The sequence below is a fragment of the Pinus tabuliformis genome, chromosome 2_1 (genome assembly GCF_031772625.1).
Source record: "Pinus tabuliformis cultivar Carrire ecotype Pingquan chromosome 2_1, CPIR1, whole genome shotgun sequence".
In the NCBI taxonomy this organism is placed as follows: Eukaryota; Viridiplantae; Streptophyta; class Pinopsida; order Pinales; family Pinaceae; genus Pinus; species Pinus tabuliformis.
Genome location: NC_142299.1, coordinates 646,966,161 through 647,038,249, shown reverse-complemented (window position 1 = coordinate 647,038,249; position 72,089 = coordinate 646,966,161). Strand labels below are relative to the sequence as shown.

The 72,089-nt window shown below is 38.1% G+C and overlaps 1 protein-coding gene across 1 annotated transcript; it reads left to right on the top strand.

The window, feature by feature from the left end:
* Positions 1-46,545: 46,545 nt before the first annotated feature.
* On the top strand, positions 46,546-48,822 carry LOC149202243 (pathogenesis-related genes transcriptional activator PTI6-like). Its single transcript, XM_089399922.1, has 3 exons — positions 46,546-46,752; positions 46,881-46,943; positions 47,592-48,822. The coding sequence occupies exon 3, from the start codon at positions 47,663-47,665 to the stop codon at positions 48,473-48,475; it is 813 nt and encodes a 270-aa protein (XP_089256048.1). The 5' UTR covers positions 46,546-46,752; positions 46,881-46,943; positions 47,592-47,662; the 3' UTR covers positions 48,476-48,822.
* The last annotated feature ends 23,267 nt before the right edge of the window (positions 48,823-72,089 follow it).

Here is a 72,089-nt window from a genome sequence, read left to right as displayed (position 1 = left end):
CAATTCCCTCTAGGAATTGTACAGTTTTGGCTACCAGGCTCCCGGGCAGTTCCTCCCAAAACCTGTGTAAGCTTTTCTTGCTAACCCTACTTGCAACCCGACCTATTCCTCCAGAAAATTGTGCAAATTTGGCCTTCCATCTCCTGTTGCCCACTCATTCTAGAAATTGCGCAGATCCTGTAGCCCAGATTGTCGCTCCCAAAATTTGTGCAATTTTTCCTTCCAGCTGAGCCAGACCTTGCGGACAATCACTGTCAACTTGGATTGCCCATCTTCATCACTCAGTGACTCTTGCATAGTTTTCATCAGCAGTGCCTGGAGCCATCATCCCACTTCACAACCTTGCTTCCTCTCCTGGTCACCTGCATCCGAAATGATCATGTGTCATGGTAGACTAGGAGGTTTTTGGATTTGATTTCGTCTCATCATGAGTGACTGCAGGTACATGTACACCAACAAATGGACGAACGAATGATGCATGCTCACCAATGGACGAATGAATGATGCATGCGAAGAGGTGTGCTCATGAATGGATGATCATGCAAAGATATGTTCGCGGATGGACGGACGAGAAAACATGCAAGATGTGCTCACGTATGGACGAACGGACGAACATGCACCTTTCGTGAACAGATGAGCCCATCAAGCCTTCCAACATGCCAGCAAGGAGAAACATGCCTAAGAATCATCATGTGAACCAAAGACCATCGAAGACTCCGTTCACTTTTCCATGCGAAGGTGAAGCTATGATACACCATGAAGACATCCATCACCCAGCAACAATGTAGCTCAACATGCACTCCAACTGTAGCACGAATGTACCAGCACTGTCATGTTGATTCATGTCACGAGTCATGTCGCCCACATCTCTATGGGCTATGTTATTAATCAATGTAATGTAACGTGGAAGTCCAAGAGACCCACTTGTTGTACAAAGAGTCACGTAAAGTCGAAAAGTCATGGAAGTCAAATAGTCATGAGGGTAGTTGAACAACCACAAGTGTTAGTTTCACCCTTGGCTATAAATACCCCCTCATTTGTACATGCAAAGGACTTTTCACCTCAGCTCCTCCCACATAGCCAAGAGAGTCTGTAATATTTCCTTTGAGGAGTAAGTAGTGTCTCCAATGCCCCGTGCTCAGGGTTAGTGATGTATGGTGTAACGATGTGTCTTGGAACTTTCGCTTAAGTCAGAAGCCTGCTAACAGGCCAGCACATTTTCACACATGTATTGTATCTATTGTAAGACTAATCACTAACACTTGTAATGCATGTTGCTTTAACTTGTGTTCTACATATGAAATATTTCACTTGTTGTAATACATAATCTATTAATGGAAATGTGTTGTATATTTTGTTAACGTTGTCTCGCCTGTGTAGACTACTCTCTTGGACATCAGATAAACCTTTCACATAAAACTTTCTATAACAAATGTTACACTCGTGTGGACTCATTCGCTGAGTGATGTATGTGTTATCTTAACTTGTGTGTTGTGATTTCCGCATCCGTGTGGACTGCTCCTCTGGAAGCTGTGCACGTCCTGTTGTGTTATGTGTTCCTAGCCGAGTTGGGACTTCATCCCAACCAACTTGGGACTCACTCCCACCCTCTTCCTTTACAGTGAAAGAACCATTGACACAAGTCACACTTACACTCACTAGGCATGCGAACCTCACTTCTCAAAGACAAAGCAAACCACTCTCCTGTGTTGACAAGCAAGAGTTGAGGCAAATCCCTAAGACAATGGAAAATGGGCCATCATACCAGATGGGACTCCCACACCAAATGGTATGAGGTCTAGTTGGGACTTCATACTAGGGTGATCCCCTGAATGTTGGCAGGTCCAACGCCGTCAACATTTCTGGTGCTAGAAGGAGGGCAGCTAATTGTATATGGCTGAATATCCCCTCACACTCATTGATCAACCATCTGGTCAAGGTAGTAACTCGCACTCCCTGTCACCCACGCGCGACTCTGCAGTTGGTTACTCCTCACCTCCCAGGACTGAGCACGAGATTTCATACCATCATCTTCACTCTGGTCGTCCCATCACTCGCTAGTTTGCAAAAGCAGTCAGACTAATCCCAGATAGACAACATCTTCCACACGCATCTAGGAAGCCAAAAGCCATTCCCACAGGATTTGTTGTATCATCGGTGGAAGAAGCGGTCCTCGCCATACTTGAAGGTCTAGAAGAAGCTACTGAAGATGAAGAGAAACCTCTGATCTTCTAGCAAGGTGAACATGACACTCTTGTGATCTTGGGATCAGACTTCGGTGCAAGAGGTGGTGGGGAAGACAACGGAGGAGGCGGAGGCGGAGACAAACCAATAGAATCAGAGACAGAACCGTAAGACTCTAAAAGAGAGGAGGATGATGAAGAAGAAGAAGAGATGACTGACTCCAATCTAGAATGGATGACTCAGGGACCATTGGCTCTCCCAGCTATTTTTCACAAGATGCCGAAGCGAACGGAGAGAATGAACATCAAGTTCAACCTTGACAGCACGGTGAAGGCAGAAGATCATTTGGACAACTTCTACCTGCAGTTGCAGACCCTTGAGGTACGACATGATGACGTAGCTTGTAGATTGTTCCCATGTACCTTGGACGGTCGCGCAGCTGCATGGTATCACAACCTTCCACCAAACTCCATGCAGAAATGGGGTGCATTCAAACGCATGTTCCTTGAAATTTTTACTGATGACAAGACCCTAGCTATATTACTGAAAGAATTGGGTAGCCTGAAGATGGAGGGGAAAGAAAAGGTAAAAGACTTCATCCAAAGGTTTACACGCATATTGAAAAAATTTACGGCAGACACCAAACCTCATGACTCCATCACTGTTGATTACTACACATCCGCACTACCGACCAACATTGTGATGTTCGTCAAGTGAGCTCTAAAACCAACACTCTTGGAAAACTACGAAGAGGCTATTGTTATTGAAAAATACTTGTGCCCGATTGGAGTCATCAAGGATTATGAACCAGCAAAGGCCTCCAAAGACGCGAGCAGGAATTCCCAAGCGATGGCGAGTAAGGGTAGAGACAAGGAAGCAAATGCTATTGAAACCCTCACTCGCCTCGTCAAGAACTTAACGACATAAGTGTCCAAGCTTAAGCAACGGAAAATGGACACATTTTCAAGCAACCATCTGCCTAGACAGAGACAGGGAAGCAACTCATCAGGTAGCAACTGGTCTGCTCAAAAAACTACACAGAGATCTGTGCTCAATGTCGATCAGTGCACAAATCTCAAGTTCTGTTTGTTCCACGAAGAACATCACCCCGAGAACTTATGTTCAGACTAGAAGTGAGTCAAAAAATCAGTATATAGTCATACACTCGATGTAGAGAGTGGTATGTAGGAGCAATCGGATGAAAAAGATAATGACGAAGGTTTTGCACCTGTTGAAGCATCAAGTTATAGGCATGTGGTGAACACATATCAGTGCTCGCAAGCAGTGCTGAAGACAAACATCGAGAAGCATCCCCTAAGACAAAATCATTGTTACAATCTTAGGAGTAAAGGGGCTCCCCCTATACTTGGAGAAATGCAATAGAAGATCAGAATGTTGATAAGGAAGGTTGATCCACCGGCCACCCCAAAGCAAAAAATACAAAACAAGTCTGGGAAGACAGTGGCAGACAAGAGTACTTCTATGAGCAACAAACTACAAAACACTTTGCCAGACAACATGAACATATGTTCTACCTCGGACACCTCGGTAAGTCTACACCCTCTAGACTACAACATTATTGATGACATGAAGAAAACTCGAGCAAACATTAGTTTTTTCAAGTTGGCTATGATCCAGAGTCAGCGAGATATCCTGCTACGCGCACTGGGACAGACAACAACAGACAGTGCAACCTCTACCAGCAAGGGAGCAAGCACACCTCCCAGATCACTTTCCACTGTGCTTAATACACTCCAAATGGAAGAAGCACACTCAGGTTTCCCTCCATTCCTGTTATATTTTGAAATTTTCAACTATAATGTTCACAATTGTCTAGTTGATTCTGGCGCAACAGCCAACGTCATGCCGCTCTCCATTGCGAAAAATATCAATGCATGATGGAGTGAAACATCCACGCGAATCATCCAACTTGATCAAACATCGGTACCAACCATTGGTGAACTATGAGACATGATCATCCGACTAACTCATGACAGTCGAGTCCACCAATGCATCAACATAGTAGTTGTAGACATCTCGGAAGCATATGGTCTACTACTCAACAAAGATTGGTCCAACAAGATAGATGGATATTTTTCTACAGAATGGTCTCACATGTGGCTTCCATAGAAGGGAAAATGCAACCAAATCGCGTAGATTCCGAGAGGTACATGAAGCATAATGTCACTCCCCTCAATGGCGAGAATGAACTGTTGGCCTTTGAAGAACTCATGTTCGACAACTGCCTCCTAGAAACAACATTGGAGTGTTATCCTAGACGGCCAGCTCCAACCTCATCAGACATATAGTTGGGACTCCTTCCTTGCCCAACTGATGGTAATGAAACTTGTACAGCTCATTGTACCGATAGTAGCAGTAGTAGCAGTAGTACTAGCATGCCAAATGGTCCATGTACGGATGAGTTTTGGGCCATGGATTTCGACAAATTAGAGACACGTGATGGCTCAAGGACTGAGTGTATCTCATCCGTCCAAAAAAACAGACAATGTGTGATCTCAAGCTGCTTGAAGTTCGAGTGCACAAACAACGCTGCTAAGTATGAAGCACTCATGCTGAGCTTACAAAGGACCATCAGCCTCAATGCGGCTGCACTCAAAGTGATATTGTACCCCGCGAACAGTGTTGATGCTTTCAAGGACATAACAATTGATGAAGGTAAGCACGAGCAACCCCTGAAAACTGTAGCCAAGGGCAAGAAAGGTAACTTCACTCCCGAGGGTGGGGTTTCCCTTAACAACCTCCGTGGTTTGCAGAATTTCTGTTAAAGGCTAAGAAACAACGAGACCCATAGGACCACCACTACAAACAAATAGAGAAACCTGGAAACCTATCATGATCCGAAGATAGCCAATCTCAGTACAAGCTACACACCGCAACAACGACAAATCTTTGACTGCTTGACTAAATAGTACCGGGATGGATCTACACGGGAAGATGATGACCTGAGTACACACTACATGCGAGCAATTCAACACAGGATTCCAAGTAAAGGAGGAGACAAGCCATTGCAGCAAAGACCAAGTAACACACACATGTTGTTTGCACTCCTTATACAAGAAAAATTGACTAACATTTTGGATGATTGGATTACTTGCAAAGTTCGTCATCATACTTGGTTTTCTAATTTAAATTTCACATGTAAGAAATCCGAGAAATCTGATTATGCATTGATTTCAGAAACTTGAACCGTTCCCGAAATAAAAACAACTACCCCGTGCCATCATCCGAGCCCATGTTGCACACAGTACCTGAAACAGTGGTGTTGTCTTCACTTAAAGGTCTTTTGGAATGCCACCAGGTTCTGGTAGTGGAGCCCGGTGGACTTGCACTGGTCTACAAGAAGCTTGGCCCACACACATATCACTTGCAATCACTTGACGGGAGGATTGACAACCTTCCTGTCAATGGCCAAGATCTCAAGCATTACCTTCAATACACCGGGTGGCACCCATGCCATGTACATAGCCCACTTGCTACTTGTTGTTTTCATCTTGCTTGCTTTGCTTATTATCTTTGTTTTTACTTTGTTTGATTCTGCTTACTATTTTTGTTCACGTTCGTTTTGTTTGTTTCATATATTACTATTTTTGTTTCTGGAAATAAGTGTTGCCAACTACTACATTATGGCTTTTGAATAGAGTATGTGGCTGAAATTTGAGGAAACTCATGACACTATAACACTTGGCTAGCCTTGTGTCCGTCTTCTCTGCGCTTGGTTGTAACCTTCGACCGATAAAGTCTTGACGGAAAATATGAACCATCTGCAAGGGAAGTTTTGGTCCAACCATGAACCTATGTCCACACTAGGAAGCCCCATGCTTGTACTCAGCCTTCTGCTCTGTGTGTTCAAGCTCATACAACTAGTAGAAATGGATAAGGGGAAAATATAAACAAGCAAACCTATGTCAGAGGTCTTACATGCTTCTTTGAAGGAACAACCTCTTCTGCTCTCAATAAGTTGGGAATCATCTTCTGCCCCAAAAAATAAATAAGTTCCTATACACAATCCTCTTGAAAAATACAAAGGCAAAAGAAGAGAAAGGCTTCTTGTGCAGAGAGGTGAAGCATGCAACTCCACTGAGGTACTGACCAGGCTCGCTAGTAGTGCATAAATGTGTGTGTTCCTACGTGAATCCATCGGGGTACTGTCCAGGCCTACTGGTAGCAGAGCAACACCAGAGATGAAAACTTATACTCTGAAAATTTTGAACTCACGAGCTAAACTACCTTTCCTGGATTTGAAACACTGTGATCAAGTTGAACTTTTGATTGTGTTTGACTAAGTTGGCAAAGGGTGAACCATGTATGTCCATGGGGTAAGTGGGGAAGCCGAAGTAACCTGCACAATGATTCAATACTCCCTAAAATACCAAGGTCCTGTGCTAGCAATGGACCAAAACAGAGAAGCTGGAGTCCTACCAGTGTGTCGCCAAGTGTTGTAGCGGCTACAACCACTCTCCAAAATTTTGGTCTACACCTAATTTCGGAGCCTCCCTTTAGAGTTTCTCTTGATGACTGCACACTGTCAGGTTCACTCCATGAGACCGTGGGAGTCTTTCCATCCGCCTTGCTTGTTCATTTCATTCAAATTTCTACATGTTGGTGTCTAAGTCAAGCTTGCGACCATGTTCTTGTTATGCTCAAAGTCTTTGCATGTGTACTTATTGTATTTGCTATGAAAGCATCTGTCTCATTCACACAGAGTCACATTCACTATCGCGCAAGCATCGTATCGATCAATGAATGGTCAATCACGATTGTCGCTTGCACTGTCGGTCAGTCATGTTGAACATGTGTGTTTGGATGGTTTGAGTCGTCTCGTCGTCGAGTCATGTGAGTGTGTGTTTGCATGATCACATATGCATATTTCGCTCGTTCACACACTTAGTCATTCTGCTGAAAGTTCTGACGACCAGACTCCTCTCTGACAACTAGACCATCACCCTGTCATCGACTTGATCGATTGCCACCCAAAATAGCGTAGAAGCACCAAGCAAGTATTTTCAAGCTACACTGTTTGCAAGCAATTCAATCAAATTTCATGCTGACCACCCGGACACTCGGACCCAACAGTCACCTCGGGACTGACTCCCCTCAAAAATTGCACAGAGGCCACTGACCTTACCTGCTTAGATGACTCAGGAAATTGTGCAGGTAGGCCAGACAGACACCAAGTTCCCGTCCCCATCTCCCTCAGAAAATTACGCAGTTTTCCCAGTTAGTCATCCCGACAATCGACTGGCTGCTCATTCAAGAAATTGTGCAGTTTTCATGAGCAGGCCTTCTGTTTCCCAGCAGTCTGCTCAACTCAGAAATTGTGCAGAGATGATTAGCAGGTCAGCCTCCCAGCCTCAATGAAGTTTCCCTCGCTGGAAGCTCCTAGCAGCAGACTGCAAGTTCCCTCCAGGAATTGCATAGTTTCTATTGCTAGTGACCAAGCATCCAACTGCCAGTTCCCTTTGGGAATTGCACAGTTTTGGCTAGGAGTGACCCAGTAGCCAACTGCCAGTCCCCTCTGGGAATTGCACAGTTTTGGCTGCCAGGCTCCTGCGCAGTTCCTCCCAAAAACTGCGTAATCTCTGTCTGTTGACCCTACTTGCAGCCTGGCCCGTTCCTCCATAAAATTGCGCAAATTTGTCCTTCCATCCCTTGCTCTCTGCTCATTATAGAAACTACACAGATCCTTCCTACCTTGCCTTCCTGCATTCTAGACTGTTCCTACCAAAATTTGCGCAATTTTTCCTTCGAGCTGAACCAAACCTTGCAGACAGTCACTGTCAACTTGGATTGCCCATCTTCATCACTCAGTGACTCTTGTGTAGTTTTCATCACCAATGCTGAGAGCCATCATCCCGCTTCACAACCTTACTGCCTCTCTCAGTCACCTTCATCTGAAATGATCATGTGTCATGGTAGACTAGGAAGTTTTTGGATTTGATGTCGTCTCTTCATGAGTGACTACAGGTACAGGTACACCAACAAACATGGTGCGACGACGAATGGGATGAATGAAGGGAGCACATGTGGAACGACATGTTCACCAATGGACGAATGAATGATTCATGCAAAGAGATGTGCTCATGAACGAATGATCATGCAAAGATATGTTCGTGGACAGACGAGCAAGAAAACATGCAACATGTGCTCACGTATGGACGAATGGACGAACATGCACCTTTCGTGAATAGAGGAGCCTATCAAGCCTTCTAACATGCTAGAAAGGAGCAACGTGCCTAAGTATCATCAAGCGAACCAAAGACCATCGAAGAATCCACGCATTTTTCCATGCAGGGGTGAAGCTGTGATACACCATGAAGACATCCATCACCGAGTAGCATTGTAGCTCGACATGCACTCTAGCAGTAACATGAATGTACCAGCACTGTCATGTCCTGTCATGTCATGAGTCATGTGGCCCACATCTCTATTATGGGCTATGTTATCAGTTAATGGAATGTAATGTGGAAGTCCAAGAGACCCACTTGTTGTACAAAGAGTCATGTAAAGTCGAAAAGTCATGGAAGTCAAACAATCATGAGGGTAGTCGAACAGCCACAAGGGTCAGTTTCACCCTTAGCTATAAATATCCCCTCATTTGTACATGCAAAGGACTTTTCACCTCAGCTCCTCCCACATAGCCAAGAGAGATTGTAATCTTTCCTTTGAGGAGTAAGTAATGGCTCCAACACCCCACACTCAAGGTTAGTGATGTTTGGTGTAACGATGTGTCTTGGAACTTTCGCTTAATTCAAAAGCCTGCTAATAGGCCAGTGTGTTTTCACACATGTATTGTATCTGTTGTAAGACTAATATTGAACACTTGTAATGCATGTTTCTTTAACCTGTGTTCTACATCTGAACTATTTCACTTGTTGTGATACATAATCTATTAATGGAAATGTGTTGTATATTCTATTAACGTTGTCTCGCCCGTGTAGACTACTCTCCCGGACATCAGACAGACCTTTCACATAAAACTTGTTGTAACAACCGTTTCACTCTTGTGGACTCATCCGCTGAGTGTTTTACGTGGTATCTTACCTTGTGTGTTGTGACTGCCGCATCTATGTGGACTGCTCCTCCAGGAGCTGTGCACATCCTGTTGCGTTATGTGTTCCTAGCTGAGTTGGGACTTCATCCCAACCAACTTGGGACTCACTCCCACCCTCTCCCTTTATATTGAAAGAACCATTGACACAAGTCACACTACACTCACCAGGCACGTGAACTTCACTTCTCAAAGACAAAGCAAACCACTCTTCTGTGCTGACAAGCAAGAGTTGAGGAAAATCCCTAAGACAATGGAAATCGGGCCATCATACTGGATGGGACTCCCACACCAAAGAGTGTGAGGTCTAGTTGGGACTTAATACCGGGGTGATCCCCTGAATGTTGGTGGGTCCAGCACCGTCAACAGGAAGAAATTAAAAGTTGGTCAATCTATAAAAACCATGGGCACCAGTGAAGATCAGAGTGAAAGCTCTAAATGTAGCAGGGAAATCATAACACCAGGTGTTGAGAAAACAACATATTAGGAGTATTGAACTTGATCCTCGTCTTAGTCATTTCATTTAGAATGGGATCGACACTATCCAATATCAAATTACACAAGGTGATTGTGAAGGCATTGCAAAACTCATACCTAAAAGGGAATATGCCCTAGTTATTGCAGATATTCCTCATGGTTTCAATTTCCCAAACATTGGATATGGTAGTGATCCTTATAGTTATCAAGCTTTTAATAAAGTGGTTAGTATTTCAAGAAGTCACAACATCACCACTTTGGATATTTGTGACATTTCATTCAGATACACAATTTTCAATGTTATTATCAAGCTTCAAGGGAAAAGAAAACTCAAGGATGCAACTTACATGGTAAGACATTGAAATTGTATGTTTGATTAATGCTAAAAAAAATATTTATGTATAAGTTAATTAAACTTTTACTATGTCATGTTATTGGAACAAGTTAAATCTTATTGGTTGCAGAGATCGGCCAATTATAAGTGATTGTGAGTTCATCCATGTTGAATGTTAGACAAAAGATGATAGCTATAAGCCTATTCTTCTTAATCGAATAGATGGAAAGAGTCATATCCAAGTACTGGTTCATGATGTTGTCGTAAGAAAACTAACATATGAGGGTAAAGATGCAAAAGGAGAGATAGTTAACATTAATAAAAAACCACAGGCATTGATTGACTATCTTATAGATTTATGTTTAAATGAAAGAGATTGTGTTTTGGATTTATTCTTAGGTTAAGGTAACTTTTATTATATAAAATTGAATTTCAATATTTTCATTTTTCATTTTTATGTCTTTATACGAATTTACTTTATTATTTCTTTTGTGCTTGATGATTAGGTATAATACTAACATGTTGCCTACAAAAAGGAAGAAATTGCATTGTCGTTGAAAAAGACTCACTACAATGAAGTTTTAGAAAAAAATTAATGTTATTCAATTTCTTCTAGATACAATGCAAGAAGTTGGTTTGAGGAAAGAGGATTTTAATGAATCACGTGTGGAAAAAAATCAAAGGAACCTCAACCACCGTTAGATGGAATGATTGGAAAAGGATACTTTGGGAGATTTGCAGACATCAAAGATCCATTATAAGAGGAAAATGACCAAATTAAAGCACAAAATATTATGGAAGAAGACAATAATGAAACTCTAGAAGATGATGAACATGGATTATATGATATTATTGATTAAATTTAAGTTATGCTTGCAAATCAAGCTCAATTTTGAGAATTATTTATTAGTTATACTTGTAATGTTTTGACTTTGATATTTTATGTGAATAATAAGTATTCAAGTATTGTTCTTATATGTTTAATATTTGCATTATCTGATTTTCACTTTAATTTTTATGTGAATCATTATTTTTTTTAGAAAAACTGTGATTATTATTAATTTGACATAAAATTCATAAAAAAATGTTGTTTTTTTAGTTTTTTTTGTTAAATTTTCCCATAAAAATCGTTTATTTGACATGTCATTTTTAACAAACAAAAAATCAAAATGTGTATTTTTTTATTATATCTATATTGAAAATGTGTATTTTTTATCAAATGTTTAAAATTATTACTTGTTTAGTGACAATTATTTGGTGCATTGAAATATTAATTAACTATAGATAAATATATAGAAAATCCTAACTTTAAAATATTGACTCTTTTTTTTTAACTACGTAAAAAAACGAAGATTTCATTACAAAAAAATTTGAAAAGAAAAATTAAAAAACACAAACCTGAAAAACACTTAAAAATAAATATCTCAGGGAAGAAGAAGAAGAAAAAGACATTAGAAAATTTAAAGTGTCAAAAATAAGCCCTCTAAAAAAAGGGGTTGATGTTGCATCAACACTTTTCAAAATCAACATGAAAATCACTAACAATTAAAAAAAATGTTCATACTTGATACATACGAAAATGGAAAGTGTAAAAAATATGCTTAAAAAAAAGGTATACTTTGAATCAACACTTTTAAAAATTGGATGATTTTTTACTAAAAAATGGGTACTCAGTACAGTTCTCGTTTGATTGGTAACTATGTTTATTCTATAGTTAGTTGATTTTTTACCTAATTAATTATATCAACTAAAATACAGGAAATGGAAAACAAAAACCTTTATGAGAGAAAACCTAGCTAGAAGGTGAAGTTGTTTTGCTCTTTTTTCTTTGGTGTGGAAAATGTGTAAGTACAAAAAAAAGAGTTACTCTATATGGAGTTACTTGAGTCATATGGCTTGTACAACTACTACATAAACCAAACCTCCTTTGTTGTTACTTTTAACATCCCACTCCTAGTTGCTCTTATTGACTGCGGAATCATTGGAAATATTATTTCCATTGATGTCAAAGACAGTGGGAGACTTAAATTGTCCAAAAAAAGGATTGGAAAATGAAGATTATTGGAAATATTGTTTTTTGACTTTTGATGCCCAGTTTGGATACCCTATATTTGAAAGAATTTTTACTCTATTTTCTTAGATCAAATTGGAGGATAGGATACACAATTGGAAAGCTTATTTCAATACCTTTATAATGGTATATGACACTCCATATAACTCCATAGGATTGAGGAGATATGAAGGATTTTGTCAAGATGACCCAACCAAAGTACAAGCAAAAATACCTAACCAATTTTACAAGTTGGCCACATAAGTGAACATAGGAACACTATAAATAAAGGATAAATGAGTCCATTTGGTGTGTATTGAATCAAGAAGATATCTTAAATTTGCAAGAAGAGGCGAGGAGTATTTTTGGGGTGATTTTTGGAGTTTAAAAGTGGAAGTCAAAATGTGGTTTATGGGGAAACAATTCAACTTGGTATTTTTTCTATAAATTTTTTTCTTGGATATTTTAGTGCATGGAACTTGGAGAAGTTAGAGAGACAATCTTCATGCACATGTAGTTAAAATTTCAGACCTTGTTTCATTATAATTTTGGATATGTGCTCTAAGGAAGTTGGGATTTCTGAATGTTATTGAAATCTACTTCAAACAAGTCAGCTTGGGATTTTCGCTATATATTTTATTCTCAGATGTTTCAAAATGTGAAAATTGGTGGATAAAGATAAATATATTCACGCACTTTTAGTTAAAATTTCAAACTTTGTTTCACTAAAATCTCAAAGATATGCTCCGCGGAAGTTAGGCTTCTTGAATGCTCTTGAAATCCTACTTCAAACAAGTTAACTTAGTATTTTCACTATAACATTATTTATGTGATGATTTATATAGTGAAAGCTAGAGGAGATAGAGAAGAGATATTTAGGTACCTATGGAAGAAAATTGAGACCTTTTTTCACTATAATTTCAAATATATGATGTGAAAAAGTTAGTGTCCTTGAATACTCCTGAAACATGCTTCAAATAGGTCAGCTTTTCATTTTCGCTATAACTTTATTTTGGATAAGTTTAAGATTGTGAAATCTAGAGGAGAAATAGAAGAAATATAAAGGTACCTATGAAAGAATTTTCATAGCTTGTGTCACCACAATTTCAAAGAAAATATTTGAAGAAGTTAGTGTCCTTGAATGCTCTTGAAACATAATTTAAGACAATCAACTTAGTATTTTTACTATAAATTTAGTTCTGTGATTTTTAAGATTATGAAATATGGAAGGGATAGAGAATGTATCTTGAGGTATTTGTGGTAGAAATTTTAGACCTTGTTTTGATATAATTGGGGCATTTTACCTGAGGAAGCTGGTGTTCCTGAATGCTCCTAAAACATGCTTCAAGCATGTTAGCTTATAATTTTGTCTATAAATTTCCTTTTGAAAAGTTTCAGACTATGAAATATGGAGAAATAGAGAAGATATCTCTATTTACTTGTGGTAGAAATTTAAGAACCGGGTTTGCAAAATTGGATACATTACATGTTGTGCAAGTTTGTTCTTGTAAATAATTCAAAAGAAACAAGTTTTAGGAGAAGTAGAGTTGGTGAAGGAGGAAGTAGCAAGTAGACTTGGTGAAGGTAGAAGAAACTAAAAAACCTAGTGAAGGTAAAAGAAGCAAGTATGATTGGTGAGAGTAGAAGGAACTAACAGACATTGTGAAGAAGAAAACAAACTCAGCGAAGTACGTTGATAACTTCAAAACAAAAGAGGAGATTGGTGTCCCTTGTAGGTCAGTGCATATAAGTAGTAGAGGGGATTGGTGTCTCATATAGGCTGGTGCCTAAAAAGTAGTAGAGGATATTGGTGGCTCTTGTAGGTTGGTGCCTACAAAATATTTTATATAAAGAAGTTTTGTAGTTTTCTCCCATAATGGTTTCCAGATATATCTTGTGTTATTTGTTTAGTTTATGAGATTGATGTTTTATGATGTTTGAATGTTTAAATAATTAAAAATTTTCATTATAATAATTCATCCCACCTCTCAGTATTATTGTGAATCCAACTATTGGAATCAAACCAGGTCCCTTTAGAATCTATCTAGCCATTAGAAGGAAGCTCTAAAAAGGACCATGTCTATTCATGAAGGTTCAATTAAATATCCTATATTTGATGGATCAAACTATGCATTTTTGAAGAAAAGGAAGAGGGAATTTGATATATTTTGGTGTTGATACTTCGAAATATGTAGTAGATGGAATGAAGGATGAAAAGCATAATGTAGAAGTCATGAGTGCCATATTGAGTGGCCTATCAAAATCAAAGTTCGATAAGGTGATTCTTTGTATCATATATATATATATATATATATATATATATCTATAGGATAAGTTGTGAAAAACCTATGAAAGCTGTGACATTGAAGAAATGAAAGAAAAGGAAAATATGAAGATGGATACTGCATATGAAAGAAGTACTCAAAGATTCAAAGAAGAAAAAAATATCAAATCTTATGATTGTTCCAACTATGAATCCAATGAAGAAGAAGCTAAATTTGTTTTAAAAAAATTGATAAGAGGATATGTAAAATTCAAAGGTAAGTTATTAACTAAATGTTATGTGTGATAGAATAGGTCATTATCCTCCTGATCTCCTAGCCATGAATGCTCAATGTGTTGATCATCAAAATCAAGATTCATATATGGAGGAAGAATTTGAAGGCGAAGAAGATGAAAACGAAGTTTAATCCACATGTAAGCTACTATTCTTGTAATTATAGAAGAAGAGGTCATCTTCTTTCTAGACGTCCACATGTAATTTTGGAAAATAGTAACAAGGAAGAAGAATGTGAAAATAAGAGAAAGCATTGTGAGTATAAAAGAGGAGGATGTGGATCATAAGAAGAAAGTAATGGACATGCATCTAATAACAAAAAAAAAAAAAAATTCCTAGTCATGACCATGGAGGTTGAATACTATAATAAAGAGAAATTAGTTTCAAAGGAAGAAGATATTGATGATATTAAGGGATAACTTATATGCGAATTAGATAAAATATAAATACTCGCAAGAAAAATTGAAAAGTAGGAGTTGTTTCTCAAACATGAGAAAGAAAAGAATCAAGATCTTGATGAATCAAAAATCTCTCTTATGAAGTTAAAAGTTGAATATGGAAAGTAAAGAGAAGAAATTTCGTTAATACAACTTGAAGAAAAGGAAGGGCATTGCTAGAAACTAGAAGCTAAAATTGTTTCCTTGAGAAAGGATTTGGAAAAATCCAATGATTAGTTTTATCAAATTTTGAAGATTGAAAGAGTAATGAAATATTAGATGATATTCTCAGTTTCCAGATATCTTCTTTTATTAAAATAGGTATTGGTTATCATGAAACTACCAAGGGAGAATCAAGCTCAATGGCATCAAAAAATAAATGCAAAGAAGAACCTAAAAAGTATTTTAATTTTCTCAAAAGATTTATCAAAGAAAACAACAATAGGAAAGAAGGGGAGTAACACAAAGATCTTATTTTCAAAAGTAAAAAGGTAGCACCAGGCATGGAATTAATGATGCGTCAAGACCTAGGAATGGATTCAGAAAAACAATTCACCCAAGAAGGCCTTTTACATCTAGGTATCAAAATCGCTTTTATGGCTATTTCTTTTCATGTAAGAATTTTTTTCATAAGGAAATAGATTGTAGAGCATATGTAAGAAATGACTATATGAGGAATAGGGGTAGGGGATTCTCCCATATCACTTGGCCTTTGAGTCAGATTACCAAGGGTGAATCGAAAGAATTTTTTTCCTAAGATGAGTCCCAACAGAAGGTGTTTGTTGAGTTGAAGCGTCATCTTTTCTCTGCACCGGTACTCACATTGCGAGACCTACACTAGCCATTAGAAATTGAGATGGACACCTCCAACTATGCTATTGGTGCAGTCCTCACCTAACAGGGGCATCCAGTGGCCTATCATAGTGAGATACTTTCTGATACAATTCGGAAGTACCCCACCTATGATAAAGAGATGTGTTCCATCATGTAGGCTTGCCGACAATGGAAGACTTATATTATAGGGAAGGAGATGGTCATTCACACCGATCACCAACCTCTTTAGTTTATACAGACACAAGGAAAGTTGCAGAATGATCGCCATCATAAGTGATCTACATATTTGCAAAAAATCCACTTGAACATTAAATGCAAAAGAGCAACACTAATCACGTTGCAGACTACCTCAGTCGACCCCCAGCTGTAGCATTGACAATTGTTCTCAACTCTTGTGGCCACGAGACCTCTAGATGGCCGCAAGTATACAAAAATGATCCATAGTTTGCCTCCACATACTAGATGCTAGTATATGGAAAGCAAGTTCCTGATTTCCACCTCCATGATGCATTATTATGCTACCTAGGCCACCTTTGTGTTCCTTCAAGTGAGCGTTCCAAGCTGATGTGGGAAGTGCACTACAGTCAATTCGAAGGACACTTTGGCATTGAGAAAATTGTGGTTGTACTACAAAAGTACTTTTATTATCCAAAACCCTGACAGGATGTTGGGAAAATATTAGATCCTATAATGCATGCACCATCACCAAGCCAACTATCAAGAAACAAGGCCTGTACACTCCTCTGCCTACTCCCAACCAGCCTTGGGAATTCATCTCCATGGACTATCTGTCTAGCCTCCCTTCTATAAAGCATGGTAATGACTTTGTATTTGTGCTCATGGACAAATTTTCTAAGATGGCTATATTAGTGGCCTGCAAGAAGTGTATCACAATAGAGGACACTACCAAACTCTTCTTTGAACGAGTGTTGGTACATTTTGCGATCCCATAGACCATTATACCAGATCGGGATAACAGGTTCCTAAGCACATTCTAGTCAAGCCTCTGGACACTATTGGATACCAAGCTCACCAAGTTGACTACATTCTATCCCCATAGTGATGGCCAAAAGGAGGTCATCAACAAGATGATAGTGCACATACTCACATGTACAACTCCAAGCATCCAAGAACCTAGGATGAGAACCTTCCCTATGTGAAACATAGTTATAATAGAGCTCTCCATAGCTCAACTATTCGCAGTCCCTTTCAAGTGGGTCTAGGATTTCAGCCATTGTGTTTGATTGATGTTTCCATGCCTCATGCGACTACATAGACAGAATCCACACACGTACTGTCTGAGGCTAATAAAAAAACCAAATTTATTGAACGCATCCAGCACATCTACTAGTAGGTTCACAACATCTTGGAGAAGTCCAATGTCAAGTACAAGTAACGACATGATCAACATTGTGTGCCACACAAGTTTTAGGTGGGTGGCAAAGTTTGGTTGCATTTGTAGAAAGAACACCTTACTGGAGCCCATCGAAAGGTCAAACCACTCTGATATGGGCCTTACACCATTACCAAGGCCATGGGAGATAATCATTTTGAGCTTAGCATTCCCCCATTCCTTGGCCTACACCTAGTGTTCAATGTGGACCTCCTTCGGCCATACTTTCTTCCATTACTAGACACATCAGACATTGCAGAACAACTCACACCAATAGAGCTAAACCCTAACTACATGGAACATACCACAACTGATCGGATCATGGACACGTAGGTCAAGAAAACTTTCCAATAGAAGATCCAACTGTATCAGGTTATCAAAGCTGGCCAGCTCCTGCACCAAGGCAAGTGGCTCACCAGGGACCAAGTTTAGCAGAAGTTTCCCCATCTCATGGAGGAACTGAACGCAATGGGGTTCATTGCTTTCTAAGGGGGGAGGACTGATCCAGGTGGATATTGGTGGCCACCTGCCTATTCCACTTGGAACCCCACTATTATACCATTATTTCTTTCAATTTCCATAATTGTAGCTAAGTTTACTATTTATGGCAGTTTTTTGGGTCCTGAACTTCCTAAGCCAATTTGAGGCCATAATTTACGTTTTTTGGAAAACAGGAAAACATAAATCTTTGACTACATTTGTAGTTGAAAGTTATAATCCTCGGATATATCTTTCTAGCGAAGTATATCCCGTGTCAAATAGAGATCGTATACCAAAGTTACGACCCTAGGAAGTTGATGTACCAATTTACCCCAACGGGGCCCATAGTTTTGACGCTTCATCTCCTAGGCTTAGGTTTTTGGATGTTTATGGTTTTCCATTATTTATCAATAATAAATAGGCCTTTGAGCCTCATTTTAACATAGTTCAGAGGCATGTAGCCATCACATATCTTCTCAGAGATAAGCCACCATCGCCCAAGCTAGTTTATTTCCATTTTATATGTAAGCATATTTCAGTTCTTTGATATTAATGAAATGAAGTTTTATTTCTGCTGCATCTCTGTGTTTATGTTTATATCTGTATTTTGTTGTAGTCTTGCATAATTATGGATCATAAGGGTCCATAGGCTCCATAGGATCATCAACAATATCTGTCTCAGATTCAGGCATGGAAGGACCATCTAAAATATCCATATCATCATTCTTCATCTCAGATAGAGGAGGCGGAGGAAGGTCCCTTGCCTTTCCAAGGGAAGTGTCTTCATCGGAAGTTACATCCCTGCTAATTTCAACCTTCCTTTGACCAAGAATATATATTCTAAATGCCTTAGAATTTTCACAATATCCAATAAACGTACCTTTTCTTCATGTGGCTTCCAACTTGTTTCTTTTGTCCTTTGGTACATGGAAATATATGGGGAAGCCAAAGATACAGAGATGGCCAACATCGAGCTTGATACCTGTGAACACTTCTTCGGGGGTCTTGTTCTCCAATGCTTGATGAGGCACCCTATTTTGAACATATACAATATCATTTGTTGCTTCTTCCCAAAGGAATGTTGGCAAATTTTGATCATGGAGCATGGCATGAGCGAATTCTATAATATACCTGTTCTTTCTTTTAACTAATCCATTTTGTTCAGGAGTATAGGGCACAATCGTCTCCTTCTTGATACCTTCCTTTTTGCAAAAATAAATGAACTCATTCGAAGTGTACTCTCCACCATTGTCAGACCTGAATATCTTGATTTTCTTCCCTGTTTGATTTTCGATCAAAGCTTTGAACTCCTTGAACATTTCAAAGGCTTCATCCTTGTGCTTCAAATAATATATCCATGTCTTTCTTGAGAAGTCATCAATGAAGGTGATGCAATAGAGATGGCCACCAATAGAATGTATAGGCATCGTACCACATAAGTCAGAATGAATGAGATGGAGGATGTCATTTGTCTTGTTCTCGCTAGAGGGGAATGGTCCCCTTGTCTTCTTTCCACTGGCACAACCTAGACACACTCCATTATGTTGGGCTTGAACATCGGGAATACCAAAGACTGATTTATTCAATTTTGGAAGAGCATCGTAATGTAATTGGGCTAATATTCTTTGGTGCCATAGCTCATTTAGATGATTTGTATCATGGACCAATTCTAGAAGAGGTCTTCGAGTAACCTTGTAGATTCCTTCAAATATTGATCCCAAAGTAAATTCATCTCTCATATGTGATCCAATAGGCCAAGTTATAACCTTTCCCTCGATGAAGAAAACCCTCATCCCTTTGTCTTCCAAAGTAGATAGTGACACCAAATTCTTCTTCAATCCTGGCACATACATCACATCATGGAGCACAAAAGATTCCTCAGATTCCAAATGAAATTTGATAGACCCAAAGCCTTTCATGAGATGAGTGGAGTTTTCTCCAAGAATAATTTTCAAATTTGACTCCCTATCTACCAAATTAGAGAGAACTTCTTTATACCCAGAGAAATGATGAGTGGCCCCACTATCAACCAACCAACTATCCCATGAATCCAGAGGAGAGGAACTAGTAGGGGCATAAATAAGAATATATTCAGATTATTTTCCAACATTAATTTCATACCTGAAGTATCTTGACTTCTTTTGACTTCTTTTGAGGATGTTGATCTTCTTCATGGTCACTTGGATCATCTCTTCTTCTTCTTTCATCTCTTCCATTGTGATCATTCCTTCGGTCATCTCTTCTTCTTCGATCATCAAACCTATTGTTGTTGCTTCTAGTGTTGTAGTGTGGACCATTATTCTTCTTGTGGCAATATCGAGCATAATGACCCTTCTTGTGACAATTGTAGCATTCAATGTGAGATGATGTTCTATCATTCCTTCTTTTTATATCTCGAGGTGGAGGCTTTCTTGAATTTGATGGTCCTCCTTTTCCTTTCTTCTTCTTGTTTTGACTGATGAGTGCAGTGGGCTCTCCTTCTTCATGATTTTGAATCCTTCCTCTTGATATCATCCTTGTTTATTCTTGAGTGAGCTTTCCAACAATTTCATCAAATGATGGGAAGGAATTATTGTTGCTTATGGTAGTGATGAAGGTTTCCCAAACTGGAGGGATACCTCTAAGTGTTACGATCACCAATTCCCTGTCAGACATAATTTCTCCAACTCTTTACGATTAATCTCTAAGACGAGATATCATCATAATGTAGGATTGCATAGACTCTACCTTGCTCATCTTCGCGTCTTTGAGTTAATCTTTTCATGAGATGATTTCATTCAAATTGTTGACTTCATACATGCCAACTATATTATCATACATGTCCTTAGACTTTCTCAAATTTCCAACATATGCAAGAAAATTGTCTTGTAAACCATCAGTTATAATTTGCTTTGCTTTTAAATCACCTTTCTTGTGCTTTTTCTTGACAACATCGGAAACATTTTTTGTAGCCTCGGATACTTTTGTTTTTAATGTAATCCAAAACATCATTGTTATCAACTATGATTTCCAACCTGACTTTCCATGCAGCAAAATTAGATGAGTCACCAAACTTCTCATGTTCCTTGAAGAAAGAGTAAGACATATTGACATGACTAGATTAGCTCCTTCAACTCTCCAAAGGTGATTTCTTCAATACTTGTCTTATTTTGGGTTTGTTCTTCACCTTAGCTCTGATTCCATGTTAATTTTCACACTTCTCTATGTTCTTTCAATTACTTCAGTCCAATTCAATTATTCAATTAGCAATTTCCAATATCAATTAATGTTTCCAAACATCAACAAAATTGAATATAGAACAATAAATACAATGATAAAGGAGACAATCAACAGATTAACAAGAGACACCAGAGTTGGTCAAAGACCAGGGAAAATCCCACTATGGGGAAAACCCTTGAAATTCTTCTTCTTTATTAGATTTTCATAAAATGTTCAACAGAGAGTACAATGAGCCTAATAAAAAAATCATCGAGAAAAATTAGCCCAATAACATTCAGAAATATGTTTTCAACATCAATACATATCAGAGGCAACTTTTCCTATTTGCGATTAACTGTGGTCAACTACGGTCAAATGTCAAATTTTTTTCCCTAGTTTCCAATCGCATGGAGGAAGAGTCATGTGTGCGACTGAGTGATTCCAGTCAGTCCCTTGAGCTTGTAAAACTGCTACTAGAGTTGAAAATATCCTTTGACAAGCCTGTGACTTTAACCCAAACCCTAGAAACACATGCAAGCTTCAAACCTTATAATCTCAGACATGTGCGAACCTCTTTTGTCGACACAGCCTCAGACCTATGCGAACCAATAAACAAAGAAGAGAAGAAGAAGATGCTTGGTGATGTCCAAATGAGCTTGAGGTCACTTGTATTTATAAGCTTCCAAGGGTGACCAATTTATGTGGGCTTTTCTTCATAAGTACACTTTACCTTATTCGATTTGTGTGCTTCAATAGTCAAGATTGGTTCTCTAAAAAAGAGGAATCTAGTCCCATGGTTGGAATTTGTCATTGAGCTGCCCAAAATTAACATGAGGGTTGGGGGGGAGCAGTGGAGGGTTGAACAAATCTCCAATTAATATTATTATTAGGGAGCCTCCTTATGTAGAACTTTCACTATGCATAAGGAAATCTCACATATAGAAGTAGAAGTAGGCATTCTGAGTCGAGTCCACTATGCACTTGACGGCTGAAACATATATGAGATCTAATGTCCACACGAAAGAGAATTATTTAATTAAACTCAAGTGGCGCTACTCTGCCACACATCTTAAATCGAGAATCATAAATGTTAATCTTTAATCTTGAAATTGTTTTACTTAATACGATTTACCATCTAAAAGAGAGATATTAAATTGAATAGAATCCAATTCTTCGAGCTTAAATAATTTTTTTTAGAACTGATGAAATAGTAGTAATTATATATCTTTTGTCCCCTACACTTTGTTGAACAAAATTTATCAAAAGTGAAAGTAATAGAGTAACTATATAGTCTAACCATCAAAACATTACGAGTATTGAATGCTTGTAGGCTAAAATGTAGACAACTATAAAGCAATGCATTTACCCTAGCGTGTGATAGTATGCCAAACCCGTTGAAATTGAAATAACCAATTTAAAATGTTTGAGACCCAACCTACTCCTAAGCACAAAAAATATTAATTAATTGATTATTTGGAAATTAAGTTTATTTCAAATCCTTAGAAAAAATGTAATTCAACTTTATTATGCAGAGATGCAGAGTAACCATTGTGTGGAGATGCAGAGTTCTACACAACTTCTTCACACAACTTATCCACACCTCAAACTCCATGTAACTCCTCTACAATATAAGGAAATCCGGCACATAACAACATAATTGGAATTATTCCTTTCGGTATTTTCATTTATTTTTCCAAAGGTGAATATTGTTTTCATTTTATTTTGTGAAAACCAAAAGGAGTCGATTTCCCAAGAAATTCGAGTGAGGACCTCATTGATTACAATGGTTACATCCAACATTTCAAAAAATTTACACCAGAGTCATATTGTCCTGCATTCTACATTTTGGAGTGTTTCCACAAAATGTCCTCATTTCCTTATAAAATCTTAGATTGCAAATATTATTTTTTAAGAGAAATGATATTTCCATATTTTTGTTGTTTTATGAGAAATTAATTCAAAGTGAATTATGTTTCCATTTGCACATGGCATGTAGCTGAAGCTAATTCACTAAGATAAGTTGAGTCAACGGTTTTTTCTCTAGCTAGCCTATTCGAACAATATTCATATGCTATCAGATTTATTTTTAGGGTTCATAAAACTATCTGTGCTTGATGTTGTTGTTAGAACTGCATAATTTAAGGCAAAATATGAAGTTTACACACGCGAAAAATCAAGTTTTTGGATTCCAATTTCCACTGGACTCCATTAATTTTTTTATAGTTCATAAGTTCCATAGAACACTCATGAGTGGGCAAGATTTATCAAAAGCAAAAGAAATAGTTTTACTCTATGCTATAACCTTCAGAGCATTACGATTATTGAATGCTTGCAAGTTATTTGGTGGGAAAATGTAGACATCTACAAAGCAATGCATATACCCTGGCATGTAGTAGTGTGCCAAAACCATTGAAATCAAAATAACTATTTAAAATTTGAATGCCTTGTTGTCTTGGGGGGTCCTGAACCAGGTTCAAAGTTAGTTGCGCCAATCAACAAAACCCTAAACTGCTGGCCCTTTTGGCAACAACCCACGTAGCGCAGGCTGCAGTCTCACACAAAGCAGTATTGGGGGATGAAAAAACCATGTTTCTTCATCCAGAGGTCAGTGTGATGGGTTCCTGTGGTTTCTAGGGCTTATTTCGATCTTCACGAACCCTAACCCTTACAATACATATAATTGCAGTAACATTTAGAAATCGAATCTAAATCTTCGTGAAATGCTTTAAAAATTCATAACATTAAGTAAATAAGTAGATCTGCTACTCTCGCTCATCAATTAAGCATTTTTTCATATAAATTCATAATAACAAAGGGAATATACAGAAATTGCATAAGTATAGATGCACAAATACACAATTATGGCTCAAAATAGTCTTTATTAGATGTATTCTTTTCTGTTACAAACTCTTCTTCCCTGCGCACTAAGCTGCAAGGGATCACACACTTCGCCTGCAAACTTACCAAGGTCTCAGTGCACTCAGCGGCAAGAGACTTCCCCTTCGCCTAAGTACAGGAAACAAACCTTCTTGTCTTAGCTTACTTGCCCATATAATGATCTTCTATTCAAGTTACTTTCTAGACTCGCTATGACCCCTCTATATATAGCCTTCTCTTTTACAATACCATGGTTCGCGGACCATGGGCAAGTCACAAAAATCCCTACATTCTAACAAACTAAGGGACTAAAGCCCCTTTTGACTTCTATTACTTTCGCTCTCCACTCCCTCAAACACAGAGACTTTACAAGTATACAAAATTAATTACAAAATCTTACCCCAGGGGACCCTGTCCCAACAGGCCCCCAACACAATTTTGTGACTCATCTTCAAGTCACTGTGTTGGCACCTCGATCTTCACCTACATCTCGTTGAATTCAAGCTTAAAATACTGCAAGTCCATTGTTCCCTGCGTAGTAGCTTGTTGCACTTCTTCGACGAACTTTTCATTAGTTGGGCCTTCAACTGCAAGGCCCATGGTCCTTCAAGTCTGTTGCATCCCTTTGAGCTTACTCTTCATGGACATAGTCAATTGGGTGGACTCATCTACCCATGGCTGCGTCCTCAAAGAGATGGTCATTTCCTTGTGGCGTAACTCTTTGATCTCGCTCTGAATTAACTTACCTTCCTGCAGTCTGGTGAACCTTTGCACTGGTGCTAAGGTTTGCGTTGTTGACCTGATTTCGTCAAATTTCCTTTGCTTCTCCCTGATGTCTATGGAAATATTTTGCAGAGTGGGATCCTCCTGCAATGAGGTCCACAATTCCATGGCCTGCTCAAACAGCTCAGTGCAGCCCTTGACTGCATCTTCCAATGTTGCCATGAGTGCTTTGATATCAGCTCCATGTTGCTCTCTCACTGCTAGACGAGTCGTGGGCTGTAGTTTAAGTTGTACCTCTGATATCTATAGCTCCAGCTCCAATCGGACTCAGTCGACTTCATCCTTGGACTCCTTCACTATAGTGACCAGTTTCTGAATCTTTTCCACTAAGGTCGCTTTTGTCAGGATCTTTAGCTCTGGAAGCTCACTGCAGGCCTATGCAAGGACGACTTCCAACTGTTGGCTCCGCGCTATGATCTCCTCCTTTTATTTAAGCGTCTATGCCTTCTCCTTGAAAATATGTTGGTTGTTTGTCTTGACTTCATTAATTATCATTAGTGCACGTTGCTCTCAAACTATCAATTCATCAAACACCCCTTGGTGTAGTTCATGTAGGGTATAGATGGGGAGCGCTGCAAGATTTAAGCTCAGGTTCTTCATCTGCATTAGTTGGGCCCTTTCTTCTTCTATCTCAACGCACAAAGATCCTTCTGGTAGTTGAATGGCATGGAGATCCAAAGTCATCTTTGTGTCCAGAACTGACCCGCTCGCTTGACTCATGCTCGATTGCTTCTAGCTCGCATGTCCCACACTCACTTGTATCCTACCTGTTTGGACTTGAAACTCGTATAGGTCTTGCTGAACCTTTCCCAATGCCTATTGGTACTGTTCCTAAAAGTGGCCCCAAAGATCTGTGGTCGTGTCATGGACCACATCACCTATTTCATCTAAGTCCCCTTCAGTGAGGACTAAAGAGATCACACCTGCTGATCTGTTAGACTTTTGTTTCTTGCGCGGCCCAGTTGAGGTCTGCTTCTTCCTTGTCTTGATCGTGTAGGGGGATTCTAACTCCGCACCCCCTTCATCTTGTTCCTATTTTTCTTCCTCCTCCAATGTTTTCTCTATTTCTGACTCCTCGACGTCAATTGCGGCCTACGATGTCATCTTCTTCTATGCTTATTTTTCGTTGTCTGCCTCTTCTTTCTCTCGTGCAACAAATTCCTTTTTTTGCTCAACTCTTTCCCGAGCAGTAGCCTTTTGTGCTTCTTTTTTCTTCTCTGTTGTTGTATTTTGTGCAGTTGATCCTTCAGCACCCTTACTGGTACTTGCACCGGCATATAAAAGGGTGAGCCAGTCACTTGGCCACTTGTTGATGACCCCTGCTATATCCTCCTCGGCCACCAAGTAAGGCAAATTGTGCCATATCCTCATGACATCCTTCTTCGCACAAATATGCAAATTGTGGAAATCTGCTTTAAATTCAACTATGGTTTCATACTATGCATGCAATGTGGGTGATAACCTCAGCCTTTGGCTAATCACTATTCTCAATTCCATCTCAAAGAGAACCCAAAAGATCTTCGATTTTGTGATGCACACAGGGCCCTTGGTAGCCTAGAGCGAAGCGAACTTCGCTGCCTCCGGAAGCTCTAAGTCATGTGGAGGAAACTGACTGTCCTTAGGTATCCTCCAAGCCACCAGTGCTATAAGTAGCAGCAACCAGGCGTAATGGAATGCCTTGCCCTCATCCTAGGCCTCCCTGCAATTCTCCAGAAACTCCTTGCATAAATATTGAGCCCAGTTATAATGGACTCCTTTGGCGCACTACGTACCCAAAGAGATCACCGATGCCGATACTTCATCTGCGCGACACTTATGCATTATCTTTCCTACTAATATCTCGCGGAAAACTGCACCACGAGATTTGAGATAGAGTGGATGGAGTATCCTCGCGACTTCTTTATCAGACCAAACTCACTCTTCATTTGGTCCGCGAGCTTCTTTTCCTGTGTTTTTCCTCCAAACACCTCTATGAGGTCCACTCCTTGGTATGGAAATAGTGTAATCCGATGGATCAACATGTCAGTTATGGGGATGGGTTCTCCCATCCAGAGACACCCATCATGGACTAGTGTTAGCAATTGGCGCACATAGATGGTGTTTATGTTGGTGTGACTGAAGTGTGGCACCCATAGCATATTCAGGAGCCCCATGGCCCCAACACTAGCTACCCATTTCATCAGCTCCAACCGTGTGACCTATGACTCTTCATAATATACCTTGGACAAGTATTTGTTTGGCACCAATTGAGGGAACTTCTCATGGTCCCCTAAGTCCCAATCCTCCATCTTTAGGGTCGGTATGCGGGCCAGCAACGCGCCCTCAAACATCACTTTCTTTGGCAATAGTGGCGTGGACACCATGAACTTCACATTGTCTAGATCTTTTGGTACTTTAGCCATGACCTTTCACGGTGGAATATATTTTGGCAACTGAGTCATTGGCTCGCCCTCCTCGGCATCAATTTCTTCTATTCCTTCATGCAGTTCTTCCTCATCCAAGTCTATTGACTCTGTTGGTTGTTATGACCGATCCATCTTCCCCTTCTGGCGGATCTCCATTGGGTTTTTCCATGGCAACTACCTCACCGAGACTTGCTGAGGTTTCTTTTGGTTCTTGTCTCCTACCTTGGAAGCATAAGGCTTAGGTCTGGGAGACCTAAGCACCGTAATCAGAAATATTGCAGGGAAAAATGGGGTTGCCTCCATCTTAGGGGGAGTTGAAGTCATTCTGTCCAAAAAACTATTACGGAAATATTAAGGCACGTCTTCCAATGCCAGTCATGAGAAGATTTCCTCCCAATCTGGACCAGATATACAGTTCGATATTTGGCACAAAGCAAGGTGAAAAATCCTAAGGCAAAATCTCAGGAAGCAAAGTTTCAAATGCAGAGTGGCATGCAATATTTATAGGTAATTTGAATTCAAATCCAACCATTCCCTCCAATTCCCGGTCATTAATGCATCTTTGGCGACAGATTTCCAAATATATGCTCCATAAATGCATTTTCCCCACTCCTTTCAATGGAAATTTCTCCATCCAATCATCTACAATGCTTCCAATGGTCATTTTTTAGCCAAGCCGCGCGGCACCCAACCTTGTGGCGCAACTCCTTTGATGTAGCTCCCCTTGGTGCCTCACTTCAGTTCGTCGTGAAACCTCCTTACTTCGGCTTTCCAACTTTCAGGCAGTGTAGTTTATAGTCCCATACCTCCTTGTAGCTTCCTGGAGTACTAAGACTATCCTGCAATCATATAGTCATTGCACAGGGGTGGGATCACCCCTGTACAACTTCAATCGACTTCCATTGACCTTTCCCAAAAATAATTCACCATTCAGCTTTGCGAGCTGAACTGTGCCACCATCTGTAATTTCCTTAACAACATAGGGTCCTAGCCAATGTATTTGAAATTTTCTAGGGAACTTTGTAAACTTATTGTCATATAGCAATACCAAATCTTCATTCTTAAAGGTGTGTTGTTTGATATGGCGATCATGCCATGCCTTTTCACAGTCCTTCTATACCTGTTGATGAAAGCCTTCCAAGAAGCGATCTTCTTCCAGTTCTACGAGTTGCACGAGTTGCTTCTCCATAGTATATCACGGTCATCGATGTCTATAACTGCTACAATCCACAAACTTGGCACAATGTATTCCATGGGAATTATAGCCTCCTGCCCATATACCAATCTGAATGGGGTTTGGCATGCCAACTTTTTACAAGTAGTCCTGTATGCTGAAAGGACCACTGGTATGCGCACATCCCAATCATTCTGCTTCGCGTTGCAAATATTTGTCAAGGCGCTCTCCAGAATTTTAATGAAGGCTTCCACCATGTCATTCGCTTGAGGGTGATAAGGCATACTCTTTTGATGATATACCTGGAATTCCTCAAGCAGCGCAATAATTGTTTCAGTTAAGAAGTGCATACCCCTATCACCCATTAAAGTTTTAGGGCAATCGAACCGAGACAAGATATATTCAAAGATAAAATTCGCGGCTGTAGTTGCACTACAATCTTTTACAGGTTGTGCCTCCGCCCATCTGGTCAAGTATTCAGTCATTGTAATAATGTATCTAGCCCCCATCTTTTTCCCTGGTGGTTGTATTGGACCCACAAAGTCTATCGCCCACTTATCAAACACCTGCAATGTCACTTGCAGATTCAAGGGCAATTCATCTCTTCGCGATGGTCTCCTCATCCTTTGACAAACATCGCATGCCCTACAATAGGTTTTAGAGTCCTTATGCACCGTAGGCCACCAAAGTCCTGCGCATAGGATTTTCTGCGCAGTTTCTCTTCCTGCGTAATGTCCTCCTGCTATTCCTCCATGTGCTTCTGCAAGAATGCTTGGCCGCTCATACTCTGGGACATATCTGCGCAATATTTCATCAGAGCCCATTTTGTATAAGTGTTCGACAATCACAGAAAAATCAATCACCCGAACCACCAGTTCTTTCTTCTGTTGCGTCGAATATCCTTCCAGGGTTGTACCTATAGAAAAAAATTGAATTATATTTGGGAAGTGATCATCTGTGATGCGAAAAGCAAAGAGTTGTGCATCAAGCAACCCTTCCTCCAAACTTGTAGGTTCATCACCAGTCTCAATCCACGAGAGGTGATCAAGACCAACATTCAGGCATCCTGGCTTCACAATTACCTCAAAATCGTATTCCTGGAACAACAACAACCACCTGCAAAATCTTCCCCCCCAACACAGGCTTGTTGACCAAATATTTTAGAGTAGAATGGTCTGTATACATTTTGAAGTGCGCTCCTAACAGATAGTGACAGAATTTCTACAGTGCATACACCATTGATATCCCTTCACACTCTGTGGTCGAGTAGTTCTTTTCCGCCTTCGACAACTTCCTACTCGAAAATGCTATTGGGTGGTCAATATATCCTTCGCTTGGTTGGGTCAATACCACACCTAGCACAATACAAGACACATCTACATGAACATGAAACTCCTTCTTCCAATCCGGGAATACTAAAATGGGTGTGGTAACCATTTTCTCCTTCAAAACATCCAAACTTTTCTGACAATCCTCGTCCCAACAAAATGTTGCATCCTTTTTCAACAATTTTTCCATTGGTGTAGTTATTTGTGCATACGCTTTGATGAACTTCCTGTAATATCCGGTATGGCCCAACGTTGCACGCAACTGCTTAACGTTCTTCGGGGCCTCCAAATTGACGATGACTACAATCTTGGCAGGGTCTACCATCAATCCCTGCTTGCAAACCACATGGCCCAAGAGTATCCCATAAGGTACACAAAATATGCACTTTTTCAAGTTAAGGGCTATTTGATGTCTTCGATAGGTATCTAGCATGAGGCGCAGACTAGCAACATGGCGCTTTACCAATCCAAACATTGTCTAGTCATCAAAGTAGACCTCCAAAAATTTATGGATAAATTCCTTGAAGGCCGCAGTTACCACGCATGAAAAGATGGCGGGCACATTCTTCAGTAAAAAAGGCATCACTATGTATTGAAAACAACCCCACTTAGTCATGAAGGTGGTCTTACTCTGATCCTCCAACGCAATCTTGATTTGATGGTACCCTGAGAACCCATATATGAACGAGTAGGCTTCCTGCCCTCCAACATTCTCCAGTATCTCATTTGTAAATGGTGTAGGGAATGGATCATGGTCGCACGCGTCATTTAGCTTCCTCAAGTCTACGCATATCTGAATTTCATCATGCTGCTTCTTTTCTTGAACCACCATGGGACTCACCCAGTGTGACTCCACAGGTTCAATGATCCCATCTTCTAGCATCTTATCTAACTCCTTGCGCACCTTTTCTTTATACTTGGGATTTAATCGGTAGGGGCAATTCTTTACTGGCTTCACATCTGGCTTTAAAGTAATCTTCATGACGCCTAGATCCCCTACTATCCCTTTTATATTAGAGAACTTGGTGGGAAACAAGTCCTGATATTTGCACAATAGATCTGTGACTTTATCAACTGTATCTTCATCCCAATAGTTGCATATCTTTGCAAACTTCGGTTGCGCTTCTAATCCAATATTCACTTGCTTGGTCTTTAAAGGCTTTGATATATCAGGGATTTCTGCCTTAGGTCCCTTGACTTCGCACTATCCTTCAGACTCGAAAATATTAATGTTTCTGGGATCTTCTTCACCTTCCTCCGTGGTCACATTATAAAATTTAAGCGCATGGCATAGTTGTGTACTCTAGGTTGGTTGTACCCACTCAACCAAATCTTCGGTTATTTTGAATATCGCAACTTTGATCTCTTGTAATGCCTCAACTATACAATCAAACCCATCTTCAAAGCTAAAATTTAACAGAAATATCTCCTTCAGGATATTCCATTCAATCGTCTCGTGCTGCAGCTCAGTTTCCAAATGCCAGTTCATTGGGATGGCGTCCAAAGTATGACAAAATATGTGAACCCACTTTGGTTGTGGTTCTTCTCCCCATGCTTTTTTCCATCGCACCAAATGCTCGCATGGATCATCCTTCCCTGTGTATTTGTCCACCAAGTGAGTATTGGCATACCCAAACCTCAACTTCATCATTCTTCAGTACTCCTTCCAATCGTGAAGTTGTCCTTACGCATACCCCACCAATGGTCCGACGTAGCTCACAGTGCAATATCTAGAGCTTGGAACTGATGTTCCTCCCACACATCCCTTTAAAACTTAGCAAAAATAAATTAACATCTTCTAAACCATCATAATAAGGAAAATGTCGTACCTCAATGGATATGCATCAAAGTGACTTTGTAAGCCTGTTATAGTGCAACGATGATACTTCATGTAGTCGGTTCTGCCAATGCTCAAGCTCCTCATTAGAATCTGAAGTGCAAGAACTATCCCTATCCCACGCAATTCATCCATCCGTAGTGGGGTTGATCTAGTCCTCATCGTGCACAGTGATCTTATAGATCTGATCAAGGTCGTCTTCTTCTTCATAATCGCGAACTGGTTTAGTATATCGCGTCCCCTCAGTCAGATCCAACAGAACAATAACCTTGAGATCCTTCCTTTCGAACGTCATTTTTCACTTTTTAAGATTAATTAACACGTCCATATTAAAGGTCCATTCGATACCAAGCAGTGCTAGGTAAGGGTTGTTATTGTCGACTATCTTGATCACTTCAAAATCAGCTAGAGCACTTGCTCCTTCAATATCTACCATTACCCCATATAGGCGGCCCATAGGAATGATCTTTTGTTGGTTCATCATTCGTAGTTGGATAGGAGACCACTGCAGTGTAGGTCTCCCCATTCTCTCCCAAGTTTTCTTTGGAAATTTGCATCATATCCCAGATCAAGAATTACCTGATCCATTTCATACTCTCCAATTTGCGCAGTCAGTCTCATCTCACAACTGATTTGCTTATTTCTTTTTCCCACTTTGCGTATTACGCGTTGTTCCTATAGAGATTTATTTTTACCCGTATAGTTATATATTAGTTCATGTAACCCCTTTACCACCTTCCTATCCATTAGAAGCTTCATGCAAGTCTTCAAAAATTTCGCTAACAAGGAAGGGTCTAGGTCCTACGCATTATCGCTTCCCACAGAATTTCCCTCACTTCCTGGTGTAGAAGCTTCCACAAAGCTCTTCTTAGCCTTCATAAAGGTTTTATTTTCTTTGCTTAAATCGAACCCAACTTCTTTTTCAGCAGCCTTGCATACCCATCCCTTAAATTCGGGTTGCTTCCCCTTGTCTTCTCTAGTGGAGATACCGCTTCGTGTAATGATATTAACACTAGGCTCATCTTCGCGAGGCTCTGACCTCATCATTTTGATATTTTGTGTAGGCTTCTGGATCTGAGTCTTCTTTTCTTGAATATTTGCTACTATAAGTATCGGGAAATCTTTTATGCCATGGTCAAATTGCCTACAATACTGACAAGAAGGGTTTGTCAGATTCTGACAATCACGTGCAAAATGACTCGCTTCTCCAAAATTGTAACAGATGATCTGACCACAACCCCTTCCAGCTCCTCCTCCTTGCCCTCTTCCTTGGCCTGGAAATCCTCCGCGTGCTGCAGTTTCACCCTGATCTTGAGGCCGATTTTCTCCCTGCATCCGATACATAGGGGTCTGCTCCATCATTAGTTCATAACTTCGATAGTTGCGTTCATCATGACCTACAAATTTGCAGTAAGTGCAGAACAACTATTGCGGGGTCTGTACAAACTTTTGTAGAAGATGAAAATTATATGTTGTGTGCTTCCCAGAAATTTGACAAATAGCGCACCACAATGCTACTCCTTCACTTTGCCCAACAGCATTTTCAGGCTTCAGGCGGACAAGGCATCCCCCTATAAGATAATTTTGATAAGTTGGGCAATGATCCTTATCATGACCATGGAATTTCCATTTAAGGAACAAGACTTCTACGCGCACCCCCGACTGGACTTCCTTTCCCTTCTTGAGGCTCTGTAACTCCATATGTAAGCTAGTCAACTATGATTGAATCTGTTGCACTCCTAGATTCGTATCCTACATGGGTGAAGCCTCCAATCTCATGGAAATCTCCAAGGCTTCAACTTGTGTTCCTATTTTCTATTGTGATAGTGGCAATCTCAGATGAGGCAAGAGTGAAGCAATGTACCAGTCTCTATGTTGATCATCCGTGATCCTCATATTAGCCTACTAAATTAGACACTTCAGTTTTTTTATCAAAGTCCCACGCAGACTCATTTAACTTCTGTTGGATCTCTTTAAACTTTTTCACTAACTGGGCTTGCAATTTAGGCTTCTTAAACTCATTGTTCAACACTTATTATGTTTCCAGCATAGTCACATTGGGTTTTGCTTGAACAAAACTTGATATACCAGCTCAATGCTCTGTCCTGTAGTGCTGTAACCAATTGTGCTTTCTTCATGTTATCGTTTATAATCTGTTGTGCCTTCCATGCATCATCTGCTACAAACCAAAAAAATTTGGGGTCTTCAGTCCCCAAACCCTTAAACACAGGCACCTTCATCACATTTGCCATGTTGAATGATGGAGGTGGAGGTGGAGGCGGAGGTGTAGGTGTGTGAGGTGAAGGTGGAGGCAGAGGCAGAGTGGATGGATGTGGTATCCCTGCGATACCCTGGTTCACACTCTGCAGCGCACCTTGCGGTGTCTTCATAATATTGCTTTTGTCGTCACTATCAAACGATCCCAACAACAGACTATACTCAGCACCCGAATCTAGGTTCCTTTTGAATACTCTACGACTTCGCGTAGTCCTAAACATCAATTCAAAGGCATAACCAACTTTTCATCCAATAACATTTTAATCCAGGTTTTCAAGGATTTTAGGTACTTACCTCTTGGCCCCTTCAAAAACCTGCGCTCTGCTTTTCTATAACTGGTGGATGTATCGATCGCGAACTCGGCAATGAATCCTCCTAGAATACTATCAATCCAATAATTGACAACCCACACGATTTTGTTTTCTGAAGCCTCTAAGTGTTTCACCAGTTCTGAGGTCCACACAATAGGATCATCAAGCTTCCATGTACCCTGACTATCTTCCAATTTAGACAACCACTCATGTAATTCACACAAAAAAGAGCATAAGAATATCTCGTGTTCATTTGTGAATAGGTATCTATTCAGCCACTCTTCCTTTAATAGGCGCAGATTCCTATTTTCCTGGGTTGCAAACGTGTGCAGTTTTCGATCTATCCACTTTTAGATCTCTTTCTTAGTGGGGAACCACTTATCACACATGCCTCATATAGATCCCACTCCGGCAATGGAACCATTTGTTGGCTTGAGGGGTCCTCACCCAGGTTCAAAGTTAGTTGCGCCAACCAACAAAACCCTAAACTACTAGCCCTTTCGGCAACAACCTGCATAGCACAGGCTATAGTCTCACCTGAAGCAGTATTGGGGGATGAAAAAACCACGTTTCTGCATCCAGAGGTCAGTGTGATGGGTTTTTGTGGTTTCTAGGGCTTATTTTGATCTTTGCGAACCCTAACCCTTACAATATAGATAATTGTAGTAACGTTCAAAAACTGAATCTAAATCTTTGTGAAATGCTTTAAACATTCATAACATTAAGTAAATAAGAAGATCTACTACTTTCGCGCATCAATTAAGCATTTCTTCATATAAATTCAGAATAACAGAGTGAATATACAGAAATTGCATAAGTAAATATAGATGCACAGATACACAATTATGGCTCAAAATAATCTTTATTAGATGTATTCTTTTCTGTTACAGACTCTTCTTCCTCACATACTCAGCTGTAGGGGCCCAAACGCTCAGCCTACGAACTTACCAAGGTCTTCGCGCACTCAACATCAAGAGCCTCCCCCTTCGCCTAAGTACAAGAAACAAACCTTCCTTCCTTAGCTTACTTTCCCATATAATGATCTTGTATTCAAGTTACTTCCTAGACTCGTTATGACCCCTCTATATATAGCCTTCTCTTTTACAATACCATGGTTCGCGGACCATGGGCGAGTCACAAGACTCCCTATATTCTAACAAACTAAGGGAATAAATCCCCTTTTGACTTCTATGACCTTCGCGTTCTGCTCCCTCAAACACAGAGACTTTACAAGTATACAAAATTAATTACAAAAGTTTACCCCAGGGGACCCTATCCCAACATGCCTATTGAGTGTGCATTAACATTGAAAAGACTCGAGAACTACCTTGTCCCTAAGCACAAAAAATATTAATTAATTGGTTATTTGGAAATTGAGTTTAGACATCTTAGAAAAAATTGTAATTCAACTTTATTGTGCGGAGAAGCAGAGTAACCATTGTGTGGAGGTGTGGAGTTCCACACAACTTCTCTACACCTCGAACTCTGCACAACTCCTCTGCACAACTTCTCCACACAACTCCTCCCCACAACTTCTCTGCACCTCAAGCTCCATACAACTCCTCCACACAAATCCTTCACACAACTTCTCCACATAGCTCTTCTGGACAACTCCTCCGAACCTCAAACTCCACACAATTGCTCCACACTATAAGGAAATCTTGCACATAACGTCAGAATTGAATTGTTCCTTTGGGTGTTTTCATTTATTTTGTCGAAGGTGAATAATGTTTTCATTTTATTTTGTGAGAGCCAAAACGAGCTAATTTCCCAAGAAATTCGAGCAAGGGTGATCCGTAAACTGTTGTGCATATTCCATTGGATAGATCGTCACAACAGATTTGATAATATTATATTAAAAATCTAAGATTCTACACTATTACAGTTTTATTTAATTTCCAAATTTGTAGATCTTACTATAATTAGTGCATGCATGTAAAAGTAAATTATGCATAAAATTAGAGAACGGGAAAATAAGCTCACACACACATAAGACACAAGATATGCTCTCTCAGAAACCCTTTCGGGAGAAAACCCAGCTGGGAGGTGAGGCTGCTTCGCTCTATTTCTCTGTCTAGAAATATGGTTGTAGGTACAAAGAAGTAATGAATGTGGCTCGCGGGCTGCTACAGTGCACAGATCCTCTCTATGTTCTCTACCTCCTACCTCTCTTAGCTATCTTTGCTCATCTATGGAACAAAATGCTCTCGAAAGAATGGAATGTCTCTTCCTCCTAGTGGCCCAGTTATAACACAACCCGATAGTCTACTAGTGGTTAATTTTGACTACATCAACTCTTAACTAGAGTTACAAAATAGACTCTTATAGATTCTTTTACATCACAAAAACGTGTCTAGCCCATTTTCCATGAATAATGGGGGCTGACCCTACATCCTCCCGAACTATAGGTGTGAAAACAAGAAGGTCAACTTTTGAGTGGCATAACTTTTGGATACAGACTCGGATTGATGTGATTCTTGCGCCGTTGGAAAGATCTATGTGTGTAGAATGGCATGAAAATATGTTGCTCCTATGTAGTAAAGGTTTAACCCCAATAAACATCTTTTGAAGCCTCAAAACGCTCCTGGAAGATTTCAGACCCTGTTTCGCCAAACTGGGTCCCGCCGGTAAAAACAGTCCTATGAGCTAATTCCTCCACTTTTTCCACTCCAAATGCGTCGAGATGGATGAGAAAAAATATAATGATCCAATTTGGATCAAAGGTACTCGTTGATTGCAATGGTTACATCCAGTGTTTCAATAAACTTACACCATAGTCATACTATTGTATGTTCTACATTTTGGAGTGTTACTACAAAATGTCCTCATTTCCTTATAAAATCTTAGATTACAAATATTATTTTTTAAGAGAAACGATATTTCTATCTTTTTGTTTTTTTAAGAGAACTTAATTTAAAGTGAATTATGTTTCCATTTGCACTTGGTGCGGGGCCGAAGCCAATTCACTAAGCAAAGTCGAGTCACTGGTTTTTTCTCTGGCAACCTATCCAAACAATATTCATATGCTATCAAAATTATTTTAAACATTCATAACTATATGTGATTGATGTTGTTGTTAGAAATGCACAATTTAAGGCAAATTTTGAAGTTTACACATGAAATTTTGAGTTGTTGGATTCCAATTTCCACCTGACTCCATTAAAATTTTATGTATAGTTCATAAGCTCCATAGAGCACTCATGAGTGGTGAGCGGTCAAGATTTTGAGGTGCGGGCGATTCATTTTACATGAACAAGATAATCGAGAAATCACTTATATATGCATAATATATACCCTCAAAATTGACGAAATCCTATTACAAATTTGTACAATGAGAATTGAGTTTGGATCTTTCTCTCCTTATAATCCTGGAGTTATTTCATAGTGTAACATAGTTTCCAGAGGTGTGGAGTAATATGTGTAATTAAATCTCATGGGAGAAAACATAGGAAGAAAATATTACTAGAGGGAGAGAGATGGATGTGCGGAGGAAGCATGGATGGAGGAAGCGTGTGTCGAGTTGGTTTTGTGGAGGAAGTGTGTGTGGAGGTGGATGTGCGGAGGTAGAGTGTGCAAAGGAAGTGTTTGCATAGGTGGTTGTGCAGAGGAAGCGGAAGCATGTGCATAGATGGTTGCACGAAGGAAGATGTGCAGAGGTGGTTATGTGGAGAAAGCGTGTGTAGAGGAAGCATGTGCGGAGACAAAAATGTGGGTGAAATGCGAAGCCCACTGAAAGAAGCATGGCCTTAATCAAATAATTTACGATAGAGGTAGAGACTATGCTGCATTGCAGCTATTGGCCTTGTTATTAATCTTTCCCTTTAGGTTATTTGGACAAATAAAATCAAAACCTAATACATGGCAACTCAAAAACCCATTTTCAATAAGATCAACCCTCTATAATGTAAAACACAAAACAAAGATTCAAATGAATTTTAAAGTAAAAGGATGATGAAAACTGCCATTAGAATAAGTAAAACAAAAGTAAATTTAAAATTAAAACTTTTGTAATGAATTGAAATGCAACCAAAATAAGTATCAAAATAATGTGAAAATGAAAATTCCAACCTATACTTCTTTACATCCTCCTAACTTAACTTCTAACTAGTGTATTTTACATATTATCACCTAATCTTATACTTCTACATATATATAACACCGATACGTATCAACCACCTTTTAACATCGATACATATCAACGACCTTTTAGATGAAATATTACATAGTCTGTGACTGCAAAATTAACAGCTTGCGAATATTTCTATCTACATCACTAAGATTCTAAAAATATGTTACAATTCTCTCCAACCAAATGTTGAAAATATTAGTTAAACCCTCTATTAACATAAATATATTAATAAATATAACATCATGTAAAACATTTTAAATATATGAAAAGTATAATGTTAATAATAATTATAAGTAAATACATAAGTTGTTAAACTATCTTAAATTTCAAAAAATTACTTGGTTGGGCATTATTTGATGTGTGATAGTTGCTCTAATTGAAGGTTAGACCATTTTCACCTTCACCTCAATGGATGACGTTTTACAATAAATAAATAAAGAAGTGTTTTATCATTTCATGAAGTTAGGTTACTGATCCGTTATCCCTTTTATAATTAAAAAAGGTTTTATCAAAGTAAAAATGTTTTTTTTTTTGTTTTTTTTTGGTTTTTTTATAATTTATATAGTTAATATAATTTTAATGTAAAGAAGAAATCTGTTTTTATTAGATTTTTTTGTATTTTATTGAATATAGGTTTGAGAGTGAATATAATTTAATGATGTTTTTCTATGATAGGTTAGTGACAATACAAATATGGGAAAATAACAATTTATTAACTTGGAAAGATGATTTTAAATATTTTCTTAACAAATTTAATATGTTGTAGAAAGATGAAATATAGAAAATTGAGTAAGTTTTGCAAATATATAATTTTATTTATATAATTTGTACATGACTATGTGAAATTTTAGTTTTTTTAAAGAGTGATATGTTATTCTTTATGCAAAATATAACGCATATATTTCCATTAGAATTGTAAAGAACACATTAATAATTCTTGTGCAAGCATGCATATATATATAGTCATTATATTCTTGAAATTACAAGGCTTTGTGTTCCCACAAATCTTAACATTATCAAACAATTTTTATTTTTGTTTAGTGTAGTGTATAACTTATTTTGAAATGGTTAAAACCATAAAAAATATAACAAGAATAAAGAGGTAAAGAGGTATGTATTTTAAGATTAATATTTTTTTAATTATATATTTGAAATCTACAAAGTTGACTTTATATGTATCTATAGTTTCATTGATAATAGATTTATGTAGCTTTATTAAAAATAGACATATTGAGAGGTATTTAGAAAAATGGAGAATTTAATGTATTTGGAGCTGAAACTACCATGTTGGTTGCTCTAAACCTAAATCTAAGGCAACAAAATTAGCAAACATGTATTATGGAATTGTCACTACCACAAAAAAAATTGAAATGAAAAGAATGTGGATGCTCAAAACCATCTAGTATCACACCACTTAGGACCTTTCTAGGATATATATATATATATATATATATATATATATATATATATATATATATCTATATATATATATATATATATATATCTATCTATATATATATATATAAAGTCATTATATTCTTGAAATTAGGCTTTGTGTTAGTGTGGGATACAAGTCTTAACATTATCAAACAATTTTTATTTTTATTTTCAGATTGTAAATTTCAGTCTCTACTAGTGTAGTGTATAACTTATTTTGAAATGGTTAAAACCATAAAAAGAAATATAACAAGAATAAAGAGGTATAGAGGTATGTATTTTAAGATTAATATTTTTTTTAATTATATATTTGAAATCTACAAAGTTGACTTTATATGTATCTATAGTTTCATTGATAATAGATTTATGTAACCTTATACAAAAATAACATAAAAAATAGACATATTGAGAGGTATTTAGAAAAATGGAGGTTTTAATGTATTTGCAGACGAAACTACCATGTTTGTTGCTCTAAACCTAAATCTAAGGCAACAAAATTAGCAAACATGTATTATGGAATTGTCACTACCACAAAAAAAAATTGAAATGAAAAGAATGTGCATGCTCAAAACCATCTAGTAGCACACCACTTAGGACCTATCTAGGGTATCATTTGTCTCTAGATGGTGATAATTAGCATTTTGAGTTTTTGAATATTAAGTATGACCTCTAGACATTGGATATAGTTAGGGGAACAAACTTAAGAGTTAGGCCCTCAAGGAATCTTATAGGCATTTGGGGCCAAGATTAACTTCTTGAACCACCACAAACAACTTTTGGAGAGCATCCTTTGCCTCTAACTAGGTATATAGGCACCATTTTCAGCACTAGGTATGGGTCTCAATAGCTTGGATATGGTCAAGGGAGCAAACATGAACATTAGGCCCTAAAGGAACCTTCTAGTCATCCAAGACCAAGAAAGATTCCTTGAATAACCATACATGGCCCCCTAAGGATATCTTGACCTATGGTTGGGGATGTCAGTGCCACTAGATGGTTTTGAGAAATATGCATGTATCCTAGGGTCCTGAAAATGATACACATGCATTGTTTGTTGTGTTAGAGACATGGGGGGATCATAGGGTGGGCTAACTAGGCCCCCACTTGAATCCTTTGCTTGAGATTCAAGGGTGGGAGCACTCAACCAAAACTTTTGATTTGTTTTTGCATTGCTCTTTTGTCATTTCAAAAGTTTAAAACTCACAAAGATGTAATGATAATATGCATTCACTATTTCTTAGGAACCTATGCTTATTCTTAGGAATATGTGCACATTCTAAATAACATGTGAACTTGTGCTAAGGAATGTGCATGTGATTCTGAAAGCTCCAAATTGGCAAGTGTGCGCGTATGGCATTTTGGTGAGTGTCAGCGATATAAAATTAGGAGCACATGCAAGGATCTAAGAACACACATGTTCCTTCACACCCCATTGTCACTTTTCGACCATCAACTTCATATGAGTCCTGTTGAATCTTGACTCCACAACCTAAACCTATTATCTAAGATTGGAGTTATTAGTCAATAACTTAAGCTTTAAAATCCAATGACTATTTTGTCATAAAAAAAAATAAGCTTTAAAGTGCTTATGAATCATTTTATTAATAAACATATTTATCTCATAGTTTATTAAAAGATACAAAACCTTATTTACTCCATAAAAAAAAGTACACCAACCAAGGTGTTACACTTAAGAGAAAAAAAATAAAAAGGTTGACAACTCCCGTGTATCTCAGGTGCCCCTCAAGTTAGGTCAGCCCTTAAGTCAGAGGAGCCCCTTAAGTCAGGTCAGCTCTCGAGTCTGGCATATGCTCGAGTGCCCCCTCAAGTTAGGTCATCCCTCAAATCCAAGGAACCGTCAACGAGGTCAGCCCTCAAGTACACTGATCACAACTCTGTTAACCTGCCCCCACAAGGATTGCGATTCAAAGTAGCTCCTAGTACACCTGAGGCAAGGCGGTCCCGTCAAGGTGCCCTAAAGGACACTGATAAATTAGTCATGGTTCTAACAAGTCATGGTGTTCCTGGGTTTGACGTCGTCTCAAGAATGAAATTGGTTATACTTGTATGTGCCCACTCATGCAGCTGCAATATTGAGCGTAATGCAATAATGAGCGCATAAGGCAACAGGTGCGAATAATAGTACACCACACCTTTAAAAAGGGCTTTAACACCCCTATGGCTTGCCTTAGAATCACTTTAGGATATGACAAGTTGTCCCCTCATTAGGGGAATAAATTTGGCTCGGGCAAACCTCCCAATAGCTAGATCTCTCAACAATGAGTATAATTCAGTTACATTACTCTTGTTCACAAGGGGAGGTACTTAGCACGCCAACACTTGGGCTTTGTACCTACAAGATACAGCTGGGTAGCTTCATACCAACATGCATCCTAAATCAACAGGGGCGATTTTTCTAAACTTCATAGGTTGGAAAAAAGAATTAAAATTTTCTTAGGATGCTATCGAAGAAAAAAGATTTAAAGAAAAAATTTAAGTCTTTTTCTTAGGATGCACATGCATCCTAAGAAAAAGAGTTAAATTTTTTCTTTTAAATCTTTTTTCTTTAATAGCATCCTAAGAAAATTTTAACTCTTCTTTTCAACCTATGAAGTTTAGCAAAACTGCCCTATTGATTTAGGATGCATGTTGGTACGAAGCTACCCAGCTGTATCTTGTAGGTACAAATCCCAGGCCAGCCAGATGAGTAACTTGAAAGTGCATCTATAACCCGATACCCAAAAAGACCATTCTATATTTGGTCAATCCATTTTGGTTATGTGCTCCTCAGACCCTTTACATTATTTAACCCTCCACCCGGCCTTCTATCTGCCGTTCAATCCAACCCTTGCTACACCCACCTTGACCTCGAAATGAAAACTAAACGACTGACCCCTTCCCATTTTCGGAATGAAAGCATAACATCGGGCCTTCCTATCCAACCTTTTCATTCCCTCGCCCCACTACTCTCAACAGGCACCAAGCGAAGATACACAAACAATTCTCCACCAAATATGTAGTTCAGGCTTCCCCTTAGGCATCACTCCCCTGAGACGTAAGGCTTGCCTAATAATGCCTCAACGTCTCGATCGAATGCTTTCAATGTCTTCCCGAACCAATTATTCGCCTGAAGCGAAGTCAACCCTCCCTCCATATCTCCCTTCGAATATCTATCTCTCTCGACATTCTCTCTCCAGCAAGAAGGCAAGCGTGCCTTACCTTACGATGCCCTTTGGGCATCCTATCTATACTATAAGGGAAAGTACCTTCACCTTCCTGGCTAGCATAATCGCCTATATAACAAAACTCTCTGATAGAAATAGTCAGTCCTTCCTTCTATCTATAGAAATAGTATTTCTCTCTAAATAATAGAGAAGAAGTTTCCATCCATCTGCATAGATAAGGTCTTCATGCTATAGAGAAGTAAGGAACCCAATTAAACCCTTCTATAAGGTATCCTTTCTTTCTTCCCTCAATAAGCGGTCAGGTCGGTACGACTATATAAGGGAAAGACATGACCTTCTCCTTCCTTGATGCCTTCCAGAAGTATCAACAGGTCCTCATTGCGGTCTTGAACACAGAAACACCTGGCTTCGGCTAATAAAGCGCAAGCCCCACTCACATAATGCCCTGCTATTCCCAACAAGCCATTGGGTAAAAGCATGTTAATGTGTATCACTTTTTCCCTTTTTGTGGCAAAGAAGTTTTATAAAAATAAATGGAGTTGGAATGTTTACTCTTAAAATTACAAAATCATCAAAAACTAGGTGGTGGTAAAAGAAGACAAAACATGTCAATTTAAATTCAATTTCATGTCAGATTTTTTCTAAAATTTAATATATAGTTTTTATCTAATTTATTCATTTTCTTTAAAAGGTATCATTAATATTTTACATAAATTTTTAAGTAGTGACAAAACTGCGACCCCCCATTTCTCTATTGATTTATGTTTTTTAATTCCAATTTCTTTAAGAGATGTGTTGTAAACATTCTAAAGATTGCTAAACAAATTTAAAAATAAAAAATAAGCATATTTTTTAATTATTATTAAAATACTAGTAAAAATGATCATATTTTCATATATATAAAACTGCGACCCAAGAAACTACCCTTTCAAGTTTATAAAATCAATTTTTTTTAATAGAAATTTGAAAATAACATATAACAAAATGTTAAAATTATTTTTTGAAAAATTTTAAAATATATTTTATATTTTTTATAATAAAATTTTTAATTATGATTATAATAAAGTATTTTATATTATTCAAAATATAATATAGAAAATTATTTGTTTAGAAATTCTACTTCTATTTTTATATATATTTTTAAAGAGTTTTAGCATTTCATTTAACTTTACATAAAGTTATTTATATTTTCTTAGTGATTAACCATAGCTTTGACCAATATTTACTATCAGTTGACTTATTTGCAAATTTAGTATTTACTTTTTATAACATTATTTATATTTTCTAAACCCAATAAATAGGTTCACTATAGCTTTTACCAAATTTATTGTGAGTTAGCTTTGTTACAAATTTAGCATTTATTTTTTATAATTAACAAGTATGAAACTCAACTCATTTAATTGATATTTTTATATTATTTTTTTTTTATCTTTTTTCATTTGAGTACTTTTTTGCTTTTGCCATATAATGAGACACATTAACATGCTTTTACCCCATTGCATCCTACGAAAACGAGTTAAATTTTTTCTTTTAAATATTTTTTCTTCGATAGCATCCTAAGAAAATTTTAACTCTTTTTTTCAACCTATGAAATTTAGCAAAACTGCCCTATTGATTTAGGATGCATGTTGGTATGAAGCTACCCAGTCGTATCTTGTAGGTACAAAGCCCAGGTGTTGGCGTGCTAAGCACCTTCCCCTGTGAACAAGACTAATGTAATTGAACTATACTCATTGTTGAGAGATCCAGCTATTGGGAGGTTTGCTCGAGCCAAATTTATTCCCCTAATGAGGGGACACCTTGCCGTATCCTAAAGTGATTCCAGGGCAAGCCATAGGGGTGTTAAAGCCCTTTTTAAAGGTGTGGTGTACTATTATTCGCACCCGTTGCCTTACGCGCTCATTATTGCATTATGCTCAATATTGCAGCTGCATGAGTGGGCCACATACAAGTATAACCAATTTCATTCATGAGACGACGTCAAACCCAGGAACACCATGATTTGTTGGAACCATGACTGATTGATTGGTGTACTTTAGGGCACCTTGAGGGGACCACCTTGCCTCAGATGTACTAGGAGCTACTTTGAATCGTAGTCCTTGTGGGGGTGGGTTCACGGAGTTGTGATCGGTGTACCCGAGGGCTGACCTCCTTGAGGGTTCCTTGGATTTGAGGGATGACCTAACTTGAGGGGACACTTGAGCATATGCTAGACTCGAGAGCTAACCTGACTTGAGGGGCTCCTCTGACTTGAGGGCTGACCTAACTTGAGGGGCACCTAAGGTACATGGGAGTTGTCGACCTTTTTATTTTTTTTCTCTGAAGTTTAACACCCTGGTTGGTGTACTTTTTTTATAACAAATTTTAATAATCAAAAGCAAAATTGATTTAAGAAAAATAAATTAATACAAATACATTTAAAATATGTCACAATCATACACTTTTTAAAATTCAATATCAATTAACACCAAAATTTAAATCCCACACAATAACAAATTTCTAACTAATTATCATAAAACTTTTATTTGATAAAATTTATATTTTTTTAATTAAATAAATTAAAAAATCATAATTAAAATAAATGATTATAAATAATTCATTAAAATGTTCAATTATTAAATAATATTTTTTGTTGGATAATTAAAAAGATGTAATAAGGATCTACTCACTTTTTAAAATTCAATATCAATTAACACCAAAATTTAAATCCCACACAATAACAAATTTCTAACTAATTATCATAAAACTTTTATTTGATAAAATTTATATTTTTTTAGTTAAATAAATTAAAAAATCATAATTAAAATAAATGATTATAAATAATTCATTAAAATGTTCAATTATTAAATAATAATTTTTGTTGGATAATTAAAGAGATGTAATAAGGATCTACTCACTATCAAGCTTGGACAACTTTTAAAAGAACCATCTACTCATAATCAAGCTTGCACACTTCTTGATAATTTAATTTCTCCATAATTTTTTCTCTTTTTTAACCCTCCTACAAATTTGAACCAGATTATTATTAATCTTCTCATGAAATTTAAACCTAAAACTTTATAACTTTAATCATGTTATTATTGTTGAATTATTAAATAATATTTTTTTGTTGGATAATTAAAGAGATGTAATAAAGATCTACTCACTATCAAGCTTGGACACCTTTTAAAAGAACCGTCTACTCATAATCAAGCTTGCACACTCCTTGATAATTTAATTTCTCCATAAATTTTTTTTTTTAACCCTCCCACAAATTTGAACCAGGTTATTATTAATCTTCCCATGAAATTTAAACCTAAAACTTTACAACTTTAATCATGTTATTATTGTTCAACAATTTAAAACACTTTAAAAACTGATATGGTATCATATTTGCAGCCAACTGGATGCAGCACTCTGCAACTTTATTCCATAGACACTTGTTAGATCAGTTATTCATAGACTTTTTACAGTTACTCATGGACCACCAACACCAAGAAACGGAGAGGAGACGGTCATTTAATCTGAGAACTTAAGTTTTGGGATTTCGTGAATATAACTCAAGCCTGTACACGATATTCTTCATACATCAAAACTCACCTTTCATAAATAATGCTGTACGGTCAGCAAGTATGCTTTTGACCAGAAAAATCTTTGGATGGAACTGCTGCGAGATTTCCTTTAATTAATTTGACAGCCAGTAAGTTTCAGAACAGTTTCCCATCGAAGACTCGGGATTTACACGACATTGACCATGTGGATCTGTTGGTTTTGCTGACAAGTACATTGACTCCCTGTTCACAATCCTTACGAACTTACTTAGATTTTACCGATTCTATCCCCGATTCCCCCATTAAACGCTGCAAGCACGAAGCGCAAGAAAGTAGCAGTAGCAATCATTACTTATGCCGGCATTGCTTTCTCTGCTCCTTCTGGGAATCCTCGTCCTTCTCAACTTAACTGCCGCAGAGCCATTAAATTCATGTTCCTGACAAAAAAATTCAACGATTTCATCTGGTAAAGCCCATGCTCGAGCTCATCGATCGGCCATACTGCAATTCTCTAGCTATTAAATTTCTGGGTACTTTTTGGGATTTCCTGCCCCATGTTTGCATTAATAAAGGGGATCTTCTTTATTTGTACAGTGCTGCTTTATGGAGATTTTGATGGAGTAAAAGGAATTGCCTTTTGTGGAGCGGATATATCAGGTAAAATCGCAGTGGAAACTTGCAGTGTTCTGTCTGTTTTCATTCTCATCTCCAAATCTTTTTCCTGCTCAGGAATCAGTGGGTTATGATGTATGGCTTCAATTCTTTTGATTTTCAGACTTTCTGGTTTTATCAGAATACTACATGAATGTCTTGACCTGGTTTACTTCTCATTTGCTAAGTTCACGACTCTCTAATTTCTAATTGGGTCTGTTTTTGTTGAATATTTTTTCAGAAACAGGGTGTAGAATGTAGAAAACATTTCATAATTTCTGCTGAACACTGTACCCATCATGAAAGACACAGTTTTTTTATTTTTTTCCTTGAAAATATCAGTATTGGCTTTGGATATTGATTTGGTTTCTCTTTCAGCCCTCTTCTCAAAAAAATGATCTTGTTAAACAGTTCGAAGGATGAAATGGTCCATAAAAAGTAATTTATACAGTGAGCTGTTAGAATCAGCCATAGCTTTAGCAATGGTTTTATTCAATAATTGTGATACTCAGTATGGTTTGGTTTGAGACATTCAGTATTGTTCTTCGAACTCAGTCATGTCTCTGAGTATTTTTTCTTGGGTTTAATGGTTAGTTTCAGAGATTTATATACTGAACTTTTCTTTATTGACTCTGTTTTTGTTCCATGTATCAGCTATGCAGGAAACAGCAATATCACAAGCTCTGGGTTGTATTTTGATTGAGTATAAATAAAGATCGCCAATTATGCCTGGTCCCAACCATTCGAACAGTAAGACTATCAAAGGTTGGAAGAAGGAGAATAATGGCCTTCTTGTAAGGAAGATCAGACTGATATGCAATGACCCAGATGCAACAGACCTTTCAAGCGACGATGATTTAGAACCTGCAGATCACAAGAGATTGGTTCGGGAGATTCACTTACCATTAAATTCCTCAGTTGCCAGGAAAAATCAATGTAAATCCAAGTCCAAATCCAAATTTAGGAGAAAAACCATGGTGCCCAATAAGGATTACAGAGACTTGTGCAACTCAGAATCCAAAGTAAAGTCTACAAAGAGCCGTAAATACCGTGGGGTGAGACAAAGAAAATGGGGTAAATGGGCTGCAGAGATCAGAGACCCCTCCAGAGGAGTCAGGGTGTGGCTGGGGACATACGAAACAGCAGAAGCAGCTGCACAGGCTTATGACAATGCAGCAAGGAAGCTCAGAGGACCATTAGCATTTACCAACTTCTCTGCAGAAGAAACAAGGGCCCCATCTTCATCATCATCTGGTTTTGCATCTTGCATCTCGGAAGAAAATTCATATGGAGATAGTTTTGCAGTTTCTTCTTCAACTTCTTTACAGGCAGTTGGCACCCATGATTCATTATGTCCGCTGATTAACCATTCAATATTTGATTATGATCGTTATTTCAGGGAAGAATTTGGACATATTTTTGAACTGGGTGATTGTGGGATATCCTTAACAGAATTGAATATGGATTCTCTCGATCTGGCCGGTGAAGAATATGATATTCTGAACTTCTGCTATTCTGGTGTAGATACAAATCTATGAGATAGTTACTGTGCCCATTGTTTGCATTAGATGTTTTTAGATTGTGGGATATCCTTAACAACAGAATTGAATATGGATTCTCTCGATCTGGCCGGTGAAGAATATGATATTCTGAACTTCTGCTATTCTGGTGTAGGTACAAATCTATGAGATAGTTACTGTGCCCATTGTTTGCATTAGATGTTTTTATGGTTACATATGATGTTTCTAAGGATGCATCCTAAGGATTGCTGATGTCTATATGTTGAGAATAATCCTCTGGAGAGGAATCATATTATATGTAATCATCGAACAACATTAATGTGTTGCTCAGTTATGGTGAATTTCAATACCACATTGCTCAGTTATTGTGAATTTCAATACCACATGTTCCATGCAGGATTAATATAATTCAGTTACAAGATCAGAAGGTAAAGTATATGTGTGAATTTTTAAATATTTATATGATTATTATGATGGTGAAGTATATGTGTGAATTTTTAAATATTTATATGATTATTATGATGGTTGTTGTTAACATTTTAGAGGGTAACAAAAATTTATGATTATTATGATGGTGGTTGTTAACATTTTAGAGGGTAACAAAATTTACAAGGAAAGGGCTTTAAGGATGATACCTCAGATAAATTTAAGAATTTTAGATAAATTTTAGAATTTTTGGAATATAAGTTGAGGTTAACAACTTTCAATAAATCATGTATAATTTTAATAATTTTTTAACAAATTATATAACTTATCCATAATAATTTCAAATCATATAACTTATCAATAATAGTTTTATGAAAAAATATGTTATAGCAAAAGCAAGAGCCACAGATTTGAATTTAGGATAATAGTATTCCTCATAACCATTCAAACCACATCTAATTTTAATTAATATATTTAAAAAACTCTTACAACAAGATATGAACAATAATTTTTTCTTATTTTAACAGCTTTTTAACAAATTATATAACTTATCAATAATAATTTCATGAAAAGAAATATGTTATAGCAAGAATGAGAGATTTGAATTTAGGGTAATAATATTCCTTATAACCATTCAAACCACATCTAATTTCAATTAATATATTTCAAAAACTCTTACAACAAAATATGAAAAATATTTTTTCTTAAGTCATATTTTTGGAAAATTTCACGAGTATTTTTATAAGTTCAAGTTAACAATTCTTCCATAAATCATATATAACTATAACAATTCTTTATCAACAATAGTCCCATTAAAATAAATATGTCACAAAAAGAGATTTGAACTTAGTTGAAAAAGGCAACAATATTCCTCATGACTATTCAAGCTATATCTAATTTCAATTAATATACTTCAAAAAACTTCAACACTCTCAAAACAAGGTATGAAAAATATTTGTTTTTTCTTGAAGTCATGATTTGAAAAATTTTGTAAGTACTTTTATAAGTTCAGGTTAACAACTCTTCAATAAGTCATATAACTATAACTACTCATTAACAAATCATGTATAACTTATCAACCATAGTCCCATTAAAAGAAATATGTCACAAAGACATTTGAATTTAGATGAAAAGGGTAACAATATTCCTCACAACCATTCAAACCACATCTAATTTCAATTGATATACTACAAAAAAAAACTTTAACACTCTTAAAACAAGATATAACAAATATTTTTTTTCTTAATTCATATATCTTTTGGAAAAATTTAATAAATATGTCACAAAAGCATATTTGAATTTAGGTGAAAAGGGTAACAATATTCCTCACAACCATTCAAACTACATCTAATTTCAGTGGATATACTTCAAAAAACTTTAATTTCAATTGATATACTTCAAAAAAACTTTAACACTCTTAAAACAAGATATGACAAATATTTTTTTCTGAAGTCATATATCTTTTGGAAAAATTTAACAAGTACATTTTATATGTTTAGGTTAACAACTCTTTAATGAATCATATACTAATGCAGCCATAATGCTACTTAATGCTCCTAGTAATGATAATTTTATTTAAAATATTATTATTATTATTAATTACAAAAATAATTAATATATAAATTAAACATTGATACATTAAAGAAATGTATTAAGATTCTTGATCACGGAAATTCATTCACTTTACATGCTATATCAAACACTGTGGGCCCAAAAAACCATAATACATTTAGTATAACACTTGTTCATATGAAATTTTGAGGAAAAATGACATAACTACTTCGAAGATAAATCTCATTTTTTTTATTTATGTATATTACTAAAAAAATCCAAAAATATTTTGAAGATATTAAATTCTTACTATCTACCAAATAATTATTAATAATTAAACTAAAATGATAAAAACTCTATTTCAAAATAAACACTTCAATAAATTTTTAACAAATTATACCTAAATTTAATAAATTATACATTAAAAATTAATAAAAATACAATAAAATATTCCTCACAACTATTCAAACCCCTCTAATTTCGACAGATATACTTAAAAAAAACCTTTGTCTCTTTTTTAAAAAGAGTTAAGATGAGAAAAAACATATAATTTAAATAAGGTATAAAAATGTAATGTGCCTTGGGCAGGCCTTAAAAAAAACTGGCAGACCATGTTGAAATTAACTGAAGGGCACATGGGACCCAAATTAAAAAGCTTTAAAATTTTTTAGTTGATCCAATATATTATACTTAAGTTGGAAGAAAGTGAGATCAATGATTATTATCTTAAGACTTTGATGGCAGGAAAGATCTTAGATAAAGAAGAATATATAGGAGAAAAAGTTTAAAGGTGAGTACAGGACACTGTAACCAGTAGCAATTATTGTTCCAACAATTATTGTCAACATGTGGGGTGCAACGAATCGACAAATTAAACGTTCATACTTTTGTCTTTATCACCTTTTTAATTTTCACCAATTAGTTCTAATAAATGCACGTGCGATTCATCAAACAGTGGTTATATGAATATCAGCAATGAACTTAATTGATTAAAGGTTATAACAGTATTTTTTGGAAAAAATTATGTAAAAGATAAATTTGTCGAGGTGTTTAGAATCAGTTATTGTAATTTATTTAGGAAAAGATGAAGAATCAGATCTAGACAATGCAATAAATAAATGTAGAGAACAGCTAACTCACCTTTAGAGAATAGTAGCTAGTTTGACTACAGGCGAAATTAAAGTAAAAATTAATTTGCTAAATTATATGATTAAAAAATATAAAAAAAAGATTTTTAAAATACTTTTAAAAAATTTATTTAATAATTTTTAATTTAGAAAATTGTATAAAAACATAAAAATAAAATTATACATGGAGTAAATTTAATAATTAAAAATATGCATGTTTTTTAAAAAGTTATAAATTCAATTTGTGAAAGATAAAATATATATACTTTCATAATGTTAGGTCAATAGTGATATGGAAAAAAAAAATCTATAATTTTAGATAATAAAAATATATCACATTAAATTAGTATTATTTATTTATTAATTATTTAAAAAAAATGAAAATATTTATTTTAAATTTTATTATTATAATAAATTTATTTAAATTTTAAATTTATGTATGTGGATGTTTGGTATTGTTTATTATTAAGATATTTATAATTGTATTGATGATGATAATGATGATGGTTAACGTCCATTGATACCAAACTTTGGTTTATTGGACTTAAAGAAACCAATTATTTAGTTTGATTTAAGATTTTATTCCTATGCTCAAAAAGCTTGGAGAAAAGCTGTTAGGGTCCCACCCTAACCCCCTTATTTATGTAGTGGGATCGAGTCATAGTAAAGAGTCAATAAAGCCCATATTAATAATTGTAAGTGGTTAACCCGCAATTAATGACGGGACCACAATTAGTTGCAAATGGGCCATGGTATTAGATAGATGGTATTAATAAAACCCATGGTATTGATCCATGGTATTGCATGTATGAGTCATATATAAAGGATAGAGACTCCCTGCGAGGAGCATCGTGTCTTATTTTTGTATTGAGCTCTGCTCTATTGGAGGTTGCCCCCTCGAAGAGGCCAGTGAACATTGCGTTCTGAATAATAAAATATTTGCTGTTGTATCTCACTATTCTATGTTCTGGGTATCTTTCTTCGCATATTCTGTATTTGGGTATCTTTTTGCAGGTTAAGAGCATAACAAGTGGTATCAGAGCACTTTCCAGGGCCGGTGGGATTTCCATCTCTTAGCAATTTTTTTTTTGGCTAGAGACATGTTCCGACTTCTTTAAACCACGGGATCTGTCGTTGAGCGCATAAACCTGCGGATTTGGGGAGGCATGCATGCAGGAAATACAAGAGGTGGTCACGCTTGTTGGACTCCCTTGTAACCCTATGGGTACCCCTTCGAGTAGTAGCACATTAGACAGAACCGCGTACGGATTGTCTTCCAAGTACCTTCTGGGTATATCGGAAGCCCCTTAGCTCCTCTGCAACCTCGCCATAGATAAACTGTCGGCCGTCTTGCTGCTACAGTACACCGAGAACAACACTCAGAGAGATTACTCGCCCGTACGATAGGGTAGTCGGGTTGTACGGCTAAGGGTACGATTGATCCTCCTTAGTTAGAGCCCTGAAACATTGGGCTGAGTACTACTGTCAGACCCTTATGTATATTGCGATCTGTAGCACCTGACACTCCTCGAGACCATAGTTCCCTTTTCTATCTTGGGATCACGCATCATCTCTGCCAGATCCGCTCGCGCAAAGGGGTGCAGCAGCAGCAGACATCAGTCCCGCAGTTCCGACCAGCCATTCTGATCTATTAGATCCATCAGATCCACAGCAACAATCTGTTCCGCTGCTCAGAGCTATCCGATCCGCCATTCAGATCTCTCAGATCCACCGAATCTGAGTAGTTGTGTGGGGTTCCTATACCGGGGCATGATTTTCGTAGGACTTTTAGCAGCATTGACATTTTGAGGATTCGGTTAGGACATTTTCGCAGGACTTTTGGCAGCATTGACATTTTGAGTATTCCTAAGGAAGGAGTAAAACTCCGTTAGGAGTTTTCAGAGAAAAGAAAAAAAGAAAAAAAGAGGTCTGAGATCTTCCGGGGTGCTTATTAGTGATCTAGCCCATCAAAATCAAGACGACGAGCTGAGCACGGTGGTACCAGTCAATTCTTAGTGAATTTTTTTTTGGGCGGTCCCAAATTTCAAGAACATCAGGTCCGTGCATGGTAGAAACTAGAGCTCGAGCTATGGCCAATGAGAGGATGGACAAACTAGAACAAACCTTGCAATCCCTCCAACTTCAGCTTGACAGACTAACTAGCATAATCTCGAAGGGCAAGGAGGAAGCCCACGAGGAGGCGTATATTGGCAATGGACACAGTGAGGGTGAGTCTAGCCACTCTCTTCACCTCTGGGGCCCCCACCAACAATCTTGTCCGCGACCTCCCAAGTTGGATATGCATAAATTTGATGGTTCTCACCCGGCAGCATGGATAGCACAAATGGAGCAGTATTTCAATCTGAATAACATCTTAGATAATGAGACTCAGCTTATGGTGGGGAGCATGTACTTGGACACTGAAAGGTGGCAATGGTGGGAATGGCATAAATGTTGCAATGGACCTTTTGTGACTTGGACCACCTTCAAAAAAGCTCTTACAGAGCGCTTTGACAAGGAATCTTCTTTTCTGGGTTGTCTTACTAAGCTCCGATAGACTGGCATAGTGGATGAATATGTTACAGCCTTTGAAGCCTTAGCCTTCCGCACTAGGGGTCTCTCACATGTGTTCTACACTGAATGTTTTATTAGCGGTCTTAAAGAAGCCATAAAAGCCCACGTCCTACTGCACCACCCTCCCACATGGACAGAGGCTTGCAAGGTAGCTCGTAACGTGGAACGTGCGTTAACAGCCCAGTACAGTCGCCCAAATTTCACAGCTAAGGGTCGCCCCCCACAGGCTCACAGCACGACTCAAACACTTAAGGTTCAAAAGGTGTCACCTGCAGAAATGGACGAAAGAAGAAATCAAGGATTATGTTACTACTGTGATGAAAAATACTCCCCAGGTCATAAATGCAAGGAGCCCAGTTTTTTTCAAATTGATGCCACTGATTACAGCTCATCGGAGGAAGATCCACCACTGGAGGAACATGAGGCGGTAGAAGAGGACAACCAAAAGGACAATGTCCCTGACGAACCCGTTATTTCGCTGCATGCTTTGGCCGAGATTTCTTCACCTCAAACTCTCAAAATCAGAGGTTTTATTAAACATCGCCCAGTAGTAGTCTTGATTGATAGTGGAAGTACACATAATTTCATCCATCAAAAAGTCGCGGAAGCAGTGCATTGTTTTGTACGAGCAGTTTCTAACTTCCAAGTTCAAATTGCGGATGGGGGCACAATGAAATGTGAAGGCCAGTGTGAAAATGTCAAACTTCAAATGGGGGATTATCATTTGAAGACCCACATGTTTGCCATACACATGGGAGGGTGCGACATTGTCCTCGGTGCTGAATGGCTTCACACCCTTGGGCCAATCACAATGGATTTCCAGGAGTCATATATGAGTTTTAAGCAGAACAACTCCACACATACCCTCCGTGGACTCCAGGCGGGAGCTCCCTCTATCATCAGCTCGCATAGGATGGAAAAATTGCTAAAAAAGGGCCATCATGGAGTTATAGCTCAATTTAATGCCATCCAGGCAGTCGAAAGCAAGTCTCTGCCGATTCATACTGAGATGCAACAGATTTTAAATAACCATCTGCCGGTCTTTGACAAGCCTCATGAGCTTCCACCCTCGAGAGGGGAACATGATCATAGCATCACCTTGGTTCCAGGAGCCCAACCCCCCAATGTGCGCCCATACAGATATCCGTTCACCCAAAAGAATGAAATAGAAAAAATAATCAAGGAACTTTTGGAAGCAGGTGTCATTCGTCCCAACATTAGTCCTTATTCATCACTGGTGGTCATGGTGCTCAAGAAAGATGGGGAGTGGCGGATGTGTCCAGACTTCAGGGCCCTTAATAAGTTGACAGTCAAAGATAAATTTCCCATCCTGGTGGTTGATGATTTCCTGGATGAACTCAATGGGGCTCAATTCTTCACTAAGCTGGATCTTCACTCAGGCTACCACCAAATTCGCATGAAGGAAGTCGACATTCCAAAGACTGCTTTCCGAACTCATGAAGGCCATTATGAGTTCCTGGTCATGCCATTCGGTCTTTGTAATGCCCCATCTACCTTTCAGAGCCTTATGAACCACCTTCTCAAACCATATCTCAGGAAATTTGTCCTTGTCTTCTTCGATGACATCCTCATCTATAGTTGCACTTGGGTCGCACATCTTCAACATGTAGATCTACTCTTGCAACTATTCCGCAAGCATAAATTATTTGTTAAGATGTCCAAGTGTTCGTTTGGCATGGAAGAAGTTGAGTATTTGGGCCACATTGTGGGGCATGAAGGTGTCAAGGTGGATCCCAAAAAGATCCAGGCAATGCAGGATTGGCCTCAACCTAAGACCTTGAAGAGCCTGAGAGGATTTTTGGGTCTCACAGGCTATTATCGCAAATTTGTCCGCAATTATGGTCGCATAGCGAAGCCCCTCGCTCAACTCCTGAAGAAAAATTCATTCTTCTGGAATGAGGACGCACAACAGGCATTTACATCTCTCAAAAATGCCATGTGTTCCTCTCCAGTCTTAGCACTCCCTGACTTCACCAAATCTTTTGTCATTGAATGTGATGCTTCGGGTACGGGTATTGGGGCAGTCTTAATGCAGGAAGGGCGACCTTTGGCCTTCACAAGCCAACAACTAAGTGGGAAGAATCTGGGCCAATCTACCTATGAGAAGGAAATGATGGCCATTTTACATGCAGAGACTTGGCGACCTTACTTATTGGGGCGACATTTCCAAATCCGCACATACCATCATAGTCTTAAATATTTTTTGGAGCAACGCCTATCCTCCCCACAACAAAATAAATGGCTCGCCAAAATGCTGCGATATGATTATGAGATCATTTACAAGAAAGGACAAGAAAATAGTGTAGCAGATGCATTATCTCGCCAATTTGAGGAGGGAAGTACCCTATTAGCAATTTCCCTTCCCATTCCAGAATGGATTGAAGAGGCTTGCATGGAATGGTTTTCACATCCCCGGCTCTCCCAACTCATTTCTCAATTGTAGGCGGATCCAAATTCCACCAACGGATACTCGTGGCAGGATGAGATTCTTCGCTACAGGGACAGAGTCGTAATATCACCAATATCCACCCTCAAAAGTTGCATTTTGGCAGAATTGCACTCATCCCCCATTGCAGGACATTCAAGCTTTCAGAAGACGTATGCTCACACCAGAAGATCATTTTTTTGGACAGGCATGAAAAAGGACATCCTTACTTTTGTAGCAGAATGCGATGTCTGTCAATGCCACAAAGGGGAGACAGTCAAAACACTAGGCACATTACAACCGTTGCCTATCCCGGTAGCAATATGGACGGAGGTTTCTATGGATTTCATTACAGGTCTTCCAAAGTCAGGAAACAAATCAGTCATCATGGTGGTTGTGGACAGACTTTCGAAGTATGCTCATTTCTGCGCCCTACCCCACCCGTTTACACCGACTTTGGTTGCTCAATCTTTCATGGATCAGATCTTCAAATTGCATGGCATGCCCACTTCTATTATGTCCGATCGCGACCCGATCTTCACCAGTGATTTTTGGCAGGAACTCTTCAGGCTACAAGGCACCCAACTAAAACTCAGTACTTCTTATCATCCACAAACAGATGGTCAAACTGAAGCCGTCAACAAATGTCTGGAAACCTACCTTAGGTGTTTCACTTCAGAAAAGCAACATCTTTGGGTATAGTGGTTACCTCTGGCTGAATGGTGGTATAACACCAACTATCATGGCACCACCAAAATGACCCCTTATGAAGCAGTATATGTTCAACTCCCTCCTTCTCCTACTTCTTATATTAAGGGGTGCTCAAAGGTACAAGCAGTGGATCAACTCCTACAAAACTGCGCAACCATGCTTGCCCATCTTAGAGAGAATCTTCATCAAGCTCAAAACCGCATGAAGCAACAGGTAGACCAACATCGCTCAGAGTGCCAATTTCAAGAAGGGGATCAGGTCTTTTTGAGGATACAACCATATAAGCAAACATCACTCAAAGACAAGGGTTGTCAGAAACTATCTCCAAAATTCTACGGACCATATCAAGTACTTCAGCGCATTGGAGAAGTAGCCTACAAGCTGGCTTTGCTGCCTACTGCAAAAATCCATCCAGTTTTCCATGTCTCATGCCTCAAGAAAGTGATTGGGAACAATTGTAGAATTCAAACCAGTCTACCTGAATTGGACGAGGAAGGGTCAATTTGGCTCCAACCTGAACAGGTCCTACACACACGAGAAAGGCACCAGCGTGGTCGCATGATTAGGGAAGTTCTCGTTAAGTGGAAAGACACCTCTTCGAAAGATGCAACTTGGGAACCAACCACTATTCTTCAGCAGTTTCTGCAGCTTCAGCCTTGAGGACAAGGCTATTCTTAAGGGGGAGGGCATGTTAGGGTCCCACCCTAACCCCCTTCTTTATGTAGTGGGATCGAGTCATAGTAAAGAGTCAATAAAGCCCATATTAATAATTGTAAGTGGTTAACCCGCAATTAATGACGGGACCACAGTTAGTTGCAAATGGGCCATGGTATTAGATAGATGGTGTTATCACTTAGAACTATAGTTCATGTATATAAGGTTGTCCATAAGTTTCATATAAAGGTTTTCAGTTTTGTGAATAGGTTTATTGGTGTATGTCAATTTGAAATTTGAATTTCAAAAGGTATTGATGTGAATTCGTGTAAGGAAAAAATCATTAGATACCCTCCATCATTGTTAGTTAAAGCATGTCATGTCATTAGTACTTTGCGCAGTTTCGCAGCGCATGTTTGATTGGTCAGTTTAGCTGCGAAATGATGTTTTCATTTTTCCGCAGCGTTCTGTTTGTCAGCCATTTAGTAGCGCATCTTGTTAAGTTTGAACTGTCCGCGCTACGAAATCGGGGTTTCAGGGTTTTTTGTAGCGCTCTTCCTTTGAATGTCAAATCCGAGAGAGGTGAGTCATAGGTCCGTTCATGATTGTCAGTTTACGTCCTCTCCAGGTCATGATAAACCATCATTCCGCCATAAGGTCCAGAGTCATGCATTTGAGTGTCAGTTTAAGGGATTTTACAAGGGATGGTTATATCATAATGGGTTTTTCATAATGTGTAAACATGATTGCTGTATGAGAAGCCCAAGTTCTTATTTAAAGGGATCATTGCAAGCGAGCCTGCACTCCAAAGTCGAGTTTGTTTTCGCGCTACAGCTACCATTAGTTCCCTGTGTGAAAATATTCAAAGCAAGATGGAAAAGAGGGAACATCCCTCTTCATCCCTCTTCATCAGGGCAACATCGGTGGATACTTACAGCCACTGATTATTTTACAAAGTGGATAGAGGCGGTACCAACTAGGCAAGCTAATGATGCAGTCATTATTTCCTTTTTAGAGAACAACATCTTATCAAGGTTTGGATGTCCACTCAAGCTTATCACAGACAATGCTCAGGCTTTTAAGTCTAAGAGAATGATAAATTTTTGCCACCAATACCATATTTCTCTTGGTCACTCAACAACCTATTATCCACAGGGCAATGGTCTAGCTGAAAGTTCAAACAAAAGTCTTGTGAGGATTATCAAAAAACTGCTGCAAGAAAACAAAAAGACTTGGCACTTAAAGCTGAAGTATGCATTGTGGGCTGATCGCATTTGCACTAAAAGATCTATTGGAACCTCACCTTATGAACTTGTGTATGGAGCAGAGGCTATTTTTCCAACGTCTCTTGGTGTACCAGTTATGAAGCTAATTCAAGGACTAGAAGAGGAGCCAAATGCCATACAGCGGAGGATTAATCAATTGATAGCATTACAAGAGAAAAGGAATGAAGTGGTTGAAGAATATCAACAAAATCAGAATAGAGTCAAGAGGGCTTTTGACAAGAAGATTAAAGATGTTACCTTTCAGATTGATGACAAGGTTTTGAAGTGGGAAGCCAGGATTGAAGAAAAAGGCAAACATGGCAAATTTGAGAATTTATGGAAGGGGCCATATTTGATTTCTGCTTTCCATGGAAACAACACTTATATTCTAAAAGAAGTTGATGGATCACAGTATGCTGGAGGACCTGTTAATGGCAGGTTCTTAAAGCATTATTATCAGTAAAAAATCTGCCAAGTAGTCCATGATCATTGTAAATAATCGTTTTCTGAATGTTTCATGTTAGAAATAAATGACAAGCTGAACAGGAAGACTTTAGCCCGAGGAGAAGGCCCACAAGGTTTGAAAGGGATGCTTGTCAGCCATATGTGAGTGTAATAAATGGATAAAGGCACTGGTACTACGTGTTCTTAGTGTACTACAGGAGCACACTATCCCTAGTGGAGCCACTGTTATCACTTAGAACTATAGTTCATGTATATAAGGTTGTCCATAAGTTTCATATAAAGGTTTTCAGTTTTGTGAATAGGTTTATTGGTGTATGTCAATTTGAAATTTGAATTTCAAAAGGTATTGATGTGAATTCGTGTAAGGAAAAACTCATTAGATACCCTCCATCATTGTTAGTTAAAGCATGTCATGTCATTAGTACTTTGCGCAGTTTCGCAGCGCATGTTTGATTGGTCAGTTTAGCTGCGAAATGATGTTTTCGTTTTTCCGCAGCGTTCTGTTTGTCAGCCATTTAGTAGCGCATCTTGTTAAGTTTGAACTGTCCGCGCTACGAAATCGGGGTTTCAGGGTTTTTTGTAGCGCTCTTCCTTTGAATGTCAAATCCGAGAGAGGTGAGTCATAGGTCCGTTCATGATTGTCAGTTTATGTCCTCTCCAGGTCATGATAAACCATCATTCCGCCATAAGGTCCAGAGTCATGCATTTGAGTGTCAGTTTAAGGGATTTTACAAGGGATGGTTATATCATAATGGGTTTTTCATAATGTGTAAACATGATTGCTGTATGAGAAGCCCAAGTTCTTATTTAAAGGGATCATTGCAAGCGAGCCTGCACTCCAAAGTCGAGTTTGTTTTCGCGCTACAGCTACCATTAGTTCCCTGTGTGAAAATATTCAAAGCAAGATGGAAAAGAGGGAACATCGATCCGGTAAGTGTGTGAGGACAGAGCCGGAGGGGTTAGATGTTGCTCTCAGGGATGAAGGTGTAGCAAGAGCCTTTCGAAATGCTGGTTGCTGGAGGTTTTGCGAAAAATTGAAGGGAGGACATGCAGAGGTGACGAAGGCTTTCGCATTAAATTTTACTGGACTGAATTCAAAGGTGGCAATGTTAGAGTTTCCTGTGTCTCCTGAAGTTATTTCCACTGTCACTGAAATTCCGAGGGGTGGCCAAGAATGGTTCAAAAACTTCAAGTTCGACATGAGTCCCTGTAAAGAGTTTTTGAAGGAACCTTATGTAGATGAAAACCTCACCAAAGCGGTGCCAAGGAGTTATATAAAAGAACATTATGCTACGCTCCTCACATGCATCCAGAAATACCTGACATGCGAGGGTAGGTACAATAAAGTTTACTCCTACCACTTCAAACTTTTGTTACATTTCACAGGTAAGGTTTCAATAGACATACCTTTCTATTTGTTCAGAAGCATTAGCAAAATGTGTGATAAAATTCAGTTAAAGAAAGATGGTTGTGAAACATCCCTGTTTCATCACGGTCTAGTAAAGTTGCTAGTGTTGGATAGTTTACAAAAGATTGGCAGAGATTGGGATTCATTTGTGTTTATGGCCGGCTTCCCAAGCAAAACAGGCCTCACTCCATTGCCTGTGAGAGAAAGGGAAGAAAGGAGTGAAGAACCTACTTTGGCTGAACTTAGGAGAGAAGTGACAGACCAAAAGAAGGCTAAAACTAAGTTAAGGAAATCAGAGAAGTCTGTGGCAGCTAAAGAGACACCTGAATCATCAGTGAAGAAAACTCCTAAGCCATTATCTAAGGAGACATCTAAAGTATCAGAAAAGGAAACTCCTAAGTCATCATCTAAGGAAACACCTCAGTCATCAAAGCAGAAGATTCAGAAAAAGAAGGATGAAGCTAAATCAAGTGAAGTTGAAAAAATTTCAAGGGTGAGAACCAGAGGTCAACTAAACAAAGAGAAAGGTAAGTCAATTACTGTGGAAGAAAGCCCTATTTCAAAAGGTAGTTTAAATGACTTACTTGGAGCCATTGAACTAGAGCAAGATCAGCCAATACAGATTGAACCAATAGAATTTGAGCAAGATCACCCGGTGCAGCCAATGCATATTGACCTCACTCAGTCTTCACCCGAAAGTTCTAAAAAATCAAGGGCTTCTAAAAGGTTGAAATTTGAAGAGCCTAGTAAAGAATATGCTTTTAAGCCACGTAGACCAGTCACAAGAAGGCAAATCAAAGAAGTGGAGAAAGCGCAGAAAGAGAAGGCACCTTTAGAAGTGCCTAGGACAGAGGTACTTGAGGTTTTGACTGGAATAGTTTGAGCAGCCAAAAGTAAGAACAAGGGTAATAGGGTTATCATCAGTCAAGGTGGAAATGTTATTGCTATCAAGAAACAAGCTGGAACAACAAAAGAAGAAATACCTCAGATTAAAAATGTTTCTAAGGAAAGGGCAGTAAGATATGCAAATTATAAAAAGGCTATAATGAAAGGCAGAACAAGTTTGATGAGTCAAACTGACTCAGTCTCTGATGCATATGTGTGGACGGTGCCAGCTCTGAAGCAGGCAAAAATCATGAAACAGATGAATACAAGCCTAAGAGCAGAAAACAAGGTTTTAAAGGAAGAAGTTAGCAGTTTGAAGATGAAGCTAGGCAAACTAGCTAATTAATCCAAGGGAAAATATGCCTTCCAAGTTTTGGTAAATTTTGGTTATCATCGTTTTGAAACTCTTTGAAACTTTTTGAAGTCCTTACACCTGTGTAAAATAGCTGAAGAAATCACAGAGTTAAGTCATTATTGCTTTAAGGTTCATATGCTTAGTTTTGATTACCTACAGCAGTTTCGTAGCGCGCTACGAAACTGCTGTAGATGACTGTTTATGTGAAAAATTTGAGATTGATGCTGAGGTCAACGAATCTTAAAGGGATGACTCGAGGCTAGCATGGAGATTATATAAAGCCATTCAGATGTTTAAAAAGGTGACAGGTGTGAGTATTTAAGGAAAAGGTGAAATTTTTGTCTTTTGTTAAAAGTCTTCACTTTATATCCGAATTTTTAGGGTTCTGGTAGGGTTACCGAGATTTTGAGTGGTACACCTGTTCAGTTTACAAGGTGGCCAGATCATAAGGTTTTTTCTATCATGCGTGATTATTAAAGGATTAAATGGCTTGAAGCATAATCTTTAATGCATGAAGACTAATGGGAGGCAGAGACCGTGAACATAGGGCACAGATTCTTATCAGTTGATGAATCATCCACATATCAGGCATCCGAAACTGCTCATTCAGTGAGTGTTCTTCCAGCATGGCTCGGCTATCATTGAAGTGATACAGGTGTCAAATTTCAAGAAAGCATCAATGCACACGAGGAGATAGACTTGAAGTTTCAATGAGAATGGAACCCTCTGTTTTCACAGCGCAATACCTTTGTAATTAATTAGTTTGTTTAGATATGGATAAGATAATTAATGATAGGATTCCGAGCTCCCTTCATGCTTGTTGAGGAGTCTCAGGTAGTAGTATTTTGGTTTTGCTATATATAGAAATGACTCTGATGTAAAAAAGGTTGGACATTTTATACAAAAACAGAGTTATTTGGGCCAATGTAAGACTTGTTACAGTAATAGTAAAACAGTGTTGATTTCTTCTCAAGATTCTCGATGGATTATGTTGTTCAAATATAATGGTGGTGTTTTATATTATATGTTCTTTTACAGCCTTGTTATAGCACAATCACTCAGAATTCATATCTTATGCTCTGACTTCCTGTGTGTTTGGCAAGCTGTGGTTTTTGTGGAGTATGTTTGAACATTTAATGCAAAGAGCCTTGACTTCCATGAAATGACTATGTTTTTCTTGTTTACTTAGTGTATGAGACTCCATAGCCCAATGAGGACCAGTTTGATATGTATCCAACCAGCTTTTGTTTTCATGAATGAGTAAAGAGTTAGCCATCTGTTGTAGTGAAGGATTTTTATCAAGAGTCTGTGAGAGAGCCCTCTCTGACCAAAGAGGCTAATCTTTGGTCTAAAGTCTGGTTGAAAGAGTTACATGAAATCTTGCTTGGTTGCAGCCCTTAGTAGTGATTTTGTGATAACATTTTGGTGCGTCTGCCGGGAGCCTAAGATTGAATTTCTGAAGGTAGCAGGAGTTCAAATGATTTTCGAGGCTGCATTCTACCTTGGTGACTCCATTGTTTTTTAAAGTTTAAAGGTGGCTTCGAGAGGAAGATACACAAGGAGTAACCCTGATCCAAACCCACCTAGTCCTGTGGAAAATCCTAATATCATCTCAAGGAGTAAACAAAGATTCTCTGATATACCAGGTACTTCAAGTATTTCAAAGTCATTATTTCCTGAGTTCTCTAGAAGTCCTGAGAATAAACTTGTTGATGATAAAGTTCAAGAGGTTATACTAAGGTCTGAAAATGAAGAAGAATTAATTGGTATTATTTTGGATCTACAAAAGAGAGGTATTGATACTTCTTCTTTAGTTTCACAAAAAGATAAAGAGGAGTTTTGGGAAATTGTTTCTTCTGAACTATTATTAGAGAAAGAAGATTTAAAATAGCTCAAGGAGCTTGACCCTTTTGAAATTTTGCTTAACTCAAAGATTGGTCTACCTCTCCCAAATTGGAGTTCTTTTGTTAGTGGTTTACAAAGCCCCAATAGCCCTTTCCGTACTCATACTTTGTCTTCTGCCTCTGCTAGTCCAAATAGCCCTCAGACAACATCTCATACTAGTTCTGGTCCTTCTGCTCATAGCATACCTATTGTCACTGTTCCTCCTTTCATTATGGCCGTACCTGCTAGGTATGCTCCTCTAGCTCTCCCTGCTGTTCTGCATGATCTACCTAATAAATATGCTGCTAGGATTCCAACATGGGGAGGAGATGAAGACATTACAGCTGAAGAGCATGTGGATAGATTTAATGACTTTATTGATAGGTATGAAGTGGATGATGAAGATGTCAAACTGAGATTGTTTGCTCAGTCTTTCATTGGGGAGGTCAGGAAATGGTTTAAAGCCTTGGGAGCTGGTAGCATTCACAGTTGGGCTGAGTTTGAAGATAGTTTTCTGAGGAAGTGGGGAAATAGAACTAATCCTGTTCAGGCCCTCACTGAATACAATAATTTAAGAAGAGCTCCAGATGAGACTATTCAAAATTTTTCTAAGAGGTTTAATAAAATTTATAATTCCATTCCAGCTCACTTGAAACCTCCTGGAGCTTTGGCACAGTTAAGATATGCTGAGTCCTTTGATTCTGATTTTTCTCTCTTACTCAGAGAAAGAGAGTCTGCTACACTGGCTGACATGCAAAATGATGCTATCAAAGTGGAGGTGAATATACTTGCTGCTAAAAAGTCCAAGATGGCTAAGACTAAGATAAAGGAAGAGGAGAGGCCTTCTACCTCTGCTCAAGAAGATAAATTTGAAACCATGATGAAGACTATGGAGAAATTGATGGACCAATTAGCACTTGGGAATACTGCTGCTCCTCAAGCACAACAAGAACCTCGGTTTAGAAACCCTCAGTTTAGAAGGCCTCAAAATCAGCAAAGGCCAAGGGAAAATAGAAATCAGCAAGCTGATCCTCCTGTAAGACCTCCGTTTCAGCAAAATATGGTAGATGGAGAGGAAGAACCTGAGGAACCTGAGGAATCTATTCATTGTCTTGGTGAAGAAGATTCAGAGATCTTTCTAACAAAGGAGGAACATGATGAGTCCAGCCAACTAAAAGCCGAGGAAGAACCCTCAGATTTCTTAAAGGGTTATCAGCATGCCATATTTGAAATCCAAAAGCAATACAACCTCAGAAATAGAGATGTCCCCATTACAGCAAATAAGACTCAGCCCAAGAAGAATGTTTCAAAAGCAGTGGAAGACAAAAAAGAAAAGCCAAAACAAGCTGATGAAAAAAGTGATTCTCCTCTTGAGAAAAAGGATAATCAAACCCCTGCTTTTCCTAAGGAAATTGAAAGGTCTACTCCTGTGTTCAATATAGAAAATGAAATTGCTAAAATTAAAATATCAGTCCCATTTAATGAAATCTTGAAAGTGAACAAGTATAGAAGTAAGATTGTGGAAATGCTTAATTCTCCACCAGGAGGAGCTGATATTTTAAATTTGCAAGAAGACAATCCTATCATTTGTTTAGGTCCAAGACTTGAAGATGAGCAAAATGATGAGTTTCCTCCTTTTTATATAAGCATCAATATACATGAGATGACTCTTCATAATGCCATGTTGGATTCAGGGGCATCTCATAACCTTATGCCTAAAGTCATTATGGAAAGGTTAGGATTAGAAGTGACCAGGCCTTATAAAGACTTATTTTCTTTTGATTCAAAGAGGGTTCATTGTATTGGGTTGATAAAGGATGTGGTTGTGGCACTCACACAAATCCCAGCTAAAACCACTGTCATGGATATTGTTGTGGCAGATGTTCCACCTAAATTTGGAATATTACTCTCAAGGTCATGGGCAGCTAAAATTAAAGGTACCATGCAGATGGATTTGACTTATGCTACTATTCCAGTATTTGGAGAGCAGAGAAGGTTATACCGTGAGACAAGAATGGCATATATGGTGAGCAGCAAGGATAAACCACAGAATTTTCCCATTTATTCTTGTGACACAGGCCTTGGATCAGCTATTCTATTTAATGAATCAGTGGGAGAAGAATCACAGAAAGAAAAAGCAGAAAATCAGTGTGAAGAGTTGCAGCAAAGTGATGAAGAAGATATTTCTGGTTGCTGGTCTTTGTACTTTGATGGAGCAGCAGGGAAAGAAGGTGCTGGGGCTGGAATTTGGATCATGAGTCCAGCTGAGGAAAGTAAGTTTTTGTCATATAAACTCAATTTTGATTGTACAAATAATATGGCGGAGTATGAGTCCTTGGTTTTAGGCTTAGAAAATTTGATTGAGTTTAAGGCAAAGAACATTGCTGTTTATGGAGATTCTGAGCTAGTCATAAAGCAAGTTCAAGGTGCTTATCAAACAAAAGATGCAAGAATGAGAGCTTATAGGAACTTGGTGTTGGAATTGTTGGAGAAATTTCAGTCATATACTTTCAATATCAAAACCAGAGATCAGAATTCCATGGCAGATTCTCTTGCTGTAGCAGCTAGTCTTTTTGTCATTCCCAAACATGCTTCTGATAGCTATGAGGTGAAAGTCCGCCATAGGCCAGTTATCCCGGATAATATACTAAATTGGCAAGTCTTTGAAGATGACCAGCAAGTGAAAAGTTTCCTAGAGTTGAAAGGAGAATTTGAACATTGTCAAATTGATCAGCAAAACATGTTAGTGGAAACAAAAGAAAAGTCTGAAGTGTTACAGCTGCAAAATAATCTGATTCCTAAAGGTCTGATTCCACTTGAGAAACTTTTTGATCAGAATGATGTCTTTAAAGCACCAAGGTTGCAAGCAAATGAAGAGGAAATAGAGAACTGCAATCTAGGTGATTTAGTAGTGCCTAAATTGGTCAAAATTTCAAAATTTTTATCAGCTGATCTAAAAGTTAAGTACATTGAGTTAATGAAAAAGTTCATTGATGTTTTTGCATGGAATTATGCTGATCTGAAGCAATATGATTCCTCAATTATACAGCATACAATCCCAATCAAGCCAAATGAGAAACCTTTTAAGCAAAAATTGAGAAGAATTAATCCTCTGCTAATGCCATTGATTGAAAAAGAAGTCAAGAAGCTTTTTGATGCAAAGATTATTGTTCCTATCAGATTTTCAAATTGGCTAGCTAACTTGGTACCAGTTAGGAAAAAGAATGGAGAGATAAGGATTTGCATAGACTTCAGGAATTTGAACAAGGCTTCACTGAAAGACAATTATCCTCTTCCTAAAATGGATCTTATGTTGCAGAATATTGTTGGCTCTCAAAGAATGTCAATGTTAGATGGCTTTTCAGGATACAATCAGATCCTTGTTCATCCAGAGGATCAGGAGAAGACAACCTTTACTACACCATGGGGCACATTTATGTATGCAAAGATGCCTTTTGGCCTCATGAATGCAGGGGCAACTTTCCAAAGGGCTATGGACATTGCTTTTGCAGAGGAAAAAGATAAATCAGTAGTGGTATATCTTGATGATATCACAGTCTTTTCAAAGAGAGAGGAAGATCATTTAAAGCATCTTGAAAAGATACTATTGAAGTGTAGGAGGTTTGGCATTTCTTTGAACCCAACCAAAAGTATCTTTGCTTTGACTTCTGGTAAATTGCTTGGGCATATCATTTCTCAAGAAGGAATTAGGATTGATCCTAATAGAGTTAGTGCTATTTCAAAGTTGGATTTGCCAAGGAGCAAGAAAGAGGTTCAATCTTTTCTTGGTAAAGTTAATTTTGTTAGAAGGTTCATTCCCAACTTTTCGGAAGTGGTTAAACACATCACAAAAATGCTAAAGAAAGGAGCAGATTTCAAGTGGACAGCTGAGGCAAGGAAGTCATTTGAAGAGATTAAGAAAGCACTCACTCAAGCACCAGTTCTTATCAGCCCTGATTTCACCAAGGAATTTCTAATATTCACATATGCCTCTGAAGATACAATTGCTGGAGTTCTATTGCAAAAAGGAAATCAAGGTACTGAACAGCCTATTTCATTCTTTAGTAAAACATTGGCTAATGCTGAATTAAAGTATAACATTTTAGAGAAGCAGGCATATGCATTGGTAAAGGCAATCAAAGATTTTAGAATCTATGTGTTACATTCTCATATTGTTGCATATGTGCCAAGTGCTGTTATTAAAGACATTCTTACACAAGCAGACCCGGATGGTAAAAGAGGAAAGTGGATAGCCAAATTGTTAGAATATGATATTGAAATTAGGCCAACTAAATTGGTGAAGGGTCAAGGGTTGGCAGAGCTGTTAACTCACTCAAATCTAGACAGCAGTGACATCAATTTCAATGCAGAAACATCAGAAATTTTTGAAGAAGAGGAAGAGTTGGTTCAGATCAATGAAAAATTTCTGATATCTGAATGGTATAAGGATGTGTCATTTGTTTTACAGCACAACAGAGCCCCTGATAACCTTTCCAAGTCTAAAGCTCGTTTCACCAAGCTGAAATCCCTTAGATATTTTGTTTATGAGCAGAATTTATTTTGGAAGGATGCTGGAGGAATTCTATTAAGTTGTCTGATTGAAGAAGAGGCTGATAGGGTGATTGAGGAATTTCATAAGGGAGATTGTGGAGGCCACCATTATTGGAAGGCTACTGCAAATAAAATATTGAGAGCCGGGTATTTTTGGCCCACTATGTTCAAAGACATTTACAAAAAAGTGGCAGCCTGTCATGAATGTCAGTTGTTTGAAGGTAAAAGGAAGCTTATGCCTATGCCATTAGTTCCTATTTATGTAGAAGCACCCTTTCAGCAGTGGGGGCTAGATTTTATAGGTGAGATACATCCCTCTTCATCAGGGCAACATCGGTGGATACTTACAGCCACTGATTATTTTACAAAGTGGATAGAGGCGGTACCAACTAGGCAAGCTAATGATGCAGTCATTATTTCCTTTTTAGAGAACAACATCTTATCAAGGTTTGGATGTCCACTCAAGCTTATCACAGACAATGCTCAGGCTTTTAAGTCTAAGAGAATGATAAATTTTTGCCACCAATACCATATTTCTCTTGGTCACTCAACAGCCTATTATCCACAGGGCAATGGTCTAGCTGAAAGTTCAAACAAAAGTCTTGTGAGGATTATCAAAAAACTGCTGCAAGAAAACAAAAAGACTTGGCACTTAAAGCTGAAGTATGCATTGTGGGCTGATCGCATTTGCACTAAAAGATCTATTGGAACCTCACCTTATGAACTTGTGTATGGAGCAGAGGCTATTTTTCCAACGTCTCTTGGTGTACCAGTTATGAAGCTAATTCAAGGACTAGAAGAGGAGCCAAATGCCATACAGCGGAGGATTAATCAATTGATAGCATTACAAGAGAAAAGGAATGAAGTGGTTGAAGACTATCAACAAAATCAGAATAGAGTCAAGAGGGCTTTTGACAAGAAGATTAAAGATGTTACCTTTCAGATTGATGACAAGGTTTTGAAGTGGGAAGCCAGGATTGAAGAAAAAGGCAAACATGGCAAATTTGAGAATTTATGGAAGGGGCCATATTTGATTTCTGCTTTCCATGGAAACAACACTTATATTCTAAAAGAAGTTGATGGATCACAGTATGCTGGAGGACCTGTTAATGGCAGGTTCTTAAAGCATTATTATCAGTAAAAAATCTGCCAAGTAGTCCATGATCATTGTAAATAATCGTTTTCTGAATGTTTCATGTTAGAAATAAATGACAAGCTGAACAGGAAGACTTTAGCCCGAGGAGAAGGCCCACAAGGTTTGAAAGGGATGCTTGTCAGCCATATGTGAGTGTAATAAATGGATAAAGGCACTGGTACTACGTGTTCTTAGTGTACTACAGGAGCACACTATCCCTAGTGGAGCCACTGTTATCACTTAGAACTATAGTTCATGTATATAAGGTTGTCCATAAGTTTCATATAAAGGTTTTCAGTTTTGTGAATAGGTTTATTGGTGTATGTCAATTTGAAATTTGAATTTCAAAAGGTATTGATGTGAATTCGTGTAAGGAAAAACTCATTAGATACCCTCCATCATTGTTAGTTAAAGCATGTCATGTCATTAGTACTTTGCGCAGTTTCGCAGCGCATGTTTGATTGGTCAGTTTAGCTGCGAAATGATGTTTTCGTTTTTCCGCAGCGTTCTGTTTGTCAGCCATTTAGTAGCGCATCTTGTTAAGTTTGAACTGTCCGCGCTACGAAATCGGGGTTTCAGGGTTTTTTGTAGCGCTCTTCCTTTGAATGTCAAATCCGAGAGAGGTGAGTCATAGGTCCGTTCATGATTGTCAGTTTACGTCCTCTCCAGGTCATGATAAACCATCATTCCGCCATAAGGTCCAGAGTCATGCATTTGAGTGTCAGTTTAAGGGATTTTACAAGGGATGGTTATATCATAATGGGTTTTTCATAATGTGTAAACATGATTGCTGTATGAGAAGCCCAAGTTCTTATTTAAAGGGATCATTGCAAGCGAGCCTGCACTCCAAAGTCGAGTTTGTTTTCGCGCTATAGCTACCATTAGTTCCCTGTGTGAAAATATTCAAAGCAAGATGGAAAAGAGGGAACATCGATCCGGTAAGTGTGTGAGGACAGAGCCGGAGGGGTTAGATGTTGCTCTCAGGGATGAAGGTGTAGCAAGAGCCTTTCGAAATGCTGGTTGCTGGAGGTTTTGCGAAAAATTGAAGGGAGGACATGCAGAGGTGACGAAGGCTTTTGCATTAAATTTTACTGGACTGAATTCAAAGGTGGCAATGTTAGAGTTTCCTGTGTCTCCTGAAGTTATTTCCACTGTCACTGAAATTCCGAGGGGTGGCCAAGAATGGTTCAAAAACTTCAAGTTCGACATGAGTCCCTGTAAAGAGTTTTTGAAGGAACCTTATGTAGATGAAAACCTCACCAAAGCGGTGCCAAGGAGTTATATAAAAGAACATTATGCTACGCTCCTCACATGCATCCAGAAATACCTGACATGCGAGGGTAGGTACAATAAAGTTTACTCCTACCACTTCAAACTTTTGTTACATTTCACAGGTAAGGTTTCAATAGACATACCTTTCTATTTGTTCAGAAGCATTAGCAAAATGTGTGATAAAATTCAGTTAAAGAAAGATGGTTGTGAAACATCCCTGTTTCATCACGGTCTAGTAAAGTTGCTGGTGTTGGATAGTTTACAAAAGATTGGCAGAGATTGGGATTCATTTGTGTTTATGGCCGGCTTCCCAAGCAAAACAGGCCTCACTCCATTGCCTGTGAGAGAAAGGGAAGAAAGGAGTGAAGAACCTACTTTGGCTGAACTTAGGAGAGAAGTGACAGACCAAAAGAAGGCTAAAACTAAGTCAAGGAAATCAGAGAAGTCTGTGGCAGCTAAAGAGACACCTGAATCATCAGTGAAGAAAACTCCTAAGCCATTATCTAAGGAGACATCTAAAGTATCAGAAAAGGAAACTCCTAAGTCATCATCTAAGGAAACACCTCAGTCATCAAAGCAGAAGATTCAGAAAAAGAAGGATGAATCTAAATCAAGTGAAGTTGAAAAAATTTCAAGGGTGAGAACCAGAGGTCAACTAAACAAAGAGAAAGGTAAGTCAATTACTGTGGAAGAAAGCCCTATTTCAAAAGGTAGTTTAAATGACTTACTTGAAGCCATTGAACTAGAGCAAGATCAGCCAATACAGATTGAACCAATAGAATTTGAGCAAGATCACCCGGTGCAGCCAATGCATATTGACCTCACTCAGTCTTCACCCGAAAGTTCTAAAAAATCAAGGGCTTCTAAAAGGTTGAAATTTGAAGAGCCTAGTAAAGAATATGCTTTTAAGCCACGTAGACCAG

Coding starts and splice junctions, on each gene's coding strand:
- LOC149202243 (XM_089399922.1), top strand. CDS start 47,663: ATGCCTGGTCCCAACCATTCGAACAGTAAGACTATCAAAGGTTGGAAG.